This window comes from Bidens hawaiensis, unplaced genomic scaffold (assembly GCF_021521415.1).
Source record: "Bidens hawaiensis isolate Kalapana, Puna unplaced genomic scaffold, B.hawaiensis_p1.1 tig00056036_1, whole genome shotgun sequence".
NCBI classification, from domain to species: Eukaryota; Viridiplantae; Streptophyta; class Magnoliopsida; order Asterales; family Asteraceae; genus Bidens; species Bidens hawaiensis.
This window is the reverse complement of record NW_027500106.1, coordinates 371-72,459: the sequence shown is the minus strand read 5'-3', so window position 1 is coordinate 72,459 and position 72,089 is coordinate 371. Positions and strand designations below refer to the sequence as shown.

Below are 72,089 nucleotides of genomic sequence, written 5' to 3'. Positions count from 1 at the left end.
AGTTATCTAGCCACGGGTGCGATTCCGGAACATTGATCAAAGAAACAGAGGCAACAGTTCATGTCCTAAGTCAAGCAATACATATGGGATGACCGGACCTTTTCAAGGTTGGGGCGGATCAAGTTCTTAGAAGATTTGTACCCGAAAATGAAGTGCATGAAATTTTGAAACATGCTCATTTATCAGCATGTGGGGGCAATTTTAGTGGCTCTAAAATGGGGTATAAAATTTTCTTGTTGGAGATCTGGTTCAACCAGTTGTAGTTGCTGAGTTGGATCAAATCCATCCTAATGATTTGGAGAAAATGGATGTCTCTTGGCAAATAGCCATGACATTGTTTAGAGCTAAGAAGTTTACCAAGAGAACAGGCAAAAAACAACTGTAACTTTCCAGCTAAAAAGAAAGTGGGATTCAATAAAGAGACTCTGAAGTGTTATAACTATCACGAGCCAGGTCATTTTGCTCGTGAATGCACGAATCCTGTTAAGGAGGTAAACAGGGAAAGGGCATTAGTTCCGAGAGGTGGTGTTAGAGGAGAAAGTGCAGCTGTTTCTAGAGAAAATGAGTGGGGATTGATGGCTCAGTAGTTTGATTGGAATGACCAGATGGCAGCACTTAACATCAACAATCAGATTGCTAACATTTCTCGGATTGATGATACCGAAGAAATGTAGAGGAGCAATTAAAGGATCTTCAGTTTGCATTTGTGGCCTCTACTTCTTCCAACTCATCTGAGGTAAGTTCTGAATTGTGTTCTCAATATTGCATTAATAAGGTAGACTTGTATAGAGCTCACAACAGTAATCTGATTAGACAAATGGAAGGCATAAAACATGAAAATTTCACCCTTAAGAAACTTGAAAAAGCTTTAAAAGATAAACTAGAAGCACAACAAAAGGATTTCTCAAAACTTCAAACTTATTTGAGTGTAAAATGTTGTCATTACTTAGATGCTAAACAGAAAATCGCCGAGCTAACTGATGAGTTAGACGCTTATAAGTTAGAAATTTCAAAATTAACTAATAAATTTGAAAATGTTGAATTCAACTTTAAGAAATTCGATGTCTTTAGTGTTGTAGTTGAATCTATGATTAAGAAACAATTAAAATGGAAAGAGAAGAAGGGTGAGGGTATTGGGTATAATGTGGTTCCTCCTCCATACAATGACAATTACACTAGGCTTCCTCTTTCTAAAGAAGAGGAAACAAGGGATCGTTCATGCAGCACGGTAAGCCGACTGCTAATGGAAAAATTAGTCATTGTTCGGTCAAAGCTACTGAATCAACCTTGAGAGTGAACAATACTAATGTGTTTTTTTCACGTGCAGATAAAGTAATTATTGAGGATTGACTGATGAGGAGGATGATTTACTTGTTTTGAATAATAAAGACATTAATTATAATGTTTCTTTAAAGTTCCATGTTTTGAATTATGTTGCTACTAATGCTTGTGTGGGCTCTGTTTTTTAGAGCAAAGACAAGTGTGTGGTTGATCCTTCTAAAACTTTTAATAACTGGTGGTGTGGTTTCTAATAAATTTGATAAAAATAAAAGTTTGCATAAACGTTTATAACATAAGTTTGTTAAATAAAGAAGTTCAAGTGTTCATAATTGTAATGAATCAACTGTTCAACCCAAAGCGGGAAAATCTAGCTCACACAACAGGTCAAAACCATGGGTTGATCACAATGACTTTTATATTAAAAGGCAAACATGTTTTAATTATGGCAATCCTGGTCACATTGCTAGAAATTTCCCACACCGTCCTTGTGTCCCATACTACAGACACAATCAGAGGAATATGCCTCGTGATACCTTCAACAAATATGATTCTAATAAATCAAGGTTTACAAGGCAAATCCCTCTGACGGTGATTGGAAACGAAACAAGGCTGACAGGTTGAACTCCCATCATACTAAGCCTGCCAAGTTTCAAAAGCGTGATGGAAACTCGATTATGGTCCCGAGACCAAATTTGGCTTTTAGATCAAAATCAAACTAGAAGCCGAAGTCCAACGTGTCTTCCGTCCACAAACCGGAGACAAAGTCAGCCGTTTATGTTAGTCACAAAATTTTAAAACCCGACTAAAAATGATTGCCTAAATCTTCGGTGTCCAAGTCACCAAAACCTTCTTGTTCGATCTTAGATAATCAGAAAGACATGTCATTGCAACCCGTAACATGCATATATGAATCAGGCTTACCCAACACTACTATGGACTGAGTACCAAAAACTAATTAAGCTCGCACATCGTGCAGGAATAGCTATGGAGGAATATTATCAGACCTTGGTATGTTTATAGTGGTTGTTCCAGGCATATGACAAGAGCATCTGTCAACTGCACGACATACAGTTATTTAATGGAGGGTATGTATCCTTTTGCGGGAGGAGAAAAGGAAAGATCACACAGAAGGGTACTATAAGTAATGGTGTTCTTAAATTTGAGAATGTTATTTTTGTTCTGGAGTTGAAACACAGTCTACTCAGTGTCTCGCAGATCTGTGACAAGGGTTTTTCAACACATTTCAGAAACAAAGAGTATCTAATTTTAAAACCTGGTATCATCATACCAGAATATTGGGTTCTTGTTCAATCACAAAGAAAAAATAATTCTTAGGTGATCGACATGAATAAAAATATTCCAGATGAAATCACATGTTTATTTTCAAAAGTTTTGGAACATAATGCCATGCTTTGGCATCGTCGTCTTAGCCATGCGAATGGTAAAACTTTAAACCGTCTTTCTAAAAACAACATTATCCATGGTTTTCCAATTAAAGATTTTGTAACAATTGAGAAGTGTGTAGCTTGTGCTTTAGGAAAACATCATCGTAAATCTCACAAACCAAAACTGGTCAATACTATCTTCTCGGTTTTTCAATTGCTTCATATGGACTTGTTTGGTCCGACTCATGTTTTGAGTATTTCTCGTAGTTCATATTGTATGGTTATAACTGATAACTACTCATGTTTTACTTTGGTGTTTTCCTTGTCAAATAAGAGTGAAACTGCAGAATTGATAAAGCGCATTGTGGTGCTAATGGAAAATCAACTCAACTTGAAGCTGAAAGGAGATCGATGTGACAACGGCACTGAATTCAAAAACTCAATGTTGACTCACTTTTGTGCCAAAAAAAGGGGTGCTCAGACAATACAGCTTAGCTCGTACACCGCAACAAAATGGTGTAGCTGAGAGAAGGAACATAAATCTATTGAGGATGCTAGAACCATGTTGTGCGACTCGAAGCTACCTCTATTCTTCTGGGCTGAAGCGGTCAACACAGCATGTTATATTCAAAATTGGGTGTTTATCAACAAATCACATATTAAGACTCCTTATGAGATCGTTTATGGTCACAAGCCAACTGTAGCACACTTTCGTGCCATTGGATGTCCATGTACTCTACTGAATCTCGAATCAACTCCAAAGTTTGGAGCTAAAGCTAATGGTTGCTACTTTGTTAGGTATGTTGGTCGTACTGCCTACAGAATTTACAACAAGGAAACGAAGTAGATTGTGGAATCTTATGATGTGCGCTGGCTAGAAGAGAATGAAACCTATGCTCGTGTCGGTCCTGATTGGTTATTTGATTATAATGAATTGTTTATGCCATTTAATGTGTTTCCAGTTGTTGATTCAAGAAACTCAGGTGCAGGGGCTTCGAATTTGGTTGATGAAGAAAAAGACATTTTTTATGTTGGTTTTCAAAAGTCTCTGATACTGTGTATCAATCCGTTGGAATCATCAAATATTGCTCAGCCTCTGTCTTCAAGTCCACCAGAACATGTTACTGAGACGAGTTCTTCACAAAAGTCTCCTGAAGAATGTGATTTTCATACAGCTGAGACACATGCGGCCGATGTTTCATCAGTAGAGGGGGAGAGCACCATTCGTCAAATATTTGGTAGTACTTTATTTCCAGATGTCATACCAAACGAATACATTTCTAGTATCTCGTACTTGCACAGTACCTCGGCATCTGGATGGAGGAATCCGCTCTCGGGACTCCTTGAAGATCCAACTAACTTTCCTACTACGAGGTTTTTTCCCGATTGTTATGTTCCAACAAAGATTCAATGGGATCATCCAATCGAGAACTTCATAGGTCCACTTGAGACACGTGTATCAACCAGAAATCAAGCAGGACATGTCGCACCCCAACTTAGGGCCTAGGCGTGTGACCAATAGTTGGTATCTGTTATGAAAATATATCAGAGTTTTAGCGGAAGTCTTTATTTTATAATAAAATATTAATATATATTTTGAAACTTTTATTTATAATAAAATATTAATTTTATTAAAAACTTCTCGGATAATAAATACCAGAGTGTTTAATTTATAAACCTCGTTTAATTTTTTTACAAATCATATTGTTTATAATTTTTAATAATTTAAAACTGAGTAATCTCTACCTTGCAAGCATTTATATTTTTGAATGGCTCTAATTCCTTGCTACTTGTGCTTAACTTTATTTTTTGTATGGTGTGGGGGAAAAATACGTCAGCGATATGCTGGTGAATCGTTGACTCTAAAAAAATTTATAAAACTCTTTGACTGACAAGAGAGTTTTCTGGAACACACTCAGCAGAAATGTCATCTTATTTCTGGGATTGTGCCACTGCCATACAAACACAATTACGGTTCTTCGAGAACTGACGCCCATTGGAGAACTTTTATTATGATCTCTAGTCTGCGGCCACGTAACCTTGACTGATAGACTAGATTGATTATGTTTGGATCCAGACACATGTGTACTCGGTCTGAGTTTGCTTTTTATTTTCTATTTTGTATATTAATAGGGATCATGTAATCCCATAAATCTTTATTTCACTGTCTTTGTTTTAGATGAACAACCCGTTTATCTTGACGGATTGAAAAGGTTTAACGTATTCACCTGTGATTGTCTGTTCTGAATGATGTGGTGATCTCGTTTGAAAACCTTTGTGAATGAATGAATGATTGACCTATAATGAAATAGGTTTATATAAATACTCGGATCGTCTCTTAATCTGGCTACAGACCTTTAGTCTAGTTTTGATAGCTTAAACATTGATTGATCATTTGTTTGTAAAAAATATTTTGGACATGAATTCCTTTTCTTTATTTGCTAATCATGTACTATGTTTCTTCTTTAAGAAGAAATGTTTATGATATGTTTCTTCTTCAAGAAGAAACGTCATTTATCTATAACCTTTGTATGTTAAGTCTCATTTACCTAGACTTTCGGCATCACTTCCGTACTTGCACGAATATCGAAGTATTCTTGATCTACCTTTCTTAGCATGCACGTACTTTGAGGCCGAATTTCGGGTTATTTTAGGGTGGTAATCACTTCGAGGAAATGTCGGGTATTTGGCACGGTTTAGGAGGATAATTATTATCGGATCGACGGCACGAAAACCGAGGTATAGAGAGAAAGATTTTCTAGAGAGAGAATGGGTTTTTGGTGTGAATGAGGAACATTCCATGACCTTTATATTTATAGGCTGAAACTGGGTCCCATCGCGATACGCGATGGACCCCTTCCTTATGGTCATCGCGTATCGCGATGACTCATGATGCTCAGAGACTGCCACATGTCTCCACCTGGCCTGACACATCTGCCACGTGTTGCCACATGGTCTGCCCCGTCTGCGACGTGTTGATGTGTCATCAAGGACCATCGCGTATCGCGATGTCCTTATGGTAGGACTCATCGCGTATCGCGATGGGTCCCTGAATACAATTTTTTTCATTTTTGTCCATTGTCTTTTGGTAGCTTGTCATGCCTAGGCTAACTCGCAATGTCCAGAAATACTAAGGAGACTCTCAAGCGGCTCGCGGCGATGTGAGTGTGCGAAGTGCGCTATCAAAGCGCCATATTACGCCCAACGCCCTTTGCCGTCGCCCGAACCCGTGCGCGTGCGCATCGTGTGCTCCTCACCCTCTGCTAGGACCACTTGGTGCATGTTTGGCATAAAAGAATATTATTATGGAAACTTATTTCCTTATAAAGTGTTTCCATTTCTTTACCACTTTCCATGTGGGATAGATTCCATATTCCTTATTTATACCCATGTGGAATGCTTGCACTTTCTTGCATCTTTCCATGTGGGATGGGATTTTCTGTCTTCCATACCCTTTATATGAGATAGATTTTCTTTATGGAATGTTTTAATCTTCTTATTTCCTTAACATAAAATAATTATATTTTCATTACCTAAGTTTTCTCATTTCTTATTTTGAGATTATTTTTTATCCTTCAACTTTTCTAAGTTGTCAAATTTGGATCTAAATTTTGGGGATGTTACGTCATCCCCACCTTGGAATGAATCTCGTCCTCGAGATTCGTTGTGAGTGATTCCTTGCTTATCGATTTGCTACCAGATTCTTTCTAATCCGTTTCTTGAGTTTATCTCGGATTGTTTGAATGGTTGCAAATTCCTGATTTGTTGTTAACTCACATTTTTGGATGATGTTTTCAGTTAATAATTCAAAATATCGTAAGTAATTGTAAATTGCGAAGCACAGTGGCCAGTTGTGTTTAACTATTTACCTTACCTTTGTATACTAAGCATTTACTGTTGTTAACAAGATTGCTTCTTAGATTCAGTCTATCGAATCCTTTTAATTTACTTATCTTGATACTTTTCAAGATTTCCATATTTTGAGTAATGATATTCTTTACATCATGATCTTGACGGATTCCTTCCGTTTATTTCCATCAATTATACTCTTGAACTTTAAATGTTCGGATAACTGATTTTCCTTAAGTAGACATATATGTCTTAGTTTAATTCGTCAATTTCATCTTTCAATAGATGATAGTTTCTTGTATAAAAATTTAACTATCTCATTTCCTTTGCATATATAAGCATTATTGTGTAAAGACACGATCTATATGCTAATATCTTTCTTTATACATTAGGGATTTAAATACCCTTATACAGTTACAAAATTTCTCGTTTAAAACGAGATTACAAACAATTTACAAGAGTTAACTAAACTATTAGTTATATCTAATGCCCTTGGATTTTAAACATTCATTTGGCATACTCTTGTCTTCTTCTATTCTTGATTGTCGGATGCTTCTTGTTCGTTCAATATCTTTGTTTTAGTTTTTCCTTTCTTAGCACCGCTTTCACTTACGTTGTTTGTCTTAATCGGACATTCAGAGCTGAGGTGTTCGTTTTCTCCACAACTAAAACATACAACTGTTTTTCTTCTGCAATCGTCTTCCGAATGACCGAATTTCTTGCAAAAGTTGCATGTGATCAATGGAATATTTTTGGGAAAGTTGGTTGGTCTTAAACATTTCCCGTGATGTCTTTTGCCACAGCTTTGGCAGATTGGTCTTGTAAATTTAAAAAACCCTTCCTCCTTTTCTTTGTTTTTCTTTGTTTTCTTTTCCTCGGTTTATTCTTTCTTTCCTTTGCCATTCTTATCATCTTTTTGATTTCTGATAAGACCATTCATAAGGTAACCGGCTAATTCCATGGTTGAATCAGCGGTTTGAGGCAAATGAGATCATACCATATCTCTAATTTCCCAAGGTAAACCCCAAATGTAGCGGGTTACTTTGTTGGATTCGGGTATTACCAAGTGTGGTACCAATCTACAATACTCATGAAACTTAGTATTGTATTCTTTGAGATTTGTGCCTTCCACCTTGAGGTTCAAAAACTTAGTTTGAATAAGATCGATTTCACGCATGGGAGAGAACTTTCGTAACACCAGTTCTCTGAATTCTTCCCACTTCAATTGGTACATAGTTTCTCTACCTTTTGACATGATTAGGGTATTCCATCATTCCAAAGCTTCACCTTTAAAGTATTGAGAGGAATACTGAATCTTTTGATTTTTAGTACATTGACTGACGATAACAATGGATTCGATTTCTTCAAGCCATCGTACAGCTGATATGGCACTTTATCGCCATAGAATTCTTTTGGTCCAAAATCCTTGAAGTTCTTAAAACTACTGCCTTGAATTAATAGTTGTTTATTGAAATTACGATTGAATTTTCTCTCAGCGTTGGAGCTATAAACACTTTCTTCATGATGAGAAGGTTTTCGGTATGGATGAGTTCTAGAAGATTTATTTGAATGCTCTATTTTACTTTTGGGTGACCCTTCTTTCATTGCATCGATGAAGGGACTCATTGCGTTTTGAATCAATTTCTTGAATTTTGACCAGATACTGCTCAGGAATCTCCTGTGCAGGTTCTGTCACATCTTTGTTGCTCCTTTGAATTGAAGCGTCGTCATTATTCCCTTGATTGTTTTGGTTAGACATTCTGTAAACAGAATAGATTTTAGTCTAATGGAATTTCTTATTTATTTACTAATGATTGAATCTTTGTTACAAGAGTGTGACATTGAACAATTGATATGCGTACAAAAGATTAATTTGTTTACGAAATGTTTATTTAATTCTATCGCATTTCAAGGATATTTCTTTCTAATCTTTCTTGAGATTGTTCGGTTTATAATGACACAGTCTACTTATTTATTCTTTATTTTGAGAATTGGATGTTTGGGATAATCGTATGAAATGATCATTTTCCGAGTATCTTAATGATAGTAGTCGATGGATTTCTTGAGAGGCATCAATACTTTCTTGTTGTGTATTCTTGAAATAGTTAGTACATACCTTGTATACAAATAGACCACAAGAATTTCTATAATTCTTTTTCTAGGTCTGTTTCATTTTATCCTTGCTAGTTATTTCATGAAGTGTTGACTTGAGATTAATCATCTTTTTTTTAAACTTTATCCACCTGGACCTTTCCTTTATTTTCTAGCTATTACTCTCTTACATCCAGATGTGCTTGGAAGAATTATCTTGAGACTTTGTGCAATCTTTTCTTGACATTATTCTCTAAAATATACATTACTAATTTCGAGGAAATTTACATACATCTCTTATTTATGTTGTTACAAGATTGCACGACATTTATTACAATTGCATTTGTTTACAACTACTAAGATTCTTATTTCTTCCATCGATTAATCAGTTTCTTGATGTTGTTGTCTTTGTTGGTGTTTTCTCCTTTTCTCTTTTTCTTTTCGCCTTTCCACAGCATCCATTTCTTCCTTCAGCATTGCTTAAGCTATTTTAGTGACATTGATTTCATAATGAGTTTAATCATCTTCAGTGTTATACATTTCCATTTTTTAACGTTCACCTTCAGTGTGGGTAAAGTATAGATCTTGCATTATTGAATAATATTCCTGTCCCTGAGGATTTTCTTTTGAATAAGTCATTACTTTCTGATTGTGCGAAAATATATATAAATAAAACACGAATCGCGACTAAGCTTTAAAAACCAAACAACCTATCCTAGTTCACACAAACGGCAAGTGTACCGGTCGCGTATAGCAAAGATAAGGATAGTCCGGATATCGAATTCGAAGACACGTGAGAACGGCTCAGATTATAAACCCTAATCTAAGTCCTACCTAAAAATATTTAATTGATTTTGTTATTTTTTTTATCTTATTTTAATTAATTAACTAACTTACTTAACTTAACGAAACTGACAAGAAAACTTAACGAAACTTAACGAGAACAAATATGGAGAAACGACTACCTAGGCAAGAATCCTATTGACGGTTCAACGGCTAACGGAATTAACTAATCACACGACACCGGGATCTTAAAATAATTAACTAAGACTTATTAAAGTTCGCTAGATCACCTCTCGGTCTCACCAACTAACCCTCACAAATCTAAGAAAATTTAATTAATGCACCGGTAAAAAGATTACTAAGGTACCCTACTGACGCATCTCCTCTCGGACTCAACGACACAAAACCCACTAAAAATTGGTACTAGCAATTATAGGGATAAAGGGGTAACAATATTTAACTCGATCTAAGACACATATTTTCACGCAAAACTAAACCGGACAAAATCAAAACTCGCTCTCGCGCAATTCTAACCTAACCGAATAAAGACGCGAGACAAACCGACTCCCTATTACCTCTCGGTCGCAAGGAAGGTGAAACTATTGAATTTTAATAAGTAATTGCACTCAAGATTCTTATGGTCGCGGTAACCACAAACAGATCAAAAACACCAAGTCTAAGACCTAAACGAATAACCCTAACCAAACGATACAAAATCAATCAATCAAGGAAATAAGGAGAATCACATGCAAAAATTATATAAAAACAATAACTAACACATCCAAGATCGAATTATATAAAGCTGTTCAAAAGTAATACGTCGTGTAATTAATAAAAACCAAATAAACCGTCAAACAAAATCAATATTCACCTCTACCTAGGTAGTGCAAATAGTTTAGCTACTTATGCTCATGACCGAAACAAAAATATAATAAGTATTACGTTTCATCGCGAAACAAAATAAATAAATTTGTTAAACAGCTTGCCTGCTTGTTCAATTACTTTGTGATCTGCTCCCCGTTGAATATAAAATCAATAAGACTTGATTTTATTCAATGTTTAACACACCAGCCGCCACCAAGTTTGACCACAAACAAAACAATTAGTTTTTGTGTTTCTTTTCTTCCTCCCAAAATGCCGATCGGAATCCAGGTCTTCTTTTATGGTTAGGGTTTTTTCTTATATATATATGTTATAATATATAATACAAGTAAGGCTTGTATGCCTACTTGTGGTGTTCTTTTTTTAAACATTTTAATTCTTTTTTCCAAACTTATATTCTGATCAGTAAAAGCAATTAATTGTTCAGACAATTTCTCGCATTGTTCACATTGTGGTTTAGAACATACCTCTGAGAGTTGATCGTTCATCTCAGCCATGTAGGCTTGGTCCTCCATTTTCATATCTTTCTGACATACTGTTCACCATGTTTTCCTGTTCACTGACCTCTTCTACCTGAATGTTCCAATTATATCCACCTTCATGTTGAGAAACCATAGCCTTCGTCTCAGCTCCATTTCCATTCTGAGAAGTCGACATGTTCTGACTCCTTTCAACCATTTCATTAGTACATTCTCTCGCAAAGTGTCCATTTTGTTGGCAATTGTAACATCGAACTTTGGACTTGTCGAATCCCGGTCTTACCTCCACGAACTTTCTTCCTGTATTTTTCATGAACCTTCTCACCCTTCTCACGATCATCGCCATTTTCTATTGAAGATCCATCTCTTCCAAATCATCAGCATCAATCTGATCGTAGTCCTCATCTAAAGTGGTCTGGTCTACTATCTTCCCCTTTATGTAGTTCTCATATGAGGCGATGAAAGATGGATAGAGGGCAAATTGTTGTTCAGCAGACTTCACATTCATAGGAATCCTTAAATAATTCATACCTGGAGAATTTGCAGTAGAGCTTCCACTGCAGATTGAGGTTTTGAAAAAGAGCTACCACTAGCAACAATGCATAATTCTCCATCCATGTTCATTATCACTTGACCATCTTGAGTTGAGTTAGTTTCTTCACTAGAGTAGTAGGCATTGGAGCCTACATTAGAACCTGAACTTGGAGAGCCCTTTGCACCATACATTCCCGGATCCTGAACCTGATAAGTAAATGTCTCATTTCTTCTCATATTCAGTTCATAGGTATGTAACTTCTTGACTACCGTTTCTAGGTCAAAGTTTCATACTCTTTGTCTTCTTTCATCAGCACAGTATACATCTCCCATTTCGGTGGAAGAGCATCTAGAAGCTTTTCTTCTATTTCAATCTCAGTATACTTTATGGAGTAGTTGGTCAACTCGGTCATCAAATGGTAGTACCTTGTGATAAATTCATCAAGCGATTCATTTTGAAAGTGCTTGAATACAGAGAATTGAGTTTTCAGAAACTTTGTCTTTGAGTTTCGAATGCCCACATTTCCTTCAAAACAATTTTCTAATGCTTCCCATAACTCTCGAGCATACTTATACTTTCTGAATGTATGTAGATCTCTTGAGGCAGCGCCATAGTTATAGCTGTTAAGGCTTTACTTTCTGCTTCATACATTTTCTTCTCATCATCCTCCATCTTATTATACTTCTGTAGTTTCTCACCACCTTTAAATCCTGTCATTGGAGGAATATAACCATCCTGAATACATACCCACGTCTGGTTTGATCTTGTTTTACATTATGAATTGATTGTTTGAATAGTTTATGATTTTGATTATCAAACTTTGCATCACTTTTCTGGTTGTGTTCATCACATGTAGGGTTAGCTCTTATGTCATTGAACCAGTAATCGTTAGTCATTGCTTAAAATTGGTTTCATACACTAAACTGGTATTGGGTCAACCGGAGTTCAGTTGTGTCAACAATTCGGTTAGGATATCGTTTGTCCTCACAGCCAAGCTGTTAGGTTTAGTAATTATTGTGAATTAATCTTTATGAATCTGTGATTGGCCGGTTATCCCTTTACCTGAACCTGAAGTGAATCATTCTCTCATAATTGTTTACAGTCTACTTAAATTAATCGTGTTTATAAAATCATCTTTTCTAAACCGCTTGACATCGTTTGTCCGCTTAATATAACAATTAGTATATATGAGTTTACTTGCACTTTCCACTAATTCTTTATGGAGACGACCTTACTTACTCGTACTAGTTATAAGTATTTAATCTTCATAAATACTTGTTTTTATTAGAGCACGACATCTACATCAAAATGGTGTCGTTGCCGGGGAAACAACGCGCAAAGTGCTAGTTTATTTTAGTTTTTCGTTTTTGTTTTTATTGTTGTCAGTTTTATGCTCGGTATTTGTGTGTCTCTTGTGTGCAGGTCACTCAAGAAGACGTGGAGTTGGGTTTATGACCCACATGAAGGATATAAGGTCGTGGAGGATGATGATTTGGGCTATCCACATTCATATCATGAATCACCTTCACCAAACCCTCAAAGCAGCTATGAGTCAAATAATTATAACCAAAGGAACCTCAACCAGCATGGTCGCAACGGGCAGTACCAGAATTATTCACCGCCTCCACCTACTGATCAGGGTTATTATGAGTCAGCTGAAGAGTATGATAGTGATTGGCCCGAGACACCAATATTTGGAAGTTTTCAAGATGAGGAGGAGGATTGTTACTACCATGATTACTCTCAACCATCATATGAGGATCAAGATTATTATAATCATGACGATGTGAGCACTAGATTAAATGCATTGATGAAGCTAATGAAAGAAGAGATGGAAGAAAGAAAAGAGTTTAATGAAAGCCAAGAAAGATCAAATGATGCCCAAGATAAGCTAATAAGTCAACTATTTGAAGATGTGGCTCAAATTAAACGAGATCGGGAACAGTTGGCTAGTGATGTTATGGTGGATGATGACATGATAGATAAGGTTCAAGGGATTTCATAGCATGAATTGTACGAAGAGGTTTTGGAGATTAATACCACACCAACTCTGTCAATTACCGACCAGCCAATGAATTTTGCAGTTGTGGTTGAAGATGATGATATTGAGGGACAAAGTTTAGATCTTTTAGGGTATGAACTTGAAAATTTATACCATGTTGAAGACATGGAAACATTTGAATAACCGATAATGGAAGTAATCCAGGTTTTGTTTGATGGTGATGATGTAGTAGGAGAGAATCCAGAGTTGTTGGAGCATAGAGTTGAATACCTAGACACGGCCAAAGGGACATCACCAGCTAAAGAGTCATAACCTGAAATAGTTTCATACTATCCCTATGATCCTCGGTTACACATAATTCATGTTGATAAAGTCAGAGATGATGATTTGAACTTGAATAAAAAGAAGGTGAAGATGAAGAATAGTGGGCAAAATGGTAATAAATTGGCTCACATGGGTTCTACAGACATGTCAACCATGAAGAAGAAAGTCTTGACACGGAAAGTTAAATATCGAGTGTAACATCACGAAAATTTTGATTCAAATCCTTCAAGTGTTTAAAGTTCAAGGACCATATTTGAAAATCTGATTTCCTGACTTATCGCGATACGCGATGGATCAAAAGATAACCCATCATGTATCGTTATGGGTCTATCACAAAACCCAAGCAAGAAACAGATAGCGATACGCGATACCCTGAAGCCACAACATCACCGCGTATCGCAATGACGTGTTCTGACAAGCGATGACACGTGCCCCTCCATGTGGCGCTGCGTGTCCAGCCACGTGGCAAACGTGGCAAGACTACTAGGTTACGTGACAAGCCTAGTCGCGATACGCGATGACCTCCGAATAGGTTCATCGCGTATCGCGATCTAATATAATATTACTAAAGAATCTGTTAACCCATCGCTATACGTGATGGATCCTAAGCAAGACCCATCGCAATCAGCACCTATATATAGGGTCATCAGCCCTCATTCCTTCATCACATCAAGTTATAACACTCTCTCACTCTAGAATCACCTCGATAAGCGTTCCCCGACCCTTCTCTAAATCTGTGCCAAAAACAAACTTTCCGCGAAGTACGTGCCATAAACCGACGACGTTGTCTCGAAATACGTGCCACCAATAGACGAACCAACACCCCGCCTCGAAGTGCATGCCGATGAAGTTGACGATTGACGAGCCTCGTTGAGCATGCAAGAAGTGTTGATCAAGATCCTCGATAAGTATGCAAGCGTTGAGGTGCTGCCCGAGAGTCTAGAAATTATAAGCCAACCAAGGTAGGAGTAATGTCCGAAAAAATATTAATATAATATTAAATTGCTTAGACCCTAGTCGAGGATATAAATAAAAGCATAAAGAGATAAATAGAATTCTTTGTTATCAATAAAGTATTGATTATTATTTAAATGATTTTAAATAATAATAAAGAAAAAAAGTATATGTTTCTTCGGGAAGAAGAAACGTATTGTTAGAAATTTAAATGATAATTTGAACTAAAGGTTTGAATATCTTTAAATAAATATAAAGTATTTTGAACTAAAAGTTCGAATAGGAAAATATTATCGAGGTAAAGATTATACAAAAATAAACTAAAAATCTAAAGCTAGATTATTGATCTAGTAATAACAAAAGGTTATACCCGTACTATAGGTCCGAGTAGCTAAAGAAAGACTAATCGATCAGTGAAGTGAAGCTGATCCTTTCAAGGTGAATACGCCCCAAACTTTTATAACTTGTTTAATCGAGTCAAAGTAAATTGATTACATGAGATTACGTATATCTAAAATATTATGAACAAAAGTAATAGTTGGCCCTCAGGCTATCGTGTACGTTTGTTTGGATCCTTACATATGTGGTTAGACGGTGGGCACACCGCGCCACACCTGGTTATATGCCTCTGCCACGATGGGCCGTACCTAATTTATGTCCGAGGGAGGGTAATCATGTGTATACAGATGGTAGCTAATTAATCTCGAACGTTGCGGTGTTTGCTTAGCGATTTCGAGTAGAGCTTAAGTTTATTATTGTGTTTTAAGTTTTCAACTTGATTATGCCTAAGAAACGATGGGACGAGACCTAAGTTATTCCTCGAGGGGTAATTAAGTAAATAAAATATTTTATGCGTCAGCTTATTCACCAGCATGTGTTGCTGGCGTATTTTCAAACTGTTTTACAGGTAAAAATAATAGGCGCTTAAATAATCGAAGTCATCAATAGGCGATCTGATGGATCGGATAATTTTGCTAAATATTAACTTGAATGGTGGTTTATATAAACAATGAATATTTTGTAAACATTAAACGGGTATTTTATAATCCTGTCTTTTGATATGTAAATATTATTATTTTAATCCACACAATATTTCCGCTTTAATCCATAACTCTGATTTAATTACAAAAAGGGTACCAACTGTTGGTCACACACCTAGGCCTAATATGGGAGAGTGACATCGAGCATATACAGGAAACTTAGTGGGAAAATGGTCAGCTTCGTCCCTGGTCGACATGTGACGCTTCAAAGATAAGGAGGTTAAAGGCTAGATGTGTTAACTATAAGGCGTATATGAGAAATTCAAGGGGAAATGTGCATTCACACCGGACCGTATTCGTTCAATGGACATGTTGAACATGACTGGGGAACCAGAGCCAAGGCATGCTACTTACCGAGAGTATGTGGGAAATTCGGTAGGTAAATGCTCCTTTAAACCACCATAGCCGCCAAATCAGGTAACGGTCCGGCTGAAGACCTTAACAAAAACTTAGCGCTCACCAGGAGGCGACCCGGATTTTATTTTCAATTTGTATTTTATTTTATTTTTTTGTAGTTTGGTTAACTGTTTTATTTACAAGCATACCACTGTAGCAAGAGTCAAGTGTGCAGAGGCTACACATGGAAAAGTCAGAGTTTGCAATGTTTCGGTAAAGAATCATATTGACATGAGTTGCAGCTACCCAAGGTGTGTTCATAATTTTCTATGGGTGATTCAGGTACGTGTATATTTTGGTTGTATCTGAAATTTGTGGGTGTAGTTCACTATAAACCCTAACGAAACCTTACTCGTCCACCCGGGCTACCGGGGGTTTAAAGGGCTTGTTGCATACGCTAAATGCAATCGAGATTCCTACGAAAGTTAGTTAGGTCTTTAACCACTTTTACTAGTTTAACAGATTTAATTATGAATTCAAATTAATTCAGCTTGGTAATTAAAATTAACAGTTTTGCAAACGGTTTAAAAGACCTATTCTAACAGTTGTAAGAAGCATGCTTCTACACGTGTGAAAGTTTGCAGATTGTGTTGAGTGATTTGAGGAGCCGGGTTGTTGAGAGGAAGCACAAATATATTTGAGTGGATTATTTTTCTTATCAAGTGATTTCGTTTTCATAATTCTTTTGGTTTTATTAGTTTTGTTGTTAAAAGTGTAACTGTATATTGTATAAAGTGTTAGGACCATCACATTAAGCCCGTTTTTAAAATTTTTAATCAATCAATTTTAACCACATCCTCAATAATATATTTTATCGCTAAAATTTAAACATTGAGGACAATGTCAACCTCAAGTGTGGGGAAGGGGGTAAAATTAAAAATTTTGCCTTAGAGTGCCTTGATTGTGCGTAAAAGCCGGAATTGTAAATAATCAATTGCTATTATTAATGCCAAGTAGAGGTCTTTGGTCATGGTCAGTTTTTAAGCTTCTCGAAAGTCTTCCCATTTAAATTTTTTTCAAAAAGGAAAATTAAAATGGCCCTTTAAATGAGGATAACGAGTCATGGGGATGGGTACACATGTTTCATATCGGCAGCCTAATTCCTCCGGTACGTGTGTGAGATTTGCTTTATATATAATACACATATAATATATAGTATATACACATGTCATATGAGTGTCATTATAGAGAGTAACAAGTATGTCCATGATATTTAGAACTTGGTTTTCTCATGCATTTCGAGATCTTAATACCACCACCTGTATGGAGATATAGGACTGTAGAAAACCCACTTTATATTGGCTTTACATATAATAATAATAATAATAATAATAATAATAATAATAATAATAATAATAATAATAATAATAATCCCTACCCTATATTATCTCCTAGGATCCAAGTTTGGGTCTTTTCCCTTTCGTTTGTTTAACTACATTACAAGCCGTGTTTACCTTGGCCTTTATTATTTTTAACCATATGGATGAAATTTGGTAAGTTAAGAGTTGTATTTAGAGTCGTCTGTCGAGCATAGTACAAAATGTACGTATGTCTCAAATCAGTTGCTTGTATATATTGAGTTTTACCAAAAAAAAACTCAAAAAGAGTTGATGTTATGTTAGTTCAGTTGTAAATAGAAGTCTGTTTGTAATTTTGATTGTTTGTATAGTGGAATAAATCGGGTTTCATCCACCATAATTCACTAAATAAATCCACTTCCACACCCTAACCTAAGTCACAGCAAAACCCTTAGTTCTATTCCTTATGCAACCGGTGGGTAGTGGGTGGAGATATGACCTGCTTTCAAGCTTATTACATTGTGTAAATACTTGGTATAGAGGGCAGAGAGATACTAACACATTTTTTGTTGGTACAGATATTAAACCGAGATGAGAGATGTTATATTATGAGGGGTGTGAATATGTGTGCCTTAACCAGAAACAAAGTACACTCGTTTGGGTGGTTCCATAGTTTTAAATTGTAACATCAAATTATTTGGTGGGTTATCACCTTAACAGTGTCAGTTCTTAGGAATTGAGTATGACCTTATACCTCAGTAATATAAATCGTGGTAATTGATGAATCATCGATCGAGGTGTTTGTGTTGCATGGGAATTTGCTTGAGGGCAAGCAAAAGATAAGTGTGGGGATGTGATGGCCGGGTAAAAGTCATGTGTATTATTATATTATTTGTTTACTTTTAGTTTAAATATTATGTGAATTTTGGTACTTCAAGCGTGTTTATGTGTTTCAGGATACTTGACGTTAAGGACGATTATCGGGATGAATTACGGGCTTGGAACGAAGATGTAGAAGACTCATGATGATTGGCACGTGTTTTATGCAAAATAAAAGAAGAAAATAAAGAGGATGTGTCAGGCACCCTAAGCGCGGCGTTAATGGGTCCTGAGTATGAACTTAGAGCTACTTTAACATCAAATTTAAGAAATCGGGAAATTAGTCCTTAGTGCCGCGCTAAAGACTCAACCCCTGGATGTTAGCGCTGTGCTAACATCCCAGACGGGAAAGTTAACTTAACTTTGATATAATCAGTTTTGAGCCCCTATTTCAACCTATCATTCATTCCATCAACCAAATACAATCCGTGGAAAGATTTTGCACCATTCCAAAGCTTTCGATTGGTCAGTTCATCGCATGTTTTCATCATATCATCAGATAAGCGAATCCTTCGTGATGTTGATGTCAGGCTAAACCATTGTATTCACTTTAGGCTAGGGTTTTGTGTAAACAAACTTTGATCAGATTATATGTTTTGAATGAGTATGAACTTTATTGAATGTCTTAATCTTGTTTTACATTATGAATTGATTGTTTAAACAGTTTATGATTTTGATTATCAAACTTTGTATCACTTTTCTAGTTGTGTTCATCACATGTAGAGTTAGCTCTTATGTCATTGAACCAGTAATCGTTAATGATTGCTTACAATTGGTTTTCATACATTAAACTGGTAATTGGGTAAACCGAAGTTCAGCTGCGTCAACAATTCGGTTAGGGTATCGTTTGTCCTCACAACCCAACTGTTAGGTTTAGTAATTGTTGCGCAATTAATCTTTATGAATCTGTGATTAGTCGGTTATCACTTTACCTGAACCTGAAGTGAATCATTCTCTCATAATTGTTTACAGTCTACTTAAATTAATCGTGTTTATAATTAAATCATCTTTTCTAAACCGCTTGACATCATTTGTCCGCTTAATATAATAATTTGTAATTATGAACTTTACTTGCACTTTCCACTGATTCCTGTGGGGACGACCTTACTTACTCGTACTAGTTATAGGTAAATAATCTTCATAAATATTTGTTTTTTATTAGAGCATGACATCTACATCAAGTATATCCCTATTTTATAGAATATTCATATCAAATATTGGATGAGATTAATTTTTAATATAATGTGATGTTATAACTCGTTTAAGGGGATCTGGGTTTGGTGAGACCCATATCCGTGAATTTGGGTCAAATGCATGAGAAGCATCCATTTACAAATAAAACAATCTGGGTTTGGTGAGACCCATAATCGTTAATCATTGCTTACAATTGGTTTTCATACATTAAACTGGTAATTGGGTAAACCGGAGTTCAGCTGCGTCAACAATTCGGTTAGGGTATCGTTTGTCCTCACAACCCAACTGTTAGGTTTAGTAATTGTTGCGCAATTAATCTTTATGAATCTGTGATTAGTCGGTTATCACTTTACCTGAACCTGAAGTGAATCATTCTCTCATAATTGTTTACAGTCTACTTAAATTAATCGTGTTTATAATTAAATCATCTTTTCTAAACCGCTTGACATCATTTGTCCGCTTAATATAATAATTTGTAATTATGAACTTTACTTGCACTTTCCACTGATTCCTGTGGAGACGACCTTACTTACTCGTACCGTGAATTTGGGTCAAATGCATGAGAAGCATCCATTAAGGGGATCTGGGTTTGGTGAGACCCATATCCTTGAATTTGGGTCAAATGCATGAGAAGCATCCATTTACAAATAAAACAATCTGGTGACTTGAGAGGAGGTGAGGAGCAACAAGAGAGCTTTTAAAGGTTTCGTTTATATATATACTAGCTTTTATTCTTCGTATTACGGGGGTTATTTTGCATTATCTGTTTTTATTATTTATATATGTTTTTAAATTTTAATTTTTTTTATCGTAATGAAGTTAATTATGTACTCAGGGTTTGATGATGAAAGGGTTTCATAACTAAATAAGATGTTATAACCCGATTTAAAAGTTATCTGGGTTTGGTGAGACACATGACCCGCTTACTTTTTTTACTATAAAATTCTTTATTAATTATAAATAAGGAACATTTAAAAAAAAAGCAGTATATTTATATTTTATAGGATTTTCATATCAAATATTTGATGAGATTTTTTTAAGTTAATGAGATGTTATAACTCGTTTAAGGGCTATCTGGGTTTGGTGAGACCCATACCCGTGAATTCAGGTCAAATACATGAGAAACTTTCATTTACAAATAAAGTAATCTGTTGACTTAAGAGAATGTATGAAGTAACCTAGAGAACTTTTAAAGGTTTAGTTTATATATATTAAGAAAGATATTTAAGAAACATAAGATATATTAAAGATAATATTCGTTTTCAAACGTATATATATTCCTTTTGAAACATTGTATCATAACAAATTCGTTTTGATTGATCAAGAAAAAGGCAACAATTCACATTAAAGTTAAATATTACTTTCTAAACATATGATTTAATTTTCGTGGGGCATTAAATATTGCATAAAATCAACTAAAATATTCTAAAAATATGCTGAGAAGTTCATACTGATTTATCAGTATTCTATAACAAAGTGTTTGCAAATATTCTAAGCACCTTTTAGATGCAAATACATAGAATATATACACATCATATCAAACCTAGCTAAACCTCTTTATTTGTCAACCATCTACGTAGATGGTTTTCATAATACAAACAATTTGACTGATTTGTAATGTAAAAAATATTAATTGCCCCCTCTAGACTTTTCCAATAGGCTTATACAAGGTGTGACTAGAACTTTGTGAGTCTTAGGGATGCTTACATGTGTATGTGAGTAGACAAAGTAACCCTCCATACATTTTCCTATAAACGAACCGAATGTTCGGTGAACTGTTCGTGAACCGTTCGGCGGGAAGTTCGTTTATTTAATAATGAACGAACATGAACACAAAATTTGTGTTCGTTTAACTAAATGAACAAACATGAACAAATGTTCCGTTCGTTCATTCGTTCGTTTATGTTCGTTTATGTATTAATAGAAAATAATTAAATATTATATAGATATGTCACATGCCTAAAGGTTTTATATTTGTTAATTTGTGTTCATTTATGTATTTTCAGATTTAAGTTTGTTTATGTTTGCTTGTGTTCATTCACATTGGCTCGTATATGTTTATTTATGTTCGTTTATCTTTATTTAGTTATGTTTGTTTAGATTTTAAAAAACGAACATAAACGAACACAAATGTCCATTTTTAAATAAACGCACATGAACATAAATATTTGTTCGATTAATTATAAAGTTTAATGAACGAACATGAATATGCCATTGTTCGTGTTCATTCGATTCATTTACGGGATTTCAATATTCACATTGATAAATACATCAGTCTTATTCTCTAGCCTCTACCGATTTTATTTTTGTTCGTTTGTGTTCGTGAACCGTTCGTGAACACATTAATTTTCTTAATGAACGAACACGAACATAAAATCCCGTTCGGTAAGTGTTCGTGAACCGTTCATGAACATAATATTTTCTTAACGAACGAACATGAACAAGACCTTGTTCGTGTTCGATCGGTTCGTTTACAGCGCTATCCATACATCCTATTTGATGCATGCCGCCTAACTGGATTTGTATATGTCGTCAATCGATGACAATGCCACGATGATTTAGCGATAATATTTATCTGTAAATAGGTTGTTGATCCATCGGTGATATAATTTACCCACTTCCAGTTTCCCCACGGATCATCATCGACGGATCATACTTTCTAAGGGGGATGACCAACAGATCTATTAGTCACTAAAAGTCCTTTGATTCATATATACTAACAAATTATAGGGATAGTGTTGGGATCACTACTACTACTACTTAGATTTGTGAAAGATTGTAACTTAAAAAATACTAGTGTTTTACCAACCGCTTTGCGCCGGGCAAGTCGAATAACACGTCGAGTAGGTCGGAGTTGTTTATATACCCGTCGTTTTGCAGTGGTGCACTAATGTGGGTTCGGTTGATTAATATATAAAATATTAAAGTATTTAAAAAGACGTTTATTCCGTCGAAAATACCCAAGCATATACATAAAACATAAAACGTTAATAATTTATAATTATAATTGTTATTAATAATAATTATAAATTATAATATAAAATAGTCATACAACTTGAAACCGGATTCAAACCTACGACCCACCCAATCAGTGTTTCAACAAATAGAATATAAACCACTAGACCGACACATCATATTGGTTAGCATCCCAAATAATTTATCTATGACCTAAAACAACAAACTAAAGTTTGTGGCACTAACCATCAATTTTACTATATATAGATAATATTGCAGCAAAATAATATTAAACACAAATCAAGATCAAATTCTATAATCAATTTCCTTTAGGGTTAAGTATGGTTCGGTTTGGTTCGGTTTTTAGGTGAAACCGAAACTTCGGTTTTTTTATATATAAAAACCGTTCGGTTTCGGTTTTTCGGTTTTTCGGTTTTCGGTTTTTTGGTTTCGGTTCGGTTTCAGTTCGGTTATATTCGGTTTTTTTTTATTTTTTCTTGTTTTGTTTTTTTCGTTCTATTAATTGTTTTATGCAACTAGTTTCTATGTACAAAAATAATATTAACATTTACTATTTCTTTCACAAACTCTTATTTCTCTTACAAATCTATTGAACCAACAAACTCTTAATTTGTTTCAGTTGTTGTCGCATATGGCTTCGTATAAATATATTTAACAATCATTTAAATTATTTATTTTAATATACCAAGTTAATCGGTTCGGTTCGGTTTTTTCGGTATTTTTGAAATGGGTAACCGAACCGAAACCGAAATTTCGGTTTTCCAAAAAACCAAAAAAAAAAACCGTCGGTTAATGCTTCGGTTCGGTTTTTTCGGTTAATTCGGTTTCGGTTCGGTATTTTCGGTTTTCTGCTCACCCCTAATTTCCTTTACTTGAATTCGAATAAGAAATTTATATATAATGATCATGATGAACTCCTCCTCAACCAATGATCCCTCAAAACTCGCTATATGTAAAATATAGTGTAACAATGATAATAGGAATGTCAATGGAAATACAGTAAATACGTGAGTGAGATTCAGAGTGACATCGGTTAACATGATAACATCACCATGATAGAGAGCTTAAACATTCTAAGATGATGCAATAGTGACATTCCCAGTAATTATTTAGAGTAAACAACATATGAATGTGGCTAATCAACTGAAAATATAAAAAAAAAAACTGATGAACTAAATAACCAATAAGCTATCAATTGTTACCAAGTTATTAATTCTTCAATTAAGTACTTCCAAACTATAAGTTCTTTCTTTAGTCCTTTTGCGATCTTCAGTCTTTAGCTCTTTCAGTATCTAGTAACATCAGTCAATCCAATCTTCAGTACTAACGTCTTTTGTCTTTATCGAGGAGGTTATCAATCTTGGGAAAATTCCCACAATAGCCTATTTAGAGAATGTGTTTCCAAGATTATCCTCATTAATTCAACTTTCCAACTTTGTCCCTTTGGTATCTCGTCGCTGACGACATGATAGCGAACGCCGACGACATGATGTCGAACACCGACGATGCGTTACTGAAACAAATAGGATAACGAAACGTGGCCAGAATAGGTCGTCGACGATGTGTTCTTGTTAACGACGTCAATGATGGGCTGCCATATCAGACACTCATGTTCACATCACCGACGGCGACCTGCCGGATCTCATGACCGGATACTTGTTGGGTATAACATAGGGTTGACGATGCGTTATGTTGCTAACGTAGGGTAGCAACGATGCATTATATTGCTAACGTAGGGTGGCAACGATGCGTTATACACTAACACATCGTCGACGACCTATTCCGTCCAGATTCCGGCAACGTGTCGTTATCCTATTTGTTTTAGTAACAATTTAATAAACAAAATAAAATGAAAAATAAATACTACTTGAAATAAAAAGATAGTATGAAATATAATTAAAAAAGGAAATGCCAAAAATGGGTAGAAGAGGAGAAAGCTAGGCCCGTGTTTGACATACTTCTTAAAAAATAGATTTCACGTCTTCTTTAGGATTCCTTCAATAATACAATATGAAGTTATGAACATATTATAATACTAGAGTACTAGAGTAGACCACCGTGTTTTCACTATTTTTCGAGCATAAATTTTTGAAATTTTATTTTAATGAAAGATAAAATGTTCCAAAGTAAGGTTAATTAGCTTTATATATCTACTAAAATGAGCATATCTTCTCACATAATTTTGATACAAATCACCTAAACAAAATTCAGTTTATCAAACATGAATTATGTTGCAACTAATTACAATATATCATCTTTAGCTAAACGTTTCACTTCAGTTTTTTCAACTAGAATGTTAGCTTTTTAGTTAAGATTTCTCAAGAATAAGCTATAATTCATGTTTTAGTTTATAGGAAAAATATAATATTATTAAAAGTAAAAAAAGTTATAATAAGAAAAATACGTAAAGAATCACAGAAGTCAACAAATTCTATAGCAATAGTAGGAATTGAAAAACAGAGGAAGAAATTACTTGATGGTTGTGTGTCACACAATATGTTAAAATAGAATTAACTCCTCTTTGCATATGAATCTCATAGTATAACAATCATAACAAATGTATTGGTTATGTTTGACAAAGCTAGCTGATGTCTGTTAGCTAGAAGTTGGTTGCTGATGGTTGAAAGTTGGTAGTTGTTAGTTGTAGCTTTTTAAATATATTTAGGTGTTTGGGAGATAGCTAGAGCTTTTAATAAAACTAGATGGTTGCTCGCGCCGTGTGGAGAAGTGGGTGATGACTGTTGTCCAAGTCAATCAAAAACCCAATTTTGAACTAAATAGTTAGAGCAAGTTGGGTATCGTATCACAAGGAGTATGTGGTCAATGTAATTCGCGTACATATTTAATATTATGAAGTAACTATTACTTAGTGCTGATCAGACAAAAAATTGAAATGAATTTAGAGAACTAAGCAACAAGGAAGTAAACGAGTTTTAAGCAGTTAACAAAGCAAATCACACCCGGGAATTCAAGTAAGCAACCTACAGTTATCTCATGCAACCTATCAGATTAATTATAAACGATTAACTAAAGACTGTTAATCAGACAAAACCTTAGACATCAACAATCACTTTACACACGGCACCGGTTATCAAACAGTCATTGCCAGTGTGACTCAATTAAGGGTAATTGTATGTTTTATTGTATTCAATCTAACCAAACAGTCATATGATTAATTATCTAGCAACTTGTAACAGATAGTTCAGACTAACGTAAACCTAAACCGACCGAACACTCAGAAATACCAAACATCAATAATCATATATCAATCATCAATAATAACACAATAATATTCTTAGTCACATGAGAAAAATTGTAAAGATTACAAACTATACATCTCGGGTGCGATTCTAGGAGATTAGCCGAGCCTTGACATCATTGAATCTTCGATACGGATGATGTGTATCATGTATAGGATCTTGACACAAGCTATGGTGGTAAAAATCGCCTTCTTGAACTGCTGGAATCGCCTCTTGGTCGTCAAAACGGAGTTAGGGTTCTTGTTTACGAAGAATGAGATATAAACCCTGTTTTTATGTCCATCGCGATACGCGATGGCCATATGACCATCCCATCGCGTATTGCGACCTAAGAAAACCTCATTTTCAGATTTCTCTCATCGAGAAACCCAAAATTCATATATTATGGCTCCCGTAACTCATTTTCTAGCTCAGGATATGCTCGTTTTACTTCAAGGTCGCATTTTGTCAACCCATCTTGTTCAGTATTAGCATCGGCTTATGATTTCTCATCCATACTCTTCACGAATCCTTGTAACACTTCCCAAGACATCAAATCATGCTTCGGTCTTCCCGAGATATCATTCCATGCTCGTACAAGTCTCCAATTTAGCATCTTTAATGATCAATGACCTGAAATACAAAAGCACGTATGAAGTACCAAAGTTCTAACAATATATTCAATAAAACTACATAATTAATACACTAATATATATACAAAATACACGGCCATCACATCCCACACTTATCTTTTTCTTGCCTCAAGTAAACTCTAAAGCAAACATTAACCTCCATCATATGTATATAAATTATCACTATTAATACTAGTAAGGTTTAAGGTCATACCCAGTTTCCCATACTGACACTGTTTTTAGATTGACATCTCACAAATAAGGTTAAATGCTATAATAAAAACAATAGAGCCGCCCAGACAAGTGTACTTTGTTTCCGGTTAAGGCACACATGCTCATACCCCTCATAATATAACATCTCTCCTCTCGGTTTAATATCTGGACTAGAAAAAGATGTGCTAGTATCACTCTGCTCTCAGTATCACTCATAAGCAAATATTCATCCGTAAAGCTGCTTTGACACAAATGCAAATCAAGAGGTCTTAAAAGGGTTGTAACGGGGCTAGGTGTAAGGGTATGAAAGGGAAATATTTGAGTAGCTCAAACGATCCGACCCGGCTTATTACCAAACATCTAAATAAACGAAACTACTATACAAACTGACTGACTTATTAAAAAACCTCTAATTATGCAAACTAACTTACATACTGATTTTTCTTTTAAATAAACGAACTATTAAATACATAACTGAATATAAACAAACATCTTTTTGGCATTTTCCTCAATTTTTTTTCCATAATAACATGATGCTTGATAATGGAACAAATACAAAAACAAAGACAAATACACTTACAAATAAACCTAGTAAGTCAGATCGTCTCGTATCATAATGTCGGGGTTAAACAAATGAAAAATAAGTCCAAGAAATGTTTTCTAAGGGACCCAACCCCCCGCCCCTCACATTACCCACGCTCATATGTATAATGTATGAGGCCCAACCCCCCAGTACCCACACTCTAGCTCATCCAGACGAGGCTTAACCTAATTGCCTCTATCACTTTTGCATTTTGCCAACTACGATCCTGTAATCCATGAACATCGATGAAAGCACTCAATTGACATGTGTGTACTATATATTATATGTGTATTATATATATTTGGGTCAACTCACACACGTACCGGAGGAATAGGGTTGATGATATAAACATGTGTACATGTCCCCATGACTCGTTATCCCCTCCTAAACGACCCCATTTTCAACTTCTCGTTGTAAAAACATTTGTGAGTAAGACTATTGAGAAGCAGAAAAAACAACCATGACCAGAAACCTATAAATTGTCATTAATGGCAATAATTAACAGTAACAACTTTGGTTTCTGAACACTCTTCGAGATACTATCGGGTTAAAATTTTCAAATTTCCTCTATACCACACTCGAGGTTTACATTGTCCTCAATGTTAAAATATTTAAACAATTAATGAACATTTGAGGGACGGGGTTGAAATTGACTTTTTGATTGTTAAGAGATTTAAAAACTCGGGGCTCAAATGTGATGGTTCTACTAGCAACTACACAATTACACTTTTAACATTTAAACTAAGAAAATAAAATAAATTATGAAACTGAAATCACCTGATATTAACGAGACTGGAAGAGACCATTCGGCTCGCGAACTCTCATAAACACTCGTATACTTTCGTCTCAACCAATTACCAAACTGACAATTGAACCTGCAAAATCTCGAGACGTGTAGAAGCAAGCTTCTCACAAGTGTAAGACATAGGTCTTTTAAGAGTTATGAAAATGATTTTATGTTAATTTTATTAAAACAATTACCGAGCCAAATTAAGTCATTTCATGATAAATTTAGTTAAACAAGTTAAAACGTTAAAAGACCTAACTCACTTTCGTAGGAATCACGATTGCATTTAGCATATGAAACAAGCCCTTTAAACCTCTCGGTAGCCCGGGAGGACAAGTGAGATCTCATGAGGGTTTATAGTGAACTACACCCACAAAGTTCGGTTACAACATTATATACACGTACCTGAATTAACCACATCAAAATGAACATGAAAGCACTCTGGGTCGCTTAACTACCATCTTGAAATACAATTAGTAATATAAAAACTAACACAAAATTGAAACTAAAAATATACAAAATGTACAATTACCACCCTTTTGAAACTTGTATGCCATTCAAGGTGGGCGTCTGGCCCGCTCCCGTGCAACCTTATCATTATAAGCACGCTTTTCTTCAATCAATTGTTGCCAGTCTTTCGATAGGCTAGGATCTGGCCCGAACATCTTCAATCTCCACTTTTGATCATTTTGGTTGGGTGGATGTCTCACTTTCTTCTTCCTTGGTCGGCTACCAGTCTCTTCCCCCTTCTCACTCTGTTGTTTCTCAAATCCCTTCTTATCTATCATGTCAATCACAAAACATTCCTCTTTTGTGTGATCCTTGTCCAAGGATACACACTTGTCAACAAGAGGGTTAATAGCATTTTCAAACAATAACAACCGTTTATCACGGTCTCCACACTTAATTCCCAAAACCCCTTTAGCACAATCAATTAGCGCATGTGTTGTGGCAAGGAATGGCCTACCCAATATGACTTGAGGTTGGGTATTATTCACACGTTTAGCATAGTCAAGTATAAGAAAGTCGACTAGGTAGAATAATTCCTCCACCTGAGCCATTACATTGGTCACCATGCCCCGAGGAAGTGTATGAGTTTGGTCCGCCAACATCACGGTGGTGTTTACCCTTTCTAATGGACGAAATTCATACTGATCATATAAACTACAGGGCATGATACTAACAATACTCCAAGATCTAGAAGTGCCCGATCAGTTTTAAATTTCCCAATTTGATTGATAAAAGCGGCACTCCTGGGTATTGTAGTTTACTTGAGGTGGTATTATTCTCCACCTCCTCATCTCTCATGTTGGTCAATTTACCATTTAAACATTTTTCACATGTCCAATTTTCACAAAAAGACATTTCATATGTTTTTGGTTTTGATTCATTTTGGAAAATTGATTCATTTTGATCGACACAATCATCCTCACCACTAACATCTTCCACTACCCCCCCTCAACAAACTGTGGTGGTGAATCAACTTTAACAACAGAAATTTCAAAATGAGGTAAAAGACTTACAGCGTTGATGTGCACATTGTTTCCCTTCTTGGAGCTTGAGCAGTAATGGTTCGGGTTGACTATAGTATCGCTCGGGAGTTGACCTACGCTCTTTTGCAACTTTGTCATATCTGCTGCGAGCTGACCAATCTGCTTTAACATTGCCTCTGCTGACTTATCATGTAACTCAAACTGTTTCTTCGTTTCAGCCTTATGATCTGCCATAATCTTCATCAATGCATCCAACTTTGAGTGCACAGACTCATCCGCATTTCCCGAGGACCCCCTCTGCTAGTCCTGATTACCCTATGAATTTCCACCCCGGATATCGTCTCTGTTATACCCCCGATTCTGATCAAATGAACCTTGCTGCTACTGATAACCGCCTGACGGTAATTACCTTGCGACCTGTTCTGGCTCGATCCCTGAAAGTTCGGGTTCAACTGTGTAGACGTGTTCCCATAACGAAAGTTTTGGTGATTCCTCAGGCCTGGGTGATAGGTGTTTGAATTCAACCCTTGACCATTGGAATCTCCATAAGCATAAATAACTTCCTCGGGTTCATCATCCTCGCCATCAGAAAACTCGGGGCAATTTTCTGCCTTATGCCTAAGTTCACCACAATCTTCACAAACCGGGAATCTAACACCAACTTTCCCGACTTCTTTCTTCTTACCCTTTCTGTACCCAGCCAGTTCACGTTCTAACTCAGCAATTCTTTCAGACTCACTCGTGACTGACTTAACTGACCTGGAGGAGTTACCACGTCTTCGTCTTTCAGCTGCTGCTTCTGCCTTGGAATCTTCACACATAAACTCCAAAAAAATCCCAATCATCCTCCTCAGGCAGATTCAGCAACTGACCGTTACACGAGGCCATAAGATGCTTTCGATCCTCATATGTCAAACCATCAACAAAACACTTACAGTTCCCACAGATCGATTTGATGATGTGGGCATTTATAGATTATATCTTTATACCTGGTAAAGGCTTCGTGAAATAATTCACCCGATAACTGTGAAAAGTTTCGGATCTCCATTCGGGCTTCACTTGTCTTCGATTGAGAATAATACTCGTTGTTAAAACAACTGCTGCATCTCGGCCCAGTTCCCGACACTGTGCATCGGTAGTGAGTTAAACCAGTTCTTTGCCTAATCTTTTAATGAAAATTGGAACAACCGCAAACGAACCTCATCTTGATCATAAGTACCATCCCCAATCGACCCGCAGATAGCTGAAAAGTCAGTCAAATGAGAATACGGGTCTTCAGAAGCCATCCCGTGAAAATGAGGTACGATGTTGATGTATGACGGCCGGACTTAAAAGTCGGTTGTCCCGGCACTTGTTCATGTGGGACCAACGGGGATGCTCCATCCGAAATAGCCAGTCTGAACCGACTGTTAACACCCTGAACCGAGGCCATATAATTCCTCCTGAGCCCCCCGGGGTTCGCCAAACCACCCCGGTTAACCTGAATACCACGAACTCTTTCGGGCATTTTCGCTCGATTCACCCTGTCTCGATCCCTTCCGTTTCTGTTAAATGCTTCAACCCGTCTTCGATTAACCGGCTCTTCTACCTCTTCATCCCCATTATCATCACCCACTTCTTCCGGCTCCACAACCTCGTTCTCGGGCTCAACCGCTTGATTTCTCCTAATCCACCTATCTACCTCATCCTCAACATCAAAACCCTCGTTCCCATCATTATTATTTTCCCCCTCTTCTTCATCTTCTGTCAGAATACTCGGTTGAACATTATCAATATTTATCCGAACTCTACGATTGGGGTTATTATTTGGAGATGATGGTCCGGCTTGGTCAAAGTTTAGGTTTAGGTTTCGGTTTAGGTTGCGGTTTCGATGTCGGGTTCTGGAAGCACGAGCTGAGTGATTTTGGTCATTTTGGTTATTGAAGTTTAGTGGGTCAGGTATGTTGTCTAGGTGAAACGCGTTATTTTGTGGGAGTGAGTCTCGGTTTTGGTTATTGTTCTGCTTCTGGTTTTCGTGTTGGTTATGGTTCTGGTTCTGGTTCTGGTCTTCCATTTCTGAATTTCTGTTTTGTACTCGGTTCTGCCGAGCTAACCTCTCGATTTCGGGCTCGTAAATTAACCGAGACTGTCGGCCCAAATGGCGGGTGCGCATAAACCTGTAATCTGCACAACTAACACAACCCGCGTAAAATACACAAAAGTAAAATTTAAACTAAAATTTGAAAACAAAAATTGATGACTAAAATTAAAATTCAACACATAAATCAAATATCATGAAAAACACTAAACGCACTAACTCCCCGGCAACGGCGCCATTTTGATGACCGTCATTCAAGTCAATCAAAAACCCAATTTAAACTAAATAGTTAGAACAAGTAGGGTATCGTATCACAAGGAGTATGTGGTCAATGTAATTCGCGTGCAAATTTAATATTATGAAGTAACTATTGTTTAGTGCTGATCACACAAGCAATTGAAATGAATTTAGAGAACTAAGCAACAAGCAAGTAAACGAGTTTTAAGCAGTTAACAAAGCAAATCGCACCCGGGAATTTAAGTAAGCAACCTACAGTTATCTCATGCAACCTATCAGATTAATTATAAATGATTAACTAAAGACTGATTAATCAGACAAAACCTTAGACATCAACAATCACTTTACACACGGCACTGGTTATCAAACAGTCATTGCCAGTGTGACTCAGTTAAGGGTAATTGTATGCTTTATTGTATTCAATCTAACCAAACAGTCATATGATTAATTATCTGGAAACTGGTAACAGATCGTTCAGACTAACGTAAACCTAAACTGACCGAACACTCAGAAATACCAAACATCAATAATCATATATCAATCATCAATAATAACACAATAATATTCTTAGTCACATGAGAAAAATTGTAAAGATTACAAACTATACATCCCGGGTGCGATTCTAGGAGATTAGCCGAGCCTTGACATCATTGAATCTTCGATACGGATGATGTGTATCATGTATAGGATCTTGACACAAGCTATGGTGGTGAAAATTGCCTTCTTGAACTGCTGGAATCGCCTCTTGGTCGTCAAAACGGAGTTAGGGTTCTTGTTTATGAAGAATGAGATATAAACCTAAAATTCCCGTTTTTTATGTCCATCGCGATACGTGATGGCCATATGACCATCCCATCGCGTATCGCGACCTAAGAAAACCTCATTTTCAGATTTCTCTCGTCGAGAAACCCAAAATTAATATATTATGGCTCCCGTAACTCATTTTCTAGCTCAGGATATGCTCGTTTTACTTCAAGGTCGCATTTTGTCAACCCATCTTGTTCAGTTTTAGCATCGGCTTATGATTTCTCATCCATACTCTTCCCGAATCCTTGTAACACTTCCCAAGACATCAAATCATGCTTCGGTCGTCCCGAGATATCATTCTATGCTTGTACAAGTATCTAATTTAGCATCTTTAATGATCAATGACCTGAAATACAAAAGCACGTATGAAGTACCAAAGTTCTAACAATATATTCAATAAAACTACATAATTAATACACTAATATATATACAAAATACACAGCCATCTGTGGGCGCGCAACCTAGAATCAACCGCATAATCAGTGTCGGTACATGATTCACCTGATGAGAGTGCACACATAACCCGAATGTAGACATGTAATTCGTGCAAATGCAGTAAGCGTGTAACTAGTGGTGAAAATCAAGAAACAAAACTAAAATATACAATAATTTCAAATAAATAATTTTTTAAACCAATCTGTTTTGATCTAAATCCCTTTCTGACCCCGCAATATTCTAATATGAATAATGTTCTGACCTGATCCCTTTCAACTCAAAACCGTACCGACACGAACCAAACTAAATTAACCATTTATATTGACTCGTTCCGACCCTAATTTGGTCATACACATGACCCGATCGAGCTCGCCTGACCCGACTTGTTGCCGATCCTAATCGGTAATTACATATTATGTTAATTTTTTAAATGAAATATGTATAGCAATATCATACTCAAATTAAAACGAATACAATATTTGTTTTTAGGATGTGATTTTATAAAAAAAATATTAACGTGTGAAAAGGTAATGGTCTCTTAAAAATTCGTGGAGTAGTTAATTTTGAATAAGGGTTACATGTGTAACTATTATATAAATTTGATAGGAGTTTAAGTACCAAACTTATAAATTTAAATATAAAAGCTTGTAGTTTTTTTCTCAAATGCTAGTAGTAGTAGGGTTTAAATATAAAGTTTTTTCTCCTAAACCTAAAAGCTTCAAGCTATTTCAACTAAACAAAGTTTTTTTTTATTAAATATGAGTTTTTTCTAGTTTTTAAAAGCTCAAAGTTAAAAGCTCGTTATCAAACATACTCATGATAAAGATGACCAACTTGTGTGGTCTAAAAATCATCTATGCAACTGAATTATAATGTTCGGTACATAGCAGGCGAATATTGCGTGGCCATGATTTGATGCTGTGAAATTAAAGCTTGATCATTCATGATAATGGAATGGAACCATTTATAAACTTCACCATTTCAAATGCCATGGTTTAATATTCCATTTCAAACACTTAACTTTCATTCAAGCAATGGACACATCTTAAAGCTCTTATAAAAAAAACAAAAACTTGTTAATTACATACATCAAATAAATAAAACTATTAGTGTTCATAGTTAATTAAAAATTACTTTTTTCACTTTATATTTTAAACGATTTCAACTAGCTTTGTCAAACAAAATCATAAAACAAAGTTTTTACATTGTTATGTTCTTAAATTCTAGCTGAAGGGGAAAAGCCAGTATGTACGCAATATTCCATGTCATATAAAAACGCTTCACGCTTGTTTTGTAGTAGTTGTCTCTCTAATTTTCTTCCTTTTTTTAAGTCTTTAATTAGCCTTGTTTTGGTCGTTGAAGCTAGGGTAGTTTTCTGTTATATATTTCATTAATTTTCGGACAAAAAAATATTTGTTTTCAGAATAACAAATCTATTTTTGTCAGGAAGCTGAGGCCATGTGATTAAAATTTTTTTTTTTGAAACTTAACTTTCATTAAAAAACACCAAAACACAAGGCAACCTATCACCAAGGAGGGAAAAGGAAGCCGAAAACCAAACAAAAATTTTACATTAGATCAAAAGAACACCATCGCTCCCAATCAACTACGCCTTTTTTAAACCTATGTTTGTACCATAAAAACCCCAAAGCCTTTATATCGGTGATCAAGTCCGCTACCTTCGTGTCTTTACACGAAAATATTTTTTCATTCCTCGCCTTCCAGAGCCGCCAACATGCTATAATAATGATTCCATGTAGTACCGTCTTCTTATTCCCCGAGATGGCACAGTGCTCATGCATTTCCACCAAATCACTAACATGAAACACAACCATACCCGGAATCCTACACCAACTAGATATCCCGTTCCAGACACCCGCTGCAATACCGCAACCTGTAAGGAGATGCTCAATCGTTTCATCACAGGTCTCACACCAAATACATATTGGATTATCCACCGGAACACTTCGTCTCAACAAAGCCATCTTAGTTGGTAGACGGTCCAAGAACACTCTCCACATAAAAATATTGCATTTAATAGGAACCCATTTGCTCCACGTAAAGCCGAACCTCTCGTCGCTGTTTCCTGTATGTCGCAGCCACCTTTTAATCGATGCCACACTGAATCCCAAATCCTTACCATCGATCCAAACCCAAGTATCTTGATTGTTTGCTATACGCACCTGCTGTAGCATTAATTCCAATTGTTGTTTGGATTCTACCTCCTCCACAGTCGAATGAGAACGGCTCCACTCCCATGTAATAATCCGAACATTGATTTGGAACCTGAGTCTACCACTAACACAAACCCGTTTCTTTCTTTCTAAGTTGAATAAGTCCGGGAACTTATCCCTTAACGGCTCATCGCTCAACCAACTATCTAGCCAAAACCGTATTTGTTCCCCATTACCAATTTGCCCACGGATCCTGCTGTTAAAACCGACGCCTTGAACCTTGTGTTTATTCCAAAACGACACACAATTTTTCCATACTCCTTTAATAGAATTATTAACCGGCGCCACACCCCAGCTTCGACTTGAACCGTGAATGGACGCAATCACTCTCCTCCATAACGCCTTTTGTTCAATATAAAACCTCCAAAGCCACTTACCAAGCAACGCAATATTATTTATATCTAATCTTGCTATCCCCAAGCCTCCATCCCGAATAGATTTTGTAACGATTTCCCACGACACCCAGCTCATCTTCCTAACCTCAACCGACCCACCCCATAAGAAACGTCTCATAATACCTTCCAAATTATTAATAACCTTCACAGGCGCCTTAAACAAAGAAAAATAATATGAAGGTAGACTGTCTAGAACCGATTTAATTAACGTTACCCGGCCACCAATGGACAAAGTGTTAGCTTTCCACTTCGATAACCTTCTCTTAAACGTAGAAACAACCGGCTCCCAATTCGTAGTACGATTCATGTTCGCCCCGGCCTTAATGCCCAAATAAACAAAAGGATATCACCTGCTTTACAACCCAAAGCTTCAGCTTCAATCTTTAAGTCCTCAATATCTACCCCTACACCATACAATACCGATTTATGCAAATTAATTTTCAATCCGGAGCACAAATAAAATATTCTCAGGATCCTTTTCATATTAGCATAATTGAACTCAGACCACTCCCCCATCAGCATCGCATCATCCGCATATAACAAATGAGATAAAACCGGTCCGTCGTTAGGAAGCCGAATACCATCAAAAGCACCTATATCACACGCCTTATTCATCAAACCCGAAAAAGCCTCCATCAAAATAATAAACAGAAATGGGGACATAGGATCACCCTGACAAACTCCTTTTTGACAGCCGAACTCGAAAGTTGGCGACCCATTTACCAAGACCGCAGATCTAGCTGAAACCAAAACCCCACGAATCCACTCACACCACTTCGAAGGAAAAGCCATTTGATGAAGAACCGATAACAAAAATTCCCAATTGACATTATCATAGGCTTTGTCAAAATCAATTTTAAACAAAAAACATTTTTTCCCCCGCTTTTTTGCCCACGAAATAACCTCGTTTGCCATTAGAGGCCCGTCCAAAATGTACCTTCCTGTCAAAAACGCAGTCTGTTTTTCTGACACAATATTATTCATACACGTTCTCAATCTATTCGCCAACACCTTCGACACCACCTTACTAACGCACCCTATGAGATTAATAGGTCGAAAATCTCCTAGAGTATTCGGATCTCCCACCTTCGGAATAAGAGTAATGAACGATAATCCTACTCCCGCACTAAACCTCCCAACTCTGTGAAATCGATTCATAATGTCCACAAAGTCCTTCTCAAACAAATCCCAAAAAGTCCTTAAAAACCGAAAGTTGAAACCGTCTGGACCGGGCGCTTTATCCGCACCACAATCAAATACTGCGCTTTTAATTTCCTGCACTGAAAACATTTTAATCAAATCCGCTGCCTCCTCCGCCTGTAACCTCTTCAACCCGTACACCAACAGCTTCGGTCTTCTAGCACTATTCTCTTTAAACTTAGTACTGAAAAAGTGAAGCACCTCACGCTTTATGATATTCGACTTCGACTCCCATATAACTCTAACCATCAATCCAGGAAAGTAGTTTGCGGCCTTCCGTTTATTGATGAAACCTTGAAAATACCTTGAATTGTCGTCGCCATGTGTTGCCCATTTACACCGAGATTTCTGTTTCAAATCCTGTTGGTGAAGACTTTCTAGCTCCCACAGACGCTGTTTAGTTTCTTCCAACGTCCACATCTCCACTTCTGAAAGTTGACGTACTTCTAAAATGTCATCCAATTCACCTCGTTCCTTTTCCAACAATTGTTTCTCACCCAATTCTTTTTGTTTACACTAATCAGCCCAAATCGATATGTTGACACGAAGCTTTTTGAACTTTTGCATCAAAATGCAATCCGGGTCTCCCACGAAACCGCCCCCCACAAATAGAATTTTTTACGACGTCACCAAAATCATCGCGGCGTAGCCAAGAATTGTAGAATCTAAATGGTTTAGGCCCAAAATTCCTAGACGTCGTTGAATAGATAATATAATCACCGAAAACCAAGTGGCAAAATTCTCTCATGCTACAACTATAATTATGGTATGGTTTGCGACCGTTGCGAAACTGAGGATTCTAATTCTCCACCCAAATGGAATTTAATTTTAAAATTCGTATTTTACTCACAAATCTGTATTCAAAATGTGTATCTTCTAATATTTTAAAAATATATCCAGCTTTTTAATTTTTTAAAAGAACAAGACTCTCGGCACATGTTCTCTAATTTTTTTCATCAAAACTTTGCCCCTAGTTTATTCGATTTTTTATACTTTAGATCATTTTATGAAAATTTGTTTTCTTTTATATATCTAAATCTAACACAACTTATTTATTTTATATTTTCTCTATGTATCTACTTTCATGTGTAACTATTGATAGTTATTGTTAAGTGTACATGGAGTGCTTGCGAGACTTTCAATCGAGAAGAAAATTCGGATCGGGATCGCAATTCGCAAATGGAGGGGCAGTAATTTAATTCCACTCGGGGCCACAGGGGAGGGGCGATGTTCCCACTCTCTCGATTCCCTTTTCCTTTAATTCTTCTTCTCTCCTGATCCTTTATCTTTGGCACTCCCTCCCTAAATATGTTCATATGAATATCCAATGTGAAAATGATTTATTCAACATTTTAAGTCATATCATAGCAATTAGTAGAACTAGAAAGCACGTGGTGTATAATTTGACTTCATTAAGTAATAATATTTGAATTATCACTCTAAAAGTCTAAATGATGATTTTGCTTACAGTTTTGGTTAAAGATTTGACATTTTATATCCACAAAACATTCTAGTTTGACAAGTCCAAAATTTATTATAAGAATGTAATTTTGAACAATTCTGGTACAAAATATTTATCAAATTTGTAACAGTACATGTCTCTGGCTAGAAAGAGTGCCACAAGAGGCAAACTACAGTGGTTAATTATAGCCTACCTTATAAGTGGGGTGTTAGAGGTGACAGCCGTTTTGGCATATGTGACAGTGCTGATTGTGGTCGTGTCAGCGATGGTGGTGGTTGTGTTGGCAACAACTAGTAGTTCACCGTGCCGTTATGTGATGCTAACACTTAGACCCGTTGCGGGTTAGCTAGTTTCATACTTTCATTTGAGTGACTCATCCTAACTTGTATAATTTAAGTGACGCATTTTGACTTATTGTATAATTTGAGTGATCTTGATTAACCCATTAAGCGAAACAAAAATTGCCCGCATCACCTCAGATCAGGTGTGACTATGACAATTAGTGCTGAAAAATGATACCACAACTTTGGTTTGCTTAAACTCACCAAGCTCGAGATTCGTAGCCATCCAGTTCCCCGAAACAGAAGTTTATAACAAAATCGATGATCAATAAAACAAGAAAAAGTAGTTAGCAGTCTTTATCATACTCACATTCAAATGTGGTTGTTTAGATAACAAGTATTATGAGGTCTCAAATTCAAATTAAACAAATAAATAATAATACGGGGTTTGGTATAGATTCACTTGACATCATTCCCAGCTTCTAACATCGACTTGTAAAGCACAAAACCTCCTCGGGGGCAGCCGGGCATTTTGGATGCCATGTTCTCCAACTCACTCTGAATAATTTACAAAAAATTCAGAAACAATCAACAAAAAAGTTTATGCAAGTCAACCCAACCCACCCTGTTTCAACCACCTGTCTTGGCCCGTTACCCAAACCCGTCCATCTTGCTACCTATATTTTGAAAAGATAAAAATGATAGTATTTAATTACTCACGGGACCGATAGCATATAGTTTTGTTGATTCATATCCGTCTTGTGCACTGGAATGGAGTTCTTGAACTTGTGTTGATTCAAGATTGCATTTAATATAGAAAAATGCAACCGGTCTCGCATTCAATACCCTGACTGATATACCAATGAATGATGGCTCGCTCTGCATCAAAACAAATTGTAACACATTAAAGTTTTTCTTAAAACTCCATGATTAATAATAATAATAATAATAATAATAATAAACTTTGATAAATTCTGACCAATGTTGCAGCAGGCACTCCTATCTCTTCAACCACTTCACGGATAACGCTGTCAAACATCTCCTGAGAAACTTTACTGTTGCTCAATTCTGAGTTTTGCAACCCGTTTTCACACTTATGTGATGTAATACCAACTTCGTCTGGCTACAAACAGTTGACTACTTATATTAGCATAACTGACCACAAGCCACCAACTATTACGTTGAGAAATATAAGAAATTTGTACCTCAGGATGGCCACCTGGAAAAACCAGGTAGCCGGGAAATTCACCAACATTATTACTTCTTTGGAGCACAAGTATCTTATTGTCAACCGTTTCTACAACTGCACCGTTACCTAATGGACTAGACGTGTGTTGACACTGCTTACAATCATCTACAAAAATATCAAACTGGGAATTTGCAGATAACTAGATACCATTGCATGTAACATGAAAAAAATGGATTATTTTACTTACCTTCGGACGAAACAAGAAATCTTTCCCATAAAGGATTTAGATTTGTCCCCACAAAAGTCTTATAATCTGTTAGACCAAGGTTAAGGCGTACATTGGGTCCCACAACATCATGTCCTCCATACTAAGTAGCAACAACAATTAAAATAGTTAAAAGAGTTATGTATATAATACTGTTATCTTAAAATTACATCCAAATTATTAATGGATTTAATTACAGGTGAATGTAACTTGACGAATTCGATTACTTAAAACAGTTGAACGTGCTATAAAGTTGGAGTTATTAGATAAATTAACGCACCCTAAACTTTTTACCATTGAACAATGATGAGCTTTGCTGAACTCTTTTATCCCATATCTGAAAATGAGATAAAAGGAACCACATTAGCTGTATAAAAAAGATATGTACAATAATAAATCGATGCATTAAATCAAAAAGGACACCATAACCTAAGTTAGGGGTGTTCAAGAAACCCGAAACTGAAATCGAAAGAAAACGATCCGATTAATGAAGAGCTTCTTCCTTAAATCATATTTCATCGATCCAAAATCTTCCACCATGAAAGGATCAAGGCTATATGTACACTGTAAAGTTATTGGAACAAAGATTAAGGTTTACTATTCCTAAGCCCACTGGACCCATTTGGTATCTATGGTTACTAGGGCTGTAGACGAACCGAACAAACACAAACAAGGCCTTTTTCGTGTTCGTTTGTTAAGGAAATAATGTGTTCATGAACGGTTCACAAACACTTAGCGAACAAGATTATGTTCGGGTTCGTTCATTAAGGAAATGAATGTGTTCACGAACACAGACAAACACAAATAAAATCGGCAGAGCCTAGAGATTGAGACCGATGTATTAATCAATGTGAATAATGAAAGCATGTAAACGAACGAACACAGACAAACACAAATAAAATCGGCAGAGCCTAGAGATTGAGACCAATGTATTCATCAATGTGGATAATGAAAGCCTGTAAACAGACGAACACGTAAAGGCATGTTTGTGTTCGTTCATTTAACTTTAAAGAACACGAACACTTAATCGAACAAATACTTATGTTCATGTTCGTTTATTTAAAACGTGAACATTTGTGTTCGTTTGTTTAAAATCTAAACGTACATAAGTGAACAAAGATAAACGAACATAAATGAACATATATGAACAAATGTAAATGAACACAAACAAACATAAACAACATAAATGAAAACACTTAAATGAACACAAATTAACAGATATAAAATCTTTAAGTAGATGACTCATCCAGATAATATTTAATTATTTTCTATTAATACAAAATCGAACATAAATAAAAAAACAGACATAAACGAACATTCATGAACATAAATGAACGAACGAAACATATGTTCATGTTCGTTCGTTTAATTAAATGAACACAAATTTTTTGCTCATGTTCGTTCGGTTATTAAATAAATGAACCTAAACGAACTTCCCGTCGTACGGTTCACAAAATTGAGCATTCTACCAACCTTACTTGGTACCAGAGCCACCCCGGGCTCTCTATCACCTCCACCCAGTGTTTCAAAAATTGGGTTAGGCGGCCGATCAATAGGCGCCTAGGCGTCTCGATTTTGGCTAATCAGAGGTTGTAGGTGCTAGTTGGTCAAAACCGGTCCTGGTTGGATAAAATCGTTCCAGATCGCGCAACTCGGCCCAAATACACTTTTTAACCTAGATGACCAGAAGCTTTTAAGTATCTAATTTGTTACGTTAAAGATTACATGCTTGAACTTTGAGCTATTTTTCAAGTATTATATTCATATTGATGTTTATATATATGTATATTTGAAAAACTACATATAAAAACTATAATCCGATTAATTCTAAATAATCCCGATTAATCCTAGGTGGGTACCCAGCACCGCGCCTAGCGACTTTTGCAACACTCACATATTAAAGCCCTAAATACTATAGGTTCCAATATCATGTAGGCCTATTTCAGCAGCTCCAATAACAAAGTAAAATCTACAATTTACAACTAAAATACAGTTTCAGCAATGGTAAGAAAGAAAGAAAGAAAGAAAGAATACCTGAGAAATGGAATATTCCAAGTCAGTGTCCGGATGAGGAACTCTATCGTACGATTTGTCCAAATTCACCGACACCTAAATGTAAAACTTATAAATCATTATTATTATTATTATTCGACAAATAATAAGTCAGGGATCGAAAAATGAAAATTTACCTGCGAAGAAGAGAGACCAGAGGGACATGAAAGGAGCAGTTTGAATGCATTCTCCATCACGTCACCTTCGCAAGTAACACGATCTCACTCAGTTTAAGGTTGGGGATCTCGTACGTTTGTGTTGGAATTGAGTTGGGGTTTTAGAGTTTATTTAAGCCGCTTTTATTTATGTTTATTACATAATCAAATCAAATCAAATCAAATCAAAATCATATCAAATAATTAATTTAGTCATTAAGCCTCTAAACGAGTAGTGAACTATTTGACGAGAAACTTGTGCTAGATTAATTATGATGCTTTTTTATGTTCATAAACGAATGAACATGAGTAAAAGTTTGTGTTCATTTAATTAAACGAACTAAAATAAACACATGTCTTGTTCGTTTATTTATGTTCGCAAAAGTTCTCTTATACTTAAATTTATGTAGGTTCATGTTCGTTTACATATTAAAAGAATATAATTAAACATTATTTGTATTTTACAACTTATATCATCCTAATATGTTTTATACTTGTTCATCTAACATTTACGTTCGTTTGTGTCCGTTTATGCGTTCATTTACGTTCGTTTGTTCATCTAAATGAACGGTTTTCCATTTTGGTAAACAGAAATGCCTGAATTGCGTTAAAATCATTTTTTAATTAAAAGAATTTGATGTCACTCTAAAAAACTCAATCGATCCTAGCGGACATCGTTTTATAATTCAAAAAAAGGCTAGGGATGATGTGTCTTGCCCATTTGCCTCTATTTCGATGTAGCATTGTTTAAATTTGATTATAACATCTATCTATACAATATATAATACACCAAATAAGGGCAAATTAAGACGGTAGATTTTAAGGGATTTACAATTGATTAAGCGCATGATACAATTATAAAGAGGGACAAAGTGGTAATTGAACACTTAAATATAGTTACAATCTTACACCTTCGACTTTATTCAAGTTTTTGTAAATTTAGAGAACAGTTACAAATTTAACTTTTATCTTTTGCCTATTTACTCTTTTTAATTTCACTTTTAACCCAACTTCCCCACAATTTTCAAACGGTCATAACTTTTTGTACGATAATTTAAAAAAAAAATTGCACTATAAAAATGAGTGTTTATTCTCTTTAATTTGAGTATGGTATTAGTTTGTTTAAGTTATAAAAGTGAAATTTTTTGTGGTCCAATTTTGATTGTTTTGAATTAAACCGTGAGCCAAATCATTAGTAATTGTATTTTATCGTCGAAAACTGAAATCGAGACGCTGAAAATTGAAAGCAACCAAACCGAATCATTATCAACGATTTGGTTTGTACTTTGATAACAATTTGAGTTTAAAATAAGAATGATTAATCCAAATATACCAACAAACGGTTTCACGATTTCAAATAAACAATAAACACCCATAAATCTATTACATGATTACTAAGGTCTGTGTTTTCCGCTTTATCGTTTGGACACTCGTCTAGTACTATCTAATAAAAGGCTACAAGTTTTGCGACTTGTCAATCCTAAATTAAACCTCACCCTTTTTTAATAAATTTATGATAGTTACCATTCTTAAAATTTATGCTTCAAAATTTGTTAATTTAATATCTACTTCCTACTTTGTTTTTCAAACATTTGATATTTATAATTATCTTTGACTTTAAAATTGTTATAAAGACTATTGTTGTACGACAGTATTAATAGCATGGTTGTAAAATCGCACCTAGGCGCCGAGTACTCGATGAGTAATCCCCGAGTAATCCCCGCCTAGGCCGAGTTATCGGTGCGCCATCCCCGAGTACTCTCCGACTAAGGGCGAGTACTCACCGACTAAGGCCGAGTACTCCCAACTCCTTAGTCGGCCGCCTAAGGTTCGCCTAGCGATTTTTGCAACCTTGATTAATAGTGTTTAACGGGTTTATTATTTATTGTATACAGTATATTTATTAAATATTGTATTTTCAATAACTACTCGTGTAATACACGGGTCTCAACTAGTGTGTGTATATATATATATATATATATATATGGTGTACAATCAAGTCATTCAAAGAGAAAACAAGAATGAAATGAAGCATAAAGAAATCACACAAACCCTTGAATTCTTTCATATTCTACACACAAGTTTCTCATATAAATGACACAAACAATAAAAAGATGAGAAAATAACAAACCAAGTACACAAACTAATAAGCAAGATACACAGTAAAATGAAGCAGTGTCTCTGTACCATCATTGTTCTGCTGGTCAGTACCCTGGAACGTCTTCACCACAGCATGTCCTTTAGCATTCACATACTTTCCGGTACCGCCCATCACCGCCAGCTGAGACTCCGCCACCGCGCTCCTGTGAACCCCCATAAAACTCAAACTATCAATATAACTCCCATGCATAAACATCACAGTAAACGCCATTGTCTGACTCTTCCCGTCAATCGAGCTCGATACGTAGAACCCTTGAGCCTTCCCAATCAAACCGGACCCTAGCTCGTGTCCTTCGGTCAACTCGTCGTCAATCACGGTCAATGTCCCGAACATAAACTGTTGTAACGCGTTACCTTGAGGTAACTGTCCACCGTTGATGGCGGCAAAAAGATTATTGTTATTGTTGTTGTTATTGTTGTTTTGGAAAACGTTTGAGGTGGTCCCGCCTAAGCCAGTGAGGAATGGGAGATTATTATTGTTGATAATCCCATTGTTCCCATTGTCTTGCGGAACCCCATTGTTAACCGGGAGGTTGGCACCGTTCGGTTTTGCAAACGGGACTTGACCGTTGACAGCCGGGTTAGTCACGGCTCCAGTGACAGCTTTAGCCGAGGGGTTTGACCCACCGAGAATATCGTGCATGAAGAATGTAAGTGTGTGGTCAGGACCTTCTACCACGGGGACCACATTTGCACCGGAAGCAGGGTTAGGTGGGATGGCGCCTAAGGGGATCGCATCATCGCCTGCTTCTGGTGCAACCACTGGGGCCACGGGCTCTGTGTCCTCGATGAGGGTTCGAGCCGAGGCAGCTAGGAAAAGAAGGGAGAGGAGTGTAAAGTAAGTGAAGGTAGAGGTTGCCATTGCAAAAGTTTGATCAAGTGTGGAAGATGAATGATTGATTGATGGTTTATGTGCAATGCGATGTGTGAATTTATACAAGGAAGTGTAGTTGATAATATGGAGTTGGTGCCATATAAGAGTTAGTAAGCTAAACTCATGTTATTATTAGACAAACAACTCCTCTATACAGAATCCAACTCATATTTATGATTATCAAAGGTTCTTTAGCTCTAAAGTTTGTAGTGCTGGATTTGTGTTTCGACTGCTTCAGACCTTTTTTCTTTACGGGCAAGTTTATATAATTAATTTTCAAATAATAATATATAAAGGGTAAAAAACGGAAATAAAAATTAAAGTGTGGCTGCTGGGATTCGAGCCCAGGTCTCCACGGCCACAACGTGGATTTCTTACCACTAAACTACAGCCAGTTGATACTGTGTTGTTGATTTAATTTATTTAAATAAAGAAACCATGTCTAATACTGTTTGTTCCTAATTCTAACTTTGTTTCTTTTTGTTTTCCTCTCTGTCTGTGTTTCGTTTGTTCTCTCCAGCTCCTAGCTGGTGGCTTTTATTTTGTTCTATCTAATATATGCTTTGCCTGTTTAAATTAAAATTAAACATAACCACCAATTGGCATAACCAATGCTGAGTCTTATAGATGTAACATATATTCATCCACATGTCTATTAATTTAGGCTGCTCTCAATGGGTAGAGTGCTCAACTTTTAAGTGCGGCTAGGATCTCCTGTCATTTTTCTTGATCATGACTCAAGTTTATATACTATATATTAATAGCTTAATCTTTCATATTAATTTCTTGTGAATGTTGTTGAGATCATATCTTTAATATGCTATTTAACTGTTGGAGGCTGAATGGTCTTGAGGGAGACGCGTTTCTACAATGAAGCACGTAAGTTCGGTTTACGTAATCAGATTGATGATTAATACTTGAATGATATTTGTATCTGTTACGTCAAAAGTAGTTGTCTAGAAATATTGGTTTTAAAGATGTAAGAAATCGTTCCCAATAGATGAAAACACAAAGAGAACAACATCTTTATTATGTATGTTTTAACGCCCTGCTTGCTGCGCACATATAATGTATATATGTGTGAACCTCTGGTGGGCAAAATTGAAATTGCACTAGTTTTGACGTTATTAGACTAATCTCGTGAAAATAACGTTAAAAATGTCGGAAGGTTAATCAGGCATCATGTGGTGGCGTTGATAGCCGAAAGACAAGGGCCCATGCACCAATCGGCCGGTGTGCCAATGATTGAGTGTTATGCGCCTTATGTTCAAGGCTTGATGCAAAACTACTATCGAGCCGGGGGTCTCACTGGAAGCAGCATTTCTATTCCTATGAGGTAGAGATAAGGCTGTCTACATCTTACCCTCCTCAGACCCTACCATAACTTTGCTATTGGTGGGATTTACTGAGTACGATGATGATGATGATTAGTATCATGTATTTATAATGCGTGTCTAATGGATTTTGTATTATATTTTTATTTTGTGACTCGATCCGAACTGCATGAGCAAATTGCAGAATCTATAATCCAACGATAGAGTTGAATAAAGTTCCTAGTTCGGCAAACATTAACTATGAGAATTTTAACAAGCTACATATAAGAGCACATTATTTGATAAAAACATGTATATATACAGTTATATATGTAAGAGAAAACTTTACATTCATAATCTAGGCCAAATGTTACCAAATGTTGTTTGCCATTATAAGAAAACGGCAAATAACACCAAAGAACCGTATGTACGTTGATGATTGACTACGAAATTCAATTTTCCAAGTTACATAAAACCTATATATATAAATTACTAGCTTATATCCCGTGTGACACACGGGTTGAAAAAAAAATGATTTTTTAATCATAATAAATATGATTTATGAAATTTGAAAAATTAAAACATGTAACCAAGTAAATTAAATTAAAATGTTTTCACATGTGTCGGTTCCATTTTCCACACCAGCTTCAATTACTACAATGTTAACCAAATAGAAGTCCATGTCTTCATTTTTACGAATGTCCTTATGATATGTTTAAAACTGTCATAAATATTTCTTTGGAAGCTTTATTACAAAACCCATATACCGAATTTTGAAATCATATGTAATATTAAAAACACTAAATACGTATAAAACTTACCCAGTCTTCAATCAGGTGAGATTAAACTTTCAAATAAATTCTCGTTAACCAAACTAACTAATGATTATGTTTAACAAATATTTAAAAGAGAAATATTAGGGCACTAAAGAAAAAAATATTTTTAAAACATATGAAGCTAGTTTTTAAAACCAATTTCCTTTTATTGAGCAAGTTTGAACCATAGCTACGTTCGAATTCCTCAACACTCTTCATTTATTTGGCCAAAATCGAAACCCTGTTGTTTTGTTGACAATCTGCATAAATTTTTAAATCACGTTACCAATCAGAATTTTAATAATCAAAAGTTTATTTGATTGATTTATGACACAGAGTTAAGATAAAGAGGATAAATTTTGATATAATTAAAACCATTGCATCGTTGTATCGACCGAGTCAAACTTAGACCATGTTGTACAAAGTTATATAGAAATCTGAATAGAACTCTTTAATTTCAAACCAAGATTATAAAATTTGAGAAGTCCCATTTCATAAATTGAATTTAATCAAAGAACTAAAAGGATATAACTAATTTTTCGAAACCCATGTTTATACCAACGAATCTCATATGAATGTTTTAATTTTGTGTTGCATCCGATAAATCAATACCCATGTTGATGAAGATAGATTGATACACATGTAAAGAGAAGAAATCAAACAAACCTTATAATTATAATGTAGAAGATGAATGCAAAAGCAGACGACGATCATTAATTGAATATGTGGATTTATACTTTGAATTAGGGTATAATCATTATAGAATTAGGGTTGAGGATTACATATGAATATGTATATTCCAATAGAATCTGTAAATAGAACCGCTATATGTGAATTCAATTTTAATTTTAATTAAAATGAAAAAATAAAAAAATGCCAAAATGCCATGTTGCAATTTAAAAAGACTTAATGAAAAAGAAAGAATAAAAAAATGTCAAAATGTCATGTGACATTTTAAAAAGATTTGATGAAAAGTATTTTAATAAAGATAAAATGTAACATCCTACTTTCGATATGAATTAATAAAATAAATGTCGTTTATTTTATAGTGTGTCGTTTATCGGTTTAAATAAGTAAACTAATAGAAGGTCCATGGGCTTAAGAAAGTATAAATACCCCTTAAACCCTAATCCTTTCCATTTTTATTCATCTATACACCATAGCCTACACCTTGGAAAACACACCCAAACACTATCCTATAACCCGGACCAAGATCCGAAGGCGAAAACCCGAGCTTGTTGGTGCTGGATCGTCGTGACAAGCCAAACCAACATCAAGACTTGACCGTGTTCGTAGTTCGACTCGTTTAAGGTACGTTTATATTTAGAAATCGTTCATTTAGGTTTGGATTTGTTTGGAAAATCATAGATCTGTTTGAGTATGATAAAAACGAACCCAACACAACAAATCTTACTGAAATTGGTTAATATTTGATAAGTTAATCGATTGATAAATGAGCCATACCTATATATGCATAAATCGCACCCTGTAAAACCTAATATTTGGATGGTTGATGGATTGGGGTTTGTTGGCGCTGAGAATACAAATCCAATGGTACCAAATTTGTGTTGTGTCGTTAAGTATCGAAGGTTAATTGCAAATTTAGGGGGTCTGTTGATCGTTACTATTCTTGACGATTTTAACTTTGACCTCTGAGTCAAAGTTGGATAAGATTGATGCAATTCGTTATGTCCAGATAACAAATTAGTTCACCCATTCGTTCTGTTAAGATAACGAATTAGCTCACCCATCCGTTATGTTGAGATAACGAATCAGTTCACCAATTCGTCATGCCAAGATAACGAATTAGGCTAGCGAACTAGGGTAACGAACCAGATAACAAACCCGGTGATTCGTACTTGCCAATTCATTATGATAACGAATCAGGTGATTCGTTACTCACCATTTGCTATGTCAAGATAACGAACCAGAATAATGAATCAGACATGTAAGATAACGAATCAGATAGCGAATCAGGCTTAATTCGTTATAGAGAATGAGATAGAGAAATAAATAATAATTTAAAATCCTAATGGAAAATGTGTTAAGACAGTTAATGAAAATAAAATTTTTTCAAACTGACCTGGCAGCTTAACCCCAGCCAGGGGCTCTGCCCCTTGGACCCCGCTAGGGGCTGCCGCACCTAGAACCCCGCTGCCAGGGGCGCTGCCCCCGGAACCCCGTTCGTGGAGGGTTATAATTAAACTATGAATACGATATGGATAGTGATAGTAATTAATACGCGTAACTGTTATACAGTTAGCCGTGCACAACTAAAGAAAGAGATTACCATTAACGGTGAACGTAACCGAATTTAGGTGAGTTTCTAGCCCCATTTTCCTTGTTATGTTTTCGGGGCTGTGTGCATACTTGATGTGATAGTTAATATACTTACCTTAAATGGTAAGTGTATTCCATGTATGATTTATGTGATAGATATTATGTTATGTATGTGAAAGAAATTTTGTCGGTACGTTAACGATCTTCGGATATTGCATGTATTGACAAGGGAGGTATGTATATGAAAGATAAATGTGTATGATATATATATGTACAACATATGAATATGTATGAATGATTAAAGAACGTATATGTATGTTACGGGTATGTAAAGACAATATGTACGAAGATGAAGAGGTAAGGGATCAGACCCTAATAATATCTGAGATAGAGAAGAAAGGGATCGGTCCCTAATAATATCTGAGATAGAGAAGAAAAGAGGGATCAGACCCTAATAATATCTAAGATAGAGAAGAAAGGTATTAGACCCTAATAATATCTGAGATAGAGAAGAAATGGATCAGACCCTAATAATATCTGAGATAGACAAGGACAAATGGATCAGACCCTAATAATATCTTAGATAGAATAGACAGTAATTATATAGTATGAAAGTATGTATGAATGATGTAATGAAAGTAAATTAGTAAAGTAATTATTATGTATCTTCGTATGCATAATGGAAGGTGAGTATATGTATTGTATGATGTATGATTAACTAGAACTCACTCAGTGTAGCTGACTTTTAGTATGCACACAGGTGAGTAGTTAGAGACAGCTTGCTTGAGTGGTGACACATGGCAGAAGAATAAGAGTCTGACATCTGAAGACGCAAGTTGTTTTATGTTTAATGTTTTAATATTGAAAGACACAGAATGTTTTAAGACAAGTTATGGATTATTATTGTAATGTTATGAAAGTTTTAAATTCCGCGTAAAGTTTTATTTAACTCTGATGTTTAGAACTGTGTTTATGAGCAAATCCAACGTCCAATGTAGGGCACCAGTAACGGGGCCTTACATGAAAAAATAAAAAAACGTCAAAATGTCATGTAACAATTTAAAGAGATTTGATGAAAAGGGGAAAAATATCAAAATGCCATGTGACAATTTAAATAGATTTCATGAAAAATATTTTAATGAAATAATAAAAAAAAATGCCATAATGTTATGTAACAATTTAAAGAGATTTGATGGAAAATAGGAAAATATGGTTAATTGAAAATTCACTCTTTTATTATATACGTAGATAAAACATGCATATGCAACCACAACATAATATTTCTTTCTTTGTTATTTGTTTTGTATAATTATCCCAACTTCAATATATAAAAAAAGGTGAACTAATAAAAATGTTTGTTGTATAAATTATTTTAATTAATTTACAACAGAGAATATTTTATCAAGACAAATACAATAAATAAATAATGGTGGCAAATATTTCAAATACATCTAAATTCAAATGTTTAAAACCTAGTCAAGGTTGTTGTAGAGTCGTATAAAGCTCCTAATTTATCTTTTGTAATTGAGTTGCAATCTCCTATATATTATGTATGTAAATCTCAAGATAATCATTCAAACCCAATTGCATTCAAACCTTTGTTTCTAGTAGTTGTGTTTTGTTTTACAAAGGAAGAAGAACAACTAAATACAGAATGTTTTAGCCTAAACATATAGCTGGAAAATTCCTTTGAATATGCAGCAACGGTCTTTAATTTGCAGAATGTATGACTGTCATATTAACTCTTTAAAATATTGTTGATTGTATTATTCTTATTTTCAAACATAAATATCCTAACTATTGTTTACAAGACACTACAAATCAGAGAACTTTTATTGATGATAAAATCCGTCATTGATCAGTTAGCAAATATTACAACTGCCAATAATATGTTGGTAAAATTCCGTAAAAGTGCGTACGTGGGTAAAGACTTCACCGACTGATCATCAGTGATTACATTACCCACGTATTTAGCGGCTGAATTATCCGGTGATAGAAAATTTTAACAACGTACTTTAGTTTCGTTTCAACATATTTACCACAGATTTTGTGATTGACCTAGATTGACCAAGTATGGTCGTGATATACCATTATTTTTACAATGATTGACCTAAATTCACAAAGTTCTTGATTAACCTATAATGACCAAGTATGGTTGTAAATGGCCATTGTTAACCTAAATCAACCAAGTATGTTAGGCCTAGGATAACTATCTTCGACCTTAGATAGACAACCTATGATTGTGAGTGCCATTGTTGAGATTGTTGACCTGGTTCCATAGTACGTCACCCTCCCTTTTCAAAACCATGAACCTAAATCTAAACTAATGTATTGTAGGCTTCTTCATCAACTCACAACTGTAAGTTGGGTTCAAACCTCAACTTCTCTCAATAATTTTATCAAACATGTTAAGAGCTTAATCGTACTCTCTCTGCTCATGATTTCTAAAAAAACAAAAAACAGTCGTGTGGCTGCTGGGATTCTAGCCCAGGTCTCCACGGCCTTAACGTGGAATTCTTACCACTAAACTACAGCCACAAGATGTTACTTTAAAAAGACAAAAGATAAATAACCACATGACATATTATTTTGTTTTAAATCTTAAGCTCATAATTATTACATTAAAGACTTGATTATGCATTACATAATTCTTACCAGCCGTAATCTTTCACATTCTTGCAATTCTTGTTGTGATCATACTCTTAATTTTATACATCAAGGGTTAACGATTTGAATATTTGATTGTTAACAAGATATTTTTAATAACATAATATTTGATAAAAGAAATAAAAAGATAAATTTATGATTCTAGGCAAAATCTAGATTTTTTGTGTGTGTGTCATTATAACATAGCTAGTATGAAACTCGCACGATGCTGCGGCGACAACAATTTGTAATGCGATACTTGTTTATGTTAGTTTATTAATCCTCTCGTAACATAGTGTACAGTACATATGTTAGTTTTCTTAATCGTGTAATATTTCCAAAAGTATATTACGTTAATTGTTTAATTGGTTAGGTTGATGCATGTATATAGGGCTGCGAACGGGCTGAGCCAATCTAGGCAAAGCTTGAGCTCGACTCGAATGCATGTTAAGCTAGCTCAGCTCGAGCTCGAAACTTTAAGCGAGCGAAACATGGGAGCTTGATCTTGGCTCATTCATAAATCGAGCCAACTCGGCTCAACTCGAAATGGCTCAAACTCTTTTCTTTTGAGTTGTTTTTGACTTTTTCATTAGTTTGAACTTAGCCATAATATCTTACTTTGAATTAATTGTTATGACCATTAGTTATAGAGACCATTCAAGGATGCAAAGGTTTAGAGGTAGAAAAATATATTTGAGAGGCAATTGATGGGGGATGCAAAGGAAACGTGAAAAATAATTTAGGAGAAACTTGTTTCGAGCTCGGGAAGGGTGTAACACCCCGTAACCGCAACGGAAACGTAAACGGGATGCAACAGACACATCTGATATCAACAGCATTGCTTATAAAGAAAACACCACTACATTAATTTACATCATATTACATTGTTCCAAGTTTAGTTACCGTCTAGGCGATAGCACATAAGTTTTACCAACATTACATTAACATAATTAATACAAAATGATCACTAAGCTTCCACAAAAAAAACACGCATCATCAAGCATGTAGCACTTATTCCAGTTTGGGAGTACCTAGAAAGCATGGAAAGAAAACAGGTCAACTACGAATAGTTGGTGAGTTTCACTAATTTAAATAACAGTGATAAATCATTATCATAATTATATATTAGCGATGTAATTATGCTGAGCCCACAAGTGAAACCTCTGACTATCACACACAACCCCCGTGGCATATCTCCCGCCCACGGACCTGCCCCAAACCGCTATGTCTAACATTACATAGCAAAATATATATAACAACAAAATAGACATGTGCAACTGGCTGGGAAACATCAGCAAATCCATGCCGGACCAGTTGGGTTTGTCAGACCAATAGTACTATTCACACTCTACCGGCTTTCAGTTAATCACTCGTGTTCCGGGGCCTTAGAGTGTTAGCAACTCAGACAATTACCATCTTAGTACATTTCCGTACGATTCTCGGACAATAAAACATATATAAATGCACGCAAATCCATGCGTTCAGTATGTACTTAAACATTTTAGTAACAACATGTTTTCCGCCCCGGGAAAATATTTAAAAACAATTCAGGAAAAAGGGGCTCGTGAAACTCACCTTATCGCAAGCAGTAACACAGTATGTGAGCTATTAATCCGGATCTGTAAAACGATCCCTAAATTCGTTACTATACAATCACTATTAATATAACTTTAACCGTGTTAACCGGTACATCTGGGGACACTGTTAACCCAGTACTGTAACCGTTCCGGGGGCAATGTTAACCCAGAAACACTTCTACGAACTCAGATTGTGATATCGTTTAGAGTTCATTAGTCAAAATTACCATTAGTCGTTTTTCCCGTTTTGCGTGTCTAGCACAATTATCCGTTTTTACGTTTCAAAAATGAGTTTGGTCACACCCGACCCGAAAATAGTTGTTGACTGATAATTTAATTAAAGTTGTGAATTTAGAGCCCGGTTTAGACGCCCCGATTGGCCGTGGGACCCGTTTCTGTCTTTGGCGTACCGGAAACTGTCAAATCGGTTAAAATTACTCAAATCATCTGAATTATTTTCGGATGATTTATTTTTACTTGTTTAACTTAGTTATATGAAAATAGTCCATTTTTAGGGTTTTTATACACCAGTCAGCTCGCTTATGCGAACTTTACCGGTTTACGCGTTTTAAGCTTTAAAAGTTTGTTTTTATCTTCTTTTTAGCACAAATAAATATCCGTTTAATCTCGGATCTTGAAATTTTGCACAAATCACTTTTTGACAGTGGGGATTTTTAAAAAAATATTTCCAGAATTAATTTTTATATTTAAAATTTATTTATCTATTTTTAAACACCATTTAAACACTAAATATGTCGTAAATACCAAACGATCTTAGAAAAATCCCAAATTTTTTTTGGATGACCCCTGCCATCCACATAGTCCCCTGTAATTTTTCCAGAACCAAAATCTCATTTTTCATGCCATTTTCACTAAAACCGAGCTAGAAAACCCTAGAACTCGTTTAACCGAAAGGCCTACTTAAACTTCTCCAACTGACCTCAAATTTTGTGTGCGACTTATGCATGTTATAAAAAGCTTATCTGAAATTTTCCAGAATTTTTCATGATATTTAACTATTTTTCACCATTTTTGGCCAAAAACGAGCATTAAATTCACCAAATATTCATCCTTTGTCCAAAAATTACCAAAAATTCACAGAACTCATATTTTTATATATCTAACACCTCTGTAAAATTTCATGACCTAACTCTAAACGAGTCACAATCTGTCCAAAACTTAATCATCACACAAAAACCGAACTACCTTGTGTTTCTAGCTTCAAATCGCAAGGATCTCGCTTTCTAGCCTTTGCTATCAACTAGATACAACACCTACAAGCACCATAACACCACACCAAACAAGTTACACCCACAATCAAGCCATTTCTTTCATGGTTTCGGTTATGATCTAAAAACAAAGATTTAACCGTAAAAATTCGTTTTTGGTTCGTTTAACTCCTTTCTTGGACCAAGATCCCTTGAATAACCCGTATACATCACTTGATCATGCAAGAATCGGTTTTCATCTTTGAAACCTCATTTTCTTGCAAACAAACTCAAGAAACGAAGATAAAGACGAATATAACTCGATCATTACCTTTTTTTTCTTGCTAAAACTCTCGGTTTTTAGGTCATGAATTTGAGAGAATGTGAAGTTTGTTCAATGTTTTGATGTAAAAAAAATGATAAGTGAGGGGGTTGGAACCCCTTATCCGATCGGCAATGAATGGGGGGTGGGGTGGGACCCACCTCACCATTTCTAGCCACTAGTTTGGATATCGGAGATCTGGATAATGTTTTGGATAATCTGGTTCAGTTCGTTTTTCGGTTAAACGTTTAATTCGGCTTAAAAGGAGGTTAAAACGGTAGTTTTTCGGCTAAAAAATGAATTTTATATAAAACCGATTTAAAATCTTTAAAAACTTAAACCATGACTTTCATTGACTTAAAACATCATATTATTAATAATTGCGCATCTTTTTCGGCTTGATCGATCGCCTCTTGCTTGGTTTGGTATTAAAGGTTTCGTTTAACGTACCGACGTACCATTAAATCGAAATTCTTTTTCCGTGCTTTAATTCACTTATCCGAAGCTTTAATACTTCGTAGACATCACTATATATTATATATCTCGTCTATAATGTATCCCCGATTCGTTCGGGCTTCAATAACCGTTAATCGGTTGATCGTATTTCCAATACGATTAACTGTATAATCGAGTATAATCTGTACTGTGAATCATACATACTCGTATAAACACATTATAATTCATATATTCATTATTAAATAACACATAAATAGTATATTCCGGTTAGGGTATACCTGATTTTGCCGGAATCGTTACATTCTCCCCCCGTAAAAGAAATTTTGTCCTCGAAATTTTACGCGTCGACTACTTCCTTTTGAGGAAATAGATAGGGGTATTTCTTCCGGAATTCGTCATTTAGTTCCCATGTATATTCTGGGCCTCGATGCGAATTCCATCTAACTTTGACCAACGAAATCTTATTGTGTCTAAGTTGCTTGATTTTCCCGTCTACTATTTCTATGGGTTCCTCTACGAAATTGAGCTTATCACTTATTTGGACACCCTCTAAAGGTAACACCGATGTCTCATCCGCCAGACATCTTTTCAAGTTCGATACGTGAAACACGTTGTGAACTGCACTCAGTTCATCGGGTAGTTCTAATCGGTACACTACGGGACCGATTTTTGCAGTAATATTGAAGGGTCCAATATATCTCGGGGCTAACTTCCCTGCCTTTCCAAATCTGACTACACCCTTCCAAGGTGATACCTTCAAATACACTTTATCACCTTTCTCAAATGACAACGGTTTTCTACGGGTATCGGCATAACTCTTCTGCCGATCCCGCGCGGCCTTCAGATTGTTCCTAATTTCAAGGATTTTGCTGGTCGTTTCCTGGACCAGGTCTGATCTAATAACTTGAGTGTCACCCACTTCAGTCCAGCAGAGTGGTGATCGGCACTTCCGACCATACAATGCTTCGTAAGGCGCTGCCTTTATACTGCTATGGTAACTGTTATTATAGGAAAATTCAACGAGTGGGAGATGTTGATCCCAATTTCCCTTAAAATCCAGTACACACGCACGAAGCAAATCCTCCAGAGTTTGGATGGTCCGCTCAGACTGACCATCGGTCTGAGGGTGGTAGGCTGTGCTTAAATCAATGCGCGTTCCCAGCGCTTCTTGCACAGCTTGCCAAAGATTGGAGGTGAAATGGCTATCCCGATCGGAGATGATCGAGATGGGTATCCCATGACGAGACACAATTTCATTTATATAAATCTGCGCAAGTCTCTCAGTGTTATAATTATTTCTAATCGGGATAAAATGTGCCGATTTGGTTAATCGATCCACGATTACCCAAATTGCATCATGTCCTCGGGACGTTTTAGGAAGATGTGTCACAAAATCCATCGTGATTTGCTCCCACTTCCATTCGGGAATTTCTGGTTGTTGTAACATTCCCGAGGGTTTCTGGTGCTCTGCCTTAACTCTCGCACAAGTCGTACATTTACCGACATACGTTGCGATATCCTTTTTCATACCCGGCCACCAGTAGAACTCCTTCACATCCTTGTACATCTTATCCGATCCCGGATGTATGGAATATTTTGATCTATGCGCTTCGTCCATGATTAATTCACGAAGATCATGGAGGGTCGGGATCCAAGCCCGATTTTTGAAATAGAGAATTTCGTCCACGCGCTGTTCGAAATTCTTCTCATTGCCGTAAAGTCCCTCCTTTTCCAATTGTTCCTCTTTCAACGCCTCACGTTGAGCGACTCGAATCAGGTCCGAAAGGTTTGACTGGACTATCATCCCCAGCGCTCGCACTCGCAATGGCTTAACCCGATCTTTCCTACTCAAGGCGTCGGCTACAACGTTAGCCTTGCCGGGGTGATAACGGATGTCACAGTCATAATCGCTCAACAACTCGACCCATCTTCGTTGCCTCATATTCAGTTCTTTCTGATCGAATATGTGCTGCAAACTTTTATGATCGGTGAAGATGGTGCACTTCGTACCGTAGAGATAATGTCTCCAGATTTTAGGTGCGAAGATAACCGCTCTCAATTCTAAGTCATGAGTAGTGTAATTTTTCTCATGTACTTTCAACTGTCGGGACGCATAGGCTATAACCTTATTATTCTGCATCAACACGCATCCTAACCCTCTACGCGATGCGTCACAATACGCGACAAAACCATCGTCTCCATCGGGGAGACTTAAAATCGGCGCTTGGCACAATTTTTTCTTTAACGTTTGAAACGCCGTCTCTTGCTCATCTCCCCATTCATACTTTCGATCCTTTTGAGTCAGGAGAGTTAAAGGTTGGGCGATGCTGGAAAAGTTCTCTATAAATCGACGATAATAACCAGCTAAGCCTAAGAATTGGCGGATTTCCTTTGGCGTTTTAGGCGCTTGCCAATTCTTAATTGCTTCAATCTTACTCGGATCAACGTGTATTCCTTGATGGTTTACAACGTGACCGAGGAATTGCACTTCTTGTAACCAGAAGTTACACTTGGAGAATTTTGCATACAACTTCTCCTGATTCAGAAGCTCTAAAATTATTCTTAAGTGTTGCTCGTGCTCTTCTTTACTTTTCGAGTAAATCAGAATATCGTCAATAAACACGATGACGAATTTGTCAAGATAGGGTTTACAGACTCGATTCATGAGGTCCATGAACACTGCCGGCGCATTTGTTAGCCCGAAAGGCATAACTAAGAACTCGTAATGGCCGTAGCGAGTCCGGAATGCGGTTTTTGGGATATCTTCTTCCTGAATTCTAACCTGATGGTATCCCGATCTAAGATCGATTTTTGAGAAATAGCTCGCACCTTGCAGCTGGTCAAACAGGTCATCAATTCGGGGAAGAGGGTACCTATTTTTGATTGTTAACTTGTTCAGCTCCCTGTAATCAATGCACATTCTAAGGCTCCCGTCATTCTTTTTCACGAATAGTACAGGTGCACCCCACGGGGAATAACTAGGACGTATAAATCCTTTATCCAACAATTTTTGCAACTGATTGGATAATTCTTGCATCTCGGACGGTGCAAGTCGGTAGGGTGCTTTAGCAACAGGGCCAGCTTGAGGTAATAAATCGATTCTGAATTCGACCTGTCGGGGTGGCGGTAATCCAGGAAGTTCTTCTGGGAAAACTTGTGGAAATTTGCGTACCACTGGGATATCATCCACCCTTTTCTCCTCAGAATCTGTGGCCATCAAACTCGCTAGATACGCCACGCATCCCTGTCGTATATATTTTAACACTTTGAGGTGGGATATAAATGGTATCATTGTGCCCGACTTCTCTCCTTGCACTAACACTTTTTCGTCATCCGACACCCGGATCTTGACGATTTTCTTTTCACAGTTTATTTCTACTTTGTTACGTCCTAACCAATCCATTCCCACTATCACGTCAAAACTACCTAATTCTACCGGTAATAAGTCAATCAGGAAGGATTGATCGTTCAGAATAAAAGGGCAATTCCGAACTATCTGATTAACTATCATGTTTTTACCGTTAGCGACTTCTACGGTATAAGGTTCTATGGTTTCACTAATCGGAAGGTTTGCTATTGATAGGAATTTAACGGAGACAAAACTTCTATCGGCGCCCGTATCAAATAATAAAGAAGCGTAATGATCAAAGACGAGGAATGTACCTGTCACTCCGCTGGGGTCCTGGCATGCTTCGTTCGCCCCCATCACAAATGCTCGGCCTCTCGCCGGATTGGACGACGATGCCTGACCCACGGTTTGCCTCCCATTTCCTTTCTGGTTCAGTTTCGGACAGTTTCTCTTGAAGTGATCTGTGCTGCCGCATTCAAAGCAAGCACGGCTGGTGGTCATCATTTGGTTTCCTTGTGGGTTTTGTTGTCGGGCTGGTTGGGTCCTAAATGGCTGCGCACGGGTAGGTTGCGGTTGTCGGTTCAGATTGTTCAGGTTTGTCCTACAACTCGGTGCGTAGTGCCCAATCCTGCCACACCGGTGGCACACTACTTCCTGGCACTTGCCACCATGCTGGTAACCGCATTTCTCACACTTAGGGAACGTCCCTTTCTGCGATTCCTGCCTTCCGCCCGAACTAGTCATGGCGTAGTTCTGAGCAGCGGGCCGAGCACATTTATTTTGCTGCTTCTCCTGGGTCCTATGGTCATACGTACCTCGCTTTCCCCCAGCAGACTCTCCTGCCACCTTCAGTGACCCACTCCTCACGAAATCGTATGTGATGATACCAGCTTGCGTCACCGCACCCTCAAACGTCTTGTGTCCCCCAGAGTTGACTATACTCCTTACTACTGGAGTTAGTCCCCATATATAACGCTCAACCCTCTTTGACTCCGGGGTGACCAACCATGGCACCAATCGCGACAACTCATTAAATCGGTTCGTATAACCCAAGTGGTCTGCCCCCTGCATCTCCAAGTTCCACAATTCGTTTTCTATCTTCTGCAGTTCGTTTTTCGGGCAGAAATGTTCAAGTAAAAGGGCCTTGAGCTCTGCCCAGGTCATGCGGTTTGTCGCTGCCTGACCGCGAGTTTGCACTATTGTGTTCCACCATGTCAAGGCATGGTCCGTGAACGTGCAGGTAGCATACTTAACAACATAATCCTCAGGGCAGTTACTGATGTTCACAACAGACTCTAGTTTCTCAATCCACTTAACCAACCCATTGGGTCCCTCAGACCCGCTAAATTCTAGGGGCTTGCACAACATAAAATCATTGATTGAACATCCCTTTGTTGCATGAGTCGGCTCAGTGCGGTTCGTTTCTACACAAGGTATAGGACCATTACTGTCTGTATCGACCACCCTAGACGGTGCGTCATTACCCCAAATCGGGTTATCGTTCTGTGGAGGATTAACATTTTGTTCCCCATCATTATTGGTGGTCGTTTGATTGCTCGCAGGGCCTGGATTGGTCGTATTATTAATACTGGCAGCGATGCGCGATACTATATCCGGTATCGCCGCCTCTAACTGCCGGGCAATCAGACGACTCACATCCACTTCTGACATTTGAGCTGACCGTTTTGGTGCCATTCTACACAACATTAAGAAAATACATATAATTAATACAATTTCCAATCTCAATACACAACACATATTCCATTCATTAATAAACATTAGTACATATTACATAAGCATCAGTACACATTTTATAAACATCAGCCCATAGATCAAGTTTTCATACATCGGTCCTACATCGACATCATTTCGACATAACCCGCTATGGGTCAGTGCTTGAATGATACACCAAAAGTATCTACAATGATATTCACCAAAAAGAGACCCCCTATGGGCTAGTGGCTGTACTATAACTACCCAAGATTCACTCTATGTTAGCATCGCCACTAACTGCTTACACAGAGTATCAAAAAGCGGACCCGGACTACTACCATCCTAACATGACCAAACATGGTGGTATACCAACCACACCATCACTGCCACCATCACCACTAACACCGCCATCAAACCCCGGATCCGTGTCTCCATCCGGTCAATCATCCACTGGGAGTATGCACCCTCCCTCCTCAGCTGGCCAATCGCGTACTGGCTGTCCAGTACGCAGTCCGCCAAGTGATTCCTCCTCTGAATACCCACCGTCAAAGCGACGGTGTGATCAACCACCTGCTCATGGAGCACTCGAAGCCATGCAGCCTCGGAGGAGGGACGCTCATCCCTCTCCAGCCTAGGGGTACCCCACACGGGTGGAGGCACAGGCTCAGGCTGGAGGCGGGAGGACTCGCCCCTGTGGTAAGTGGGTCTGGGTGGGGAAGAGGTAGGTGGGACATAAGGGACACTGATCCGCGCCGTGAGGCGGGGACCGGGTCTGGGAGGGGTAGGGGTGACCTGTGGTGCGGGTGGGGTGGGGGATCTGGCAACCCTAGCAGGGGAGGACAAGCTAGCACTCCTATGGCTAGTCTCAGTAAGCTCAGTGCTGGATGCTAAGCGTAAGCTCCTAGAGTTCCCGGAACTGGCCTCCTCCGGGTCCTCTTCCATGGACAAACTTCGAGACCTCGACATCTTTACCTGTACACAAGTTAGCAAACATATAGTTCCTTCCATGATGTAAATCACAATTAATATACACATATTTATACAACTTTGCCACATAAAAATATTATCATATACTTACACGTATGTTGCCGGTTTTACCTATTAGTGTTCCCCGTGACTTCCCCTGAATTCCCTCGTGTGGACAAGTCTGTTATTATGTTCCAGACCATAATAACTCACTTGTCCATCCAAGTTCATCTAGATCTCGTCACTATAAATTATTAGTTGATATTCAGATCCTATAATACTTGAGCTACTCGTTATATTTTAGGTATCTTTTAAAAACGTCATAATTCTTTATAACCAATGGCTCTGATACCAAGTTCTGTAACACCCCGTAACCGCAGCGGAAACGTAAACGGGATGCAACAGACACATCTGATATCAACAGCATTGCTTATAAAGAAAACACCACTACATTAATTTACATCATATTACATTGTTCCGAGTTTAGTTACCGTCTAGGCGATAGCACATAAGTTTTACCAACATTACATTAACATAATTAATACAAAATGATCACTAAGCTTCCACAAAAAAAACACGCATCATCAAGCATGTAGCACTTATTCCAGTTTGGGAGTACCTAGAAAGCATGGAAAGAAAACGGGTCAACTACGAATAGTTGGTGAGTTTCACTAATTTAAATAAACAGTGATAAATCATTACCATAATTATATATTAGCGATGTAATTATGCTGAGCCCACAAGTGAAACCTCTGACTATCACACACAACCCCCGTGGCATATCCCCCGCCCACGGACCTGCCCCAAACCGCTATGTCTAACATTACATAGCAAAATATATATAACAACAAAATAGACATGTGCAACTGGCTGGGAAACATCAGCAAATCCATGCCGGACCAGTTGGGTTTGTCAGACCAATAGTACTATTCACACTCTACCGGCTTTCAGTTAATCACTCGTGTTCCGGGGCCTTAGAGTGTTAGCAACTCAGACAATTACTGTAACACCCCGACCAAAGGCGGATTATACATCGGGGCGCCACATATTGTTTCATTACTCGTGACACTATTGGGTGTCAATATTTAATAAATATATTCATTCACGCACGCGCAACGTAAACACAAGATAACATAAATCAACATAAATCAATATATTATAAGGCAAAATATTCGAACAACAATAACTTGTCTTGATACATTTTAATCTAGGTCCAAAAGTAAAATCGTCCTACGTGTCCACAAGCTCCAAAAAAAAAACAGCTACAGCAAACCTGAACATGTGTTAAAATAAACGTCAAACACTTGCGTGTTGGTGAGAAATCAAGTTTAATAGATAATAATAGATAACAATAATCACTGCGCGCAACACGTGTATGTCTGGTGTTTAACAAGGGTGTAATCAGATTGTGATCAAGCCTAAATAGATCATAGTTCATAGTTCAATCTGTGCTCCCAAATGAGCACAAAAACAAGAAAACATATGTGCAAGTGTAAACAAAGAAAAACCGTAAACGATAGGTCTCCCGTGTTCATCTAATGGATCCATGAAAACTTCGGAATAGGCCGAACAAAGCGGTTAATGATACACACATACAAATAAACAGCCAAGTAAACGTCCTCAACACATGGGATACTGCGCGACTAAAGTTCATAAACAAGTTTAAGACTCTAAGTTTGTATGAACACATGAACATCCCAAAACATTAAAGATAAAAAGGGATTAGGTACGAGATTACTCACTTGATAAACGGTGCGGTGTAAGATAAAGCAAGAACCAACTCTTAACAAGCAAAGTTATCCTATAATTAAAGATTATCGTTTTAATGATTTGTTTTAAGTCTTGATTATAAGTTAGCATAATTAATAAGTAAATTATTATATATTATATATTACCGGAAATCAGGGCAGAACAGGAGAGAAGACGAAGGCAGAGAGAGGAGACGGCAGAGAGCAAAGGAAGAGAAAGATAATAAGTGTTTGTGTGTGTAGTGTTAAGAAAATAGCATTATTATTTATAGGGAAACCCTAGGGAACACAATCCCTAGAAAAGAGGAAAAGATCTTCGACAGGATCAAGCAAAAGATAACAAAAGCAAAAAGGTTCCAAAAGCAAAAGATATCAAAAGATATGGCAGCTGCAGGGGACAAGAGAAAGCTGACAGGGAACAGTAAACAGGCATGGGAGGGTCAGATAAAGGTATTGGTCAAAGCATGGAAAAGCAGATCTCGAAAGATAATGTCAGTCACTTTTTTCTGTCAACCAATGGGGTTGGTGCGCATGCTGCGCCGAAAGTGGCTTTTCAGACATAAGACAGGTCAGGTCAACAGCACAGAAGATAAGACATCACAAAAGTAAACAGCTGGATTAAACAGAAGAAGACTTAAAGGGGGTTTAGCGCGAGAAGGCTCGAACGCGCGAGCGCGAAGGCAGACAAAACCAACCTTTGCGCGCCGCGGAAAGAACTACAATTCTAAGCGCGTCGCGGGAAGAACTGTATCCATAGCACGCTGCGAGAAGAACTACATTCCTTAGCGCGTCGCGGGGACAGTTTGCCTCGCGTATCGCAGCAACAGATGGTCTTCACGCAGGCTTCCTTGTAAGGAGTCTGGCGCGTGTAACTGCGCAGACAACCTTAGGCGGGAAGAAACAAAGGACAAAGAGTTAGAGAAAAAAAGAGCGGTTCAAGACTTAAGAGTTAAGCAGAAGGGCGGGATAGCGACAAGAGAGAAAAGACGGCGGAAAGAAAGAGAGAGAAAGAGGCGGGAAGGAAAATATATTATTATTATTAAAAAGTAAAATATAAGTATAAATAAATATTAAGTCATAACAGGAAGAGATCGGATAAGAGAAACGGGAACCTGGGTCGGGTCGGATGGGGCAGATGTCACAATTACTATCTTAGTACATTTCCGTACGATTCTCGGACAATAAAACATATATAAATACACGCAAATCCATGCGTTCAGTATGTACTTAAACATTTTAGTAACAATATGCTTTCCGCCCCGGGAAAATATTTAAAAACAATTCAGGAAAAAGGGGCTCGTGAAACTCACCTTATCGCAAGCAGTAACACAGTATGTGAGCTATTAATCCGGATCTGTAATACGATCCCTAAATTCGTTAATATACAATCACTATTAATATAACTTTAACCGTGTTAACCGGTACATCTGGGGACACTGTTAACCCAGTACAGTAACCGTTCCGGGGGCAATGTTAACCCAGAAACACTTATACGGACTCAGATTGTGATATCGTTTAGAGTTCATTAGTCAAAATTACCATTAGTCGTTTTTCCCGTTTTGCGTGTCTAGCACAATTATCCGTTTTACGTTTCAAAAATGAGTTTGGTCACACCCGACCCGAAAATAGTTGTTGACTGATAATTTAATTAAAGTTGTGAATTTAGAGCCCGGTTTAGACGCCCCGATTGGCCGTGGGACCCGTTTCTGTCTTTGGCGTACCGGAAACTGTCAAATCGGTTAAAATTACTCAAATCATTTGAATTATTTTCGGATGATTTATTTTTACTTGTTTAACTTAGTTATATAAAAATAGTCCATTTTTAGGGTTTTTATAAACCAGTCAGCTCGCTTATGCGAACTTTACCGGTTTACGCGTTTTAAGCTTTAAAAGTTTGTTTTTATCTTCTTTTTAGCACAAATAAATATCCGTTTAATCTCGGATCTTGAAATTTTGCACAAATCACTTTTTGACAGTGGGGATTTTTATAAAAATATTTCCAGAATTAATTTTTATATTAAAATTTATTTATCTATTTTTAAACACCATTTAAACACTAAATATGTCGTAAATACCAAAAAATCTTAGAAAAATCCGAAATTTTTCCTGGATGACCCCTGCCATCCACATAGTCCCCTGTAATTTTTCCAGAACCAAAATCTCATTTTTCATGCCATTTTCACTAAAACCAAGCTTGAAAACCCTAGAACTTGTTTAACCGAAAAGCCTACTTAGACTTCTCCAACTGACCTCAAATTTTGTGTGTGTCTTATACATGTTATAAAAAGATTATCTAAAATATTCCAGAATTTTTCATGATATTTAACTATTTTTCACCATTTTTGGCCAAAAACGAGCATTAAATTCACCAAATATTCATCCTTTGTCCAAAAATTACCAAGAATTCACAGAACTCATATTTTCATATATCTAACACCTCTGTAAAATTTCATGACCTAACTCTAAACGAGTCACAATCTGTCCAAAACTTAATCATCACACAAAAACCGAACTACCTTGTGTTTCTAGCTTCAAATCGCAAGGATCTCGCTTTCTAGCCTTTGCTATCAACTAGATACAACACCTACAAGCACCATAACACCACACCAAGAAAGTTACACCCACAATCAAGCCATTTCTTTCATGGTTTCGGTTATGATCTAAAAACAAAGATTTAACCGTAAAAATTCGTTTTTGGTTCGTTTAACTCCTTTCTTGGACCAAGATCCCTTGTATAACCGGTATACATCACTTGATCATGCAAGAATCGGTTTTCATCTTTGAAACCTCATTTTCTTGCAAACAAACTCAAGAAACGAAGATAAAGACGAATATAACTCGATCATTACCTTGTTTTTCTTGCTAAAACTCTCGGTTTTTAGGTCATGAATTTGAGAGAAGGTGAAGTTTGTTCAATGTTTTGATGTAAAAAAATGATAAGTGAGCGGGTTGGAACCCCTTATCCGATCGGCAATGAATGGGGGGTGGGGTGGGACCCACCTCACCATTTCTAGCCACTAGTTTGGATATCGGAGATCTGGATAATGTTTTGGATAATCTGGTTCAGTTCGTTTTTCGATTAAACGTTTAATTCGGTTTAAATCGAGGTTAAAACGGTAGTTTTTCGGCTAAAAAATGAAATTTATATAAAATCGATTTAGAATCTTTAAAAACTTAAACCATGACTTTCATTGACTTAAAACATCATATTATTAATAATTGCGCATCTTTTTCGGCTTGATCGATCGCCTCTTGCTTGGTTTGGTATTAAAGGTTTCGCTTAACGTACCGACATACCATTAAATCGAAATTCTTTCCGTGCTTTAATTCACTTATCCCGAAGCTTTAGTACTTCGTAAACATCACTATATATTATATATCTCGTCTATAATGTATCCCCGATTCGTTCGGGCTTCAATAACCGTTAATCGGTTGATTGTATTTCCAATACGATTAACTGTATAATCGAGTATAATCCTGTAAGGCCCCGAACCCGGTAGCCCTACTTTAGCGTCGGATTTACTCATAAACACAGTTCGTACAAATCAGAGTTCATTAAAAACTTTCGCGGAATATAAAAACTTTCATAAAACATTTCGTAACAAAACACGTCTTGTCTTAAAACATCATTTTGTCTTTCGAAATAATCGAAACATTTAACTTTAACGTCTTGAGTCTTCCGATGCCAGCCTCTTATTCAGTGCCACGTGTCTCCTCAAGCGAGCTGCCTCATCCTACTCACCTGCGTGCATACTAAAAGTCAGCTACGCTGAGTGAGTTCTAGTTAATCATACACTATACAATACACATAAACTTATATTCTTTCATTCATACTTTCATTCATACTTTCATACTTTCATTCATACCTTCATTCATACTTTCATTCATACTTTCATTCATACTTTCATACTTTCATTCATATTTTCTTTACATACATAATCCTACGTTTTAAAAAGCCTTTCGCCCTATAACCTCACAGATATTATAAGGGTCTGGTCCCTAACATCACAGATATTATAAGGGTCTGGTCCCTCTTTCCTCGAATATTAGTAGGGTTCGGTTCCCTAGTTCTCGAATATTAGTAGGGTTCGATTCCCTCTTCGTTACCATACAACCATACATCATACCTCGAGTATTATTAGGGCTCGGTACCCTTTTCGTAACCATACAACCGTACAACCATCATTTCCTTCTTTTATTAACTTTATTACGTTCATACACATAAGCATACATACCATACTTACCTTATACATAGCGTTACAACCTGACAGTACGTGCAATATCCGAAGATCGTTCACGTACCATCAAGCAATCATTCATACATATCACATCATTCACGTAAGGCATACACTTATCTCTTAGGATAAACGTATTAACAAACATATCGAGTATGCACACAGCCCCGAAATCATAACACATAAATGAGGCTAGAACTCACCTGAGAACGGTTACGTTCACCGTTAATCGTAATCCCTTTCTTCAGTTGTGCACGGCTGACTGTATAACAAGTATACGCATCAATTAACTGTCACTTCTCATATTGCATTTCTATCTTTATATGACCCACAACGAACGGGGGTCCGGGGGCAGCGCCCCTGGTAGCGGGGTCTAGGTGCGGCAGCCCCTAGCAGGGTCCAAGGGGCAGAGTCCCTGGCTGGGGTCGAGCTGCCAGGTCAGCTTGGAAAAATTTTATTTCCATTAACTGTCTTAACACATTTTTCATTAGGTTTTTAATTTATTTCCTAATCGAACTTGACTTTAAGCGAAGTTAAACCTTAGGCGAACTTAGCTTTAAGCGAAGTTAAACCTTAAGCGAACTTAGCTTTAGGCGAAGTTATCAGTTAGGCGAACTTGGCCGTAAGCGAAGTTATCAATTAGGCGAACTTGGCCTCAGGCGAAGTTACCAGTTAGGCGAACTTGGCCGTAAGCGAAGTTATCAATTAGGCGAACTTGGCCTCAGGCGAAGTTACCAGTTAGGCGAACTTGGCCGTAAGCGAAGTTATCAATTAGGCGAACTTGGCCTCAGGCGAAGTTATCGCTTTGAAGGCGAAGTTATCGCTTTGAAGGCGAAGTTGCCCAGTTCAGCCGCTGTTTGGTTTCTATCAAGCATTTTTGGCGATTTTAACACCCTTGTTATGGTTCGACATCACCCACTACGCTTCCTAACCGTTTTCGGTCGTATAAACACTATAAAGCTTGGATCTTTAAACTTCAAAGATCAAGAATCATACCTTTTTATGCTTGTTTGGATCTCGTTTAACTTGTTTAATCACAACTAATCGCTCACTCTCTCTCGGATCTCGCTCGTTCCTCTCCCTCGGCCGCCGACGGTGTGAGTGGTGTGGGTGTGTTTTGGAGTGTTCGAGAATAAGATGGAATGAGTGATGTTTTAGGGTTTAGGGGATATTTATATCCCGTAATGCCCATGGACCTAAGGCCCATTCTCATTTAACCCATCTCAATTAATCTAAGTTCATGATCCGCTCCTTACTCGATATTAATTAATCAATAACGCGAAATCACTAAACATAACTTTCTTTATTCAACATTAAAATTTTAGGATGTTACAAATCCGTACTGTAAATCATACATACTCGTATAAACACATTATAATTCATATATTCATTATTAAATAACACATAAATAGTATATTCCGGTTAGGGTATACCTGATTCTGCCGGAATCGTTACAAAGGGAAACGGTATTGCGTGAACCAGTGTTAAGAAGTAACAAGCCAAATGCGCTGAAACAGTTTGATATTAAAATGTTGGATATATAAATTAAATACTCTACATGAGCAAATTAATCGAGCCGTGCCATCCCTGGCTCAAGCTCGAAAAAGTTCGATTACAAAACAAGCAGGCTCGGCTCAATTTCTAAACGAGCTTTTTCGAGCGAGATGTGGGCCTTAAAGACACCCATGTACCACCAAAAGAATTAAAACTCATATCCAAAATAATATTAGTTGAAGTTGATTTTATTCTTTTGATTTTATATGCGCTTAAACATTTTATTGGTTTATAGTTTCATATCTAAGTTGTACTTTAATGTTTTATTGACTTTTAAATTATAATCTACACATCGGTTTGTACTTTGTTTATATCTAAACGTCGACAAAAATAAACACGTCGTAATGGTAGGTTTGGTTTCTTAAAAACATAATGTATTTAAAGTTATAAAGGGAAACAAAAAAAAAGTTGTCATATTTTTGGATAAAGAAGAGGGGTTAAATAAGTAGCAATTCTTTGATATTACAAAATTTATCTAAAGTTCAATGGTAATTATTGTAAATATATAATGAGAATTAAAATGTATTTATGTGGTTGCATATCTAAGTAATACTTTAATGCTTCATTGACTTGTACATTATAATATACACATCCGTTTTGAAAATTTTTTATATCAAAACATCAAAAAAATAAGCACATCGTAATGGTAGGCTCGGTTTTTAAAAAGACACATTATATTTAAAGATATAGACAGAAACAAACAAATTGTCAATTTTTTGGATAAAGATGAGGGGTTAAATGTGTAACTATTCTTAAATATTACAAAAATTATCTAAAGTTAAGGGTAATTATTGTAACTATACAAGGGTTATTATTATTATAAGTATAGAATGAAAATGAAATATTACGGTTAGTGAGTGTTGTGTAAATACCAAAATGCTCTCTAAATTTTAAAATTATAAGCATTCAAGGTTGTATATGTTGCATAATAGTTTGGACCTCTTAAAAATTAAGAGGTCCTTCTTATATATAGTATAGATATTTAAGCGCTAAACATATGTTTATAACTTACGAATTTAATTTTTTTTGGTTATTTAATACATGTAGATATAAAACATATATATGCACCGCATCAAGTTAATGTTAACTCTATAATCTTTCATAAGAGTTTATCACAGTGACGGATCTAGACATAAATCTCATGGGTAACGTTTAAATTTATTTTTTTTCCGTATTTCATACAGTGTAACCTTTTTTTTCTTTCCAGTTTCCACCATTACACGAGTAAGGTCACGCATTCACCCAATTTTGCAAATTTATCATCTTCCTTTTAAGTGTGATAAAATGTCGTAAGATCACCTGAAATACACTATTTTTCTTCATTACTAATATAATTCGGATACATTTCCGGAAATGCCACTATCTTGATAAGTCAAACTTGGAAAACGAATCTCAAGATTTAAGCCTGAAATATTTTCCAAGCAAACTAGTTGAGATCTCACTAAATCTATTTTCAAGTTCTTGAATTTTCATTAGGGGTGTGCAATAGAGAAAAACCCGACCCGCATCAAACCCGACCCGAGACCAATAACCAAAATGTTGAAAATGAAAACGGAAGACAGACCCGTTTTTGCCACTTCGGTTATTAGAAGAAGTCGGTTTCGGTTTCCGGGTAATCGAGTAATGAGGGAAGAACCGATGTTCTGATTCACACATAAACACAATCCGCAATTGAACATACAAACACGATCCATAATTAAAAGACGATATGCAATTGAACATCTAATCTTCACCTACTTCACCCCTTTTGTTGTTTTCTCTTCATTTTTACAGGTAATATATTTTGAATTTTCACAAAAAAAAATGTTTTTCTTTTTCCCTTATGTAATTAAATTTATGCAAAATCTTGAGTTTGATTTCATCTATTGATGAAATTGAAATTGAAATTGATTAATAATTTTTTTAAGTTAAAAGATTGAATTGGATTTAATACAAGACGGGTAAAATTGATTAAATCTATTTAATTTAGTACAAACCTTGGTGAAGCAAGAAGTCGATTGAATGGAATGGAATGGAAGCACTAGCAATCTATTGACCTTGATTGGAATGGAGAAATCAATATTAGACTATGATGGATGAAACAAACAGCCGTCATAGTATTTTATCTAGTTTAGGGCGATGTGAAAATCTATTTGTTAATAGGAATCGGTCTTTCGGTTCAGAATTTGTTTTCACGGGTTGATACCCGAACCCGACCCGAGACCGAAATGCCAAGTATTGAGGGACCGAATTCAAACATCTACAATATAGGGTCGGTCCGGGTGTGGTGTATTTGGTCGGTTATTCGGGTTTTTTCGGGTCAGCCCTAATTCTGCACGCCCCTAATTTGCATATCCAAAACCGTATAATTAAAAATTTCAACCTCATGATGATGATTCTGTTGAGCATGTTTCTGTTTGATGTTTCTCGTTTAAACAAAAGAAAAAAAGGTTAATGGTTTATATTTGCTTTGGACAATAAACTTTGTTTAAGCTTTATTTGATTTGAACTTTTAAAAAATGATGATTTTGTTAAGCATGTTTATATTTCAGTTTGTTACCGTTTAATGTTTCTAGTTTAAGCAGAAGAAAAAAAAAAGATTAGTTGTTTTTATTTGCTTTGGGCTATAAATTTGTTTGAGTTTTATTTAATTTGAACTTTTAAATTGGTTGGCCTATAAAAAAATAGGGGTAACATAATATTTTTTTAGGGATAGAAAAATACGAAAACAGTCCAAAAAGAAAAAAAATTACACTGCCGATGAAAAGTTAAGGGGTAGCGGTAGCGGATGATACCCCTAATTATAAGCT

General features: G+C 36.5%; 2 protein-coding genes and 1 non-coding gene across 3 annotated transcripts; all 3 read right to left on the bottom strand.

The window, feature by feature from the left end:
* Positions 1-38,832: 38,832 nt before the first annotated feature.
* Positions 38,833-42,209, bottom strand: LOC143601302 (nudix hydrolase 9-like). Its single transcript, XM_077078750.1, has 8 exons — positions 42,067-42,209; positions 41,912-41,986; positions 40,158-40,214; positions 39,860-39,980; positions 39,629-39,777; positions 39,403-39,546; positions 39,144-39,302; positions 38,833-38,981 (listed from the first exon to the last, which is right to left on the bottom strand). The coding sequence occupies exons 1-8, from the start codon at positions 42,121-42,123 to the stop codon at positions 38,883-38,885; spliced, it is 861 nt and encodes a 286-aa protein (XP_076934865.1). The 5' UTR covers positions 42,124-42,209; the 3' UTR covers positions 38,833-38,882.
* A 1,988-nt stretch (positions 42,210-44,197) lies between these two features.
* On the bottom strand, positions 44,198-45,046 carry LOC143601301 (dirigent protein 10-like). Its single transcript, XM_077078749.1, has one exon. It carries the CDS (start codon positions 44,885-44,887, stop codon positions 44,228-44,230), a length of 660 nt encoding a protein of 219 aa, XP_076934864.1. The 5' UTR covers positions 44,888-45,046; the 3' UTR covers positions 44,198-44,227.
* A 6,946-nt stretch (positions 45,047-51,992) lies between these two features.
* Positions 51,993-52,064, bottom strand: TRNAL-AAG (transfer RNA leucine (anticodon AAG)). The gene has a single exon. It is a non-coding gene; the product is annotated as a tRNA-Leu (tRNA).
* Positions 52,065-72,089: the final 20,025 nt, after the last annotated feature.

Bases quoted from the DNA above. Each gene is read 5' to 3' on its own strand.
- LOC143601301 (XM_077078749.1), bottom strand. From the start codon at position 44,887: ATGCACGATATTCTCGGTGGGTCAAACCCCTCGGCTAAAGCTGTCACT.
- LOC143601302 (XM_077078750.1), bottom strand. From the start codon at position 42,123: ATGGAGAATGCATTCAAACTGCTCCTTTCATGTCCCTCTGGTCTCTCT. The intron at 39,778-39,859 runs GTAAGTAAAATA...ATATTTTTGTAG, and splicing joins ATTTCTTGTTTCGTCCGAAG to ATGATTGTAAGCAGTGTCAA. The intron at 39,303-39,402 runs GTCAGAATTTAT...GTTTTGATGCAG, and splicing joins GAGTGCCTGCTGCAACATTG to AGCGAGCCATCATTCATTGG.